Source organism: Entelurus aequoreus, linkage group LG02 (assembly GCF_033978785.1).
Source record: "Entelurus aequoreus isolate RoL-2023_Sb linkage group LG02, RoL_Eaeq_v1.1, whole genome shotgun sequence".
Taxonomy (NCBI): domain Eukaryota; kingdom Metazoa; phylum Chordata; class Actinopteri; order Syngnathiformes; family Syngnathidae; genus Entelurus; species Entelurus aequoreus.
Window position 1 is genome coordinate 91,360,422 of NC_084732.1, and position 72,089 is coordinate 91,432,510.

The 72,089-nt window shown below is 40.6% G+C and overlaps 2 protein-coding genes across 2 annotated transcripts; one reads left to right on the forward strand and one right to left on the reverse strand.

Annotated features, from left to right (window-relative positions):
* Positions 1-23,508: 23,508 nt before the first annotated feature.
* LOC133641073 (PEST proteolytic signal-containing nuclear protein-like) lies at positions 23,509-37,937 on the reverse strand. The gene is made up of 5 exons (XM_062034912.1): positions 37,789-37,937; positions 35,161-35,387; positions 33,325-33,399; positions 31,759-31,814; positions 23,509-25,181 (listed from the first exon to the last, which is right to left on the reverse strand). Exons 1-5 carry the CDS (start codon positions 37,832-37,834, stop codon positions 25,070-25,072), a joined length of 516 nt encoding a protein of 171 aa, XP_061890896.1. The 5' UTR covers positions 37,835-37,937; the 3' UTR covers positions 23,509-25,069.
* Positions 37,938-39,812: 1,875 nt separating this feature from the next.
* Positions 39,813-57,585, forward strand: stk16 (serine/threonine kinase 16). Its single transcript, XM_062069916.1, has 8 exons — positions 39,813-39,935; positions 43,751-43,865; positions 44,966-45,185; positions 45,252-45,385; positions 50,354-50,441; positions 50,647-50,775; positions 52,976-53,097; positions 55,158-57,585. Exons 2-8 carry the CDS (start codon positions 43,780-43,782, stop codon positions 55,294-55,296), a joined length of 918 nt encoding a protein of 305 aa, XP_061925900.1. The 5' UTR covers positions 39,813-39,935; positions 43,751-43,779; the 3' UTR covers positions 55,297-57,585.
* The last annotated feature ends 14,504 nt before the right edge of the window (positions 57,586-72,089 follow it).

Below are 72,089 nucleotides of genomic sequence, written 5' to 3' on the forward strand. Positions count from 1 at the left end.
CAATGTTAATATTTGCTTACATGTCCCTTGGCAAGTTGACCTGCAATAAGGCGCTTTTGGTAGCCATCCACAAGCTTCTGCTTGACCACTTGACCACTAAGTTGCTGCAGTTCAGCTAAATGGACTTGTTTCTTCAGCATTGTCCACACAACTTTGGGAAGGCCATTCTAAAACCTTCATTCTAGCCTGATTTAGCCATTCCTTTACCACTTTTGAGGTGTGTTTGGGGTCATTGTCCTGTTGGAACACCCAACTGCGCCCAACCTCCGGGCTGATGATTTTAGCTTGTCCTGAACAATTTGGAGCTAATCCTCCTTTTTCATTGTCCCATTTAAAGCAGCAGTTCCATTGGCAGCAAAACAGGCCCAGAGCATAATACTACCACCACCATGCTTAACGGTAGGCCTGGTGTTCCTGGGATTAAAGGCCTCACCTTTTCTCCTCCAAACATATTGCTGGGTATTGTGGCCAAACAGCTCCATTTTTGTTTCATCTGACATCACATGGACAAAGATAAGACCTTCTGGAGGAAAGTTCTGTGGTCAGATGTTTGCATATCCAGTAATGATTCTTACGTCTGTCTTCTGCAAAAGGAAGATTGGATTTAAATCTGTCTAACAGGCACCACCCATGGAACAATATTACATCAATATTTGCCTTCCGCTAACGTTGTTATCTTTACAAAGAATCAGAAGGATGTATTTCAAGGAGCTGCTCGAGAAAATCACTTTATTATTCTCAACTCTTTGACACGTCTATGAGCTCATGGATGGAGGTTAATGAAACACTTCCTGCCTATAAGTCCATCTCTCACCTAGAACATCTGATGGCAGATGAAGAGCAGTAACCCCGCATGGCGTGCATGAAGAGCAGTAACCCCGCATGGCGTGCATGAAGAGCAGTAACCCTGCATGGCGTGCATGAAGAGCAGTAACCCTGCAGCAGCAGGAAGTGTGCAGCTTCTTTGGTAATTAGAGCTTCCGTGTGTGTGTGTGTGGGGGGGGGGGGGGGGGTACCCGTGCGTCCCGCTGACTGAGGGCTTTTCCATGTTTCTATGACAGTGTGATTATTGTTCCACTGTTATTGTGTCGCTGGGGTGACTCCATGAGGAGTGGATGGATGCGCCCTAAACAAACACGTGTCAGGGAGTTGGACACTTGTGGATGTGATTGCAGGTTTTTGTCTTTTCATTCAACAAACTGAAACACAAAGTATTGAAGTAGCAGTAGAGTGGAAAAACAAGTTATTTGCTTAATTCTGTTACATTGTATCCATTAAACCAGGAGTGTCAAACTCATTTTAGTTCCCAAGTGGGCCGGACTGGTAAAATCATGGCGTGATAACTTCAAAATGAAGATAACTTCAGATTGTTTTCTGTGTTTAAATACAGACCAAGTATATTATAATGATAATGTACAAATCATAATGTTTTTTTTACACTTACATGTTGCGGTTAATAGTATTATATCTAGGGATGATGTTTGATAAGAAATTATCGAGTTTGAGCCCATTATCGAATCCACTTATCGAATCGATTCCTTATCGAATCCAGATAGGTTGTTGTATATGGAAAAAAAACACAATATTTGGTTTAACAAAAGCTCACTTTTATTTTATAAGTAAAAAATATATATATATATATATATATATATATTGACTGTTAACCCCCTAAAAAAAAATATTGACTGTTGTTACCCAAAGTATATTAAGTGGGATTTTTCAGAAAAACAAATATATACAGTAACACAAAAACAACCTGTCTCTGTGATCACTATAGGTGTATAAATAATAATATAGTGTTAAATAAAAGCAGTCCCTTGGGCACAAAACTGTAAATAATACAGCTCTCCAAAAAGTGCACTTCTGCTGCTATTGGAACATACTAACTACACACACTATGACACTAAGAACACCACAGTCATCAATCAACAATTCTTCCCCCCTTACATGAGAGCGAAGCCTGGCAATAATTGCATATTGCCTGTTCTGCCCTCACTATTCGTGTTGAGGTTATACAGCTAGGCAGACAGCTAACAAACAATCCAAAGCAGATTCATCCATTTAGGATCTTTATTGTTGTTGATCTTGCTTTGTCTTTTCCTATCTTTACTTTTGTCTTGCACTGGACTTTTTTTTTTTTTTTTTTAAACTGAAATACACACAATGACAGCTATGTGATTCAATGAACATACTGAAATGTAATACACAATATGTCAATATTAGCTTCACACAAGTATACAGTACTATCATCAAACAAATACTTCTGAGTGTTGAAACTATTTCGATGGTGGGAATACACGACTGGCAGCCATTTTAAGTCCTCAAAACATCCATTGAAACAGTGCACAAAAATCGTGTTTCAATAAACATCTTAGTATTAAACTTAACCACTTTCCACCTTAATATGGAGTTACATAAACAAGTTAAACAGTTTACTTACAGACTTATCTTTTCCAAGGCTTGTAAGAGCTAACACAACTTGTCTACTTCTCAATTGTCTCAACCCGGAAGTGCCCAAACTAATGACGCGTAGTATTTTCATATCGCCACAAGGTGTCAGTAAGAGTCTACAATTAAAAGGGCATAACTTTGCCGTCCCACAGGGCATTTCCTGTACGTGGGAAGGGGTCCGTTCCCAGGGATTCGAATAAAGAACCAACTCTTTTTCTTTACTATAGTGGCCTCGATAACGGGAACCGGTTCTCAAAAAGGGATTCGAGTCCATGGAATCGGTTCTTTTCTTATCGAACAACCGGGAGAACCGGTTTCGAACATCATCCCTAATTCTATCTTCATTTGTCGTTATTTATACTTTCTAAAACAGTGGTTCTTAACCTTGTTGGAGGTACTGAACCCCACCAGTCTCATATGCGCATTCACCCAACCCTTCTTTAGTGAAAAATAAAATGTTGGGTTTTTTTTCAAATTCAAGACAAAGTTATATGTTTTTGGTAACACTTTAGTATGGGGAACATATTCTAAGTAACAAAGACTTAATTTACAGTTTTTTAAACACTAGGGGAACATATTCTAAGTAATTGTCACACCGTGGTGAGGGAAGTCCTGTTTTGGGGTTGTCTGGCACATTTCCTGTTTTATTTTGAAAATTCTAATCCTCCCCTCGTTTCAGGCCACTTGCCCTTCCTCCTGTGTCACTGGTCTGATGTCTCTCCTGATTGCCTGATTGTGCCCACCTGTGTCACCCTCCCTCATGTGTATATAGTCCTCGTCTTCCCCTGTCTTGTTGCCAGAGTATATCGTCTCGCTACGTACCTCCAGCCTTGTCCACAGCCTTGTTCACAGCCATCAACCAAGTTGATAAGTATTGTCTCGCTTTGTTTATTGATTCCTTTGTTCCCTCTGAGAGAGTGATTTTCTTTTGCTAAGTTTTTTGGTCAAGTCTTTTTGTATCAATTTTCATAGTGCCTTGTCGTCTTTTTTTTTCCCTCCTTCTGGAGCGCTTTTAGTTTTCAGGCTTCTCAAATACTTTATACATACTTTCTGTTTATAGCGTCTCAACTTTTTAGCATGAGAGAATTTCCTTTTTGTAGATTATTATAGATTGTTGGTTTTTTTTGTGTATTCCACTCATAGAACTTTTTGGCTATTGCCTGTTCCTCCTTATGGAGTGATTTTCTGTTTATTGCCTTATGTCCTATGCTAATACCCTATAGGTGCTTGAATATATCTTAGATAGATTTTGTAGCCACTTTCTTTAATCACTCTGTCCTAGAGATAGCAAGGAATTATTTAAATAAAGGTCTGAGTCAATTGTCACTCCTCTGCATCTGAGTCCTCATTTACGCCAAGACATAACAGTATACTCTGGCCAGTATGGACTCAGCAGAGGCTAAACAACTGACGGAAATCCTGCACACCCAGGAATCACGGCTCGCCCGACAGGAGGAGTTTCAGACGGCGATGGCAGCAAACATGGGTCACCTTTCCTCCCAGCTACAAGGACTACTTGAGCAGCTTGCTTGACCGATTCCGGCGACCCAGCCCCCCACGCCACCCGCTGCCCCCACTGTGTCTTCACGTCCTTCCGGAGCCGGCTGCAAGCTGGCCCCTCCGGCGCCATATGCTGGCGCTCCTGGTTTGTGCAAAACTTTTTTGATAGACTGTGCTATTCATTTTGAACTGATGCCCCATGCATTCCCCACTGAACGTTCCAAGATTGCTTTCATGATTTCTCATCTTACGGATAGAGCTAAGGCGTGGGCTTCTGCCGAATGGGGGCGGAACTCTTCACTCTGCCACTCCTTCACAGACTTTCAAGCTGCGCTAACCAGGACTTTTGACCCGGTGACCTCTAACAGAGAAAAGGCACAAGAACTAAGCAGTTTAAAGCAGGGCACCGGGCCCGTGTGTGACTACGCCATTGGCTTCCGCACGCTGGCAGCAGAAAGCGGGTGGGACGACACGGCTCTTTACGACGTCTTTTTGAAAGGGCTCAGTGCTTACATACAGGACCTCCTCGTTCCTCTGGACCTACCCGACAATCTAGATGCCCTCATCGAGCTTGCCATCAGGACGGACAATCGACGGGCCCAGCTCAAACGACAGCGAGATGGAGGATCGGAAGCTGCAGAAAGAACCACCCATCCTTTAGCACCTAACTGGTCGACGACTCGGCGCTCACCCCTGGAGCTACATCCTCACTTACGCACCAACCAGGAGGGGGAGCCCATGCAGCTGGGGAGAGCCCGACTGACGCCAGAGGAGCGACGCAAGCGGCTGATGGAGGGGAGATGTTTTTACTGTGGAAAGGGCGGCCATCTTGTCGTTTCATGTCCAACCAAGAGATCCCAGGCGGTGAGTCACATTCCGGCTGTTCCTCAGAGGCCACGCACTCATACCAAGATCACGTTAACAAATCACACAGTCACATCGCTAGAGGCGTTAATAGACTCTGGGGCAGATGAGAGTCTGATGGACTGGGGTTTAGCTAGGAGACTAGGACTCAAGTCAGAACCACTAGTTAAACCCATTAAGGCCAGGTCTCTGAATGGTAAGGAGCTTTTCACCATCACACACATCTGTGAACCTGTCCAAATGAACATTGACGGCCATCAGGAACAAATTTGTCCATATTTGATTAATTCTCCTTCTCATCCGTTGATCTTGGGGTATCCATGGCTGTACCAGCATAACCCTCGTGTGGACTGGAAGACAGGGAAGATCAGTGAATGGGGAAGGGAATGTACCCAGAACTGTATTTTTTCTACTATCCAGAAAGAAAGTGTCAAAGAAATTAATCTTTTTTCTGCTAAACCTGTCACAGACTCAGAATTTCCAGACTTGAATTCTGTCCCCCCCTGTTATCACCATCTACGACAAGTCTTCAGCAAGACAAAGGCCCTGTCACTGCCACCCCACCGTTCCTACGACTGTGCCATTGATCTACTCCCCGGGGCCACAATTCCCAAGGGGCGTCTGTACTCCGTCTCGGGTCCAGAAAAAGCTGCTATGAACGATTACATCTCGGCATCACTGGAATCCGGCCTGATTCGCCCGTCATCATCGCCAGCAGGAGCAGGGTTCTTCTTTGTGAAGAAGAAAGACGGGTCGTTAAGGCCCTGCATCGATTACAGCCCCCTGAATGACATTACCATCAAGAACCGTTACCCTCTTCCCCTCATGTCTTCTGTCTTCGACCAACTCCAACAGGCTAAAATATTCACCAAGCTGGACCTACGCAACGCTTACCATCTGGTCCGAATAAGAGAGGGAGACGAGTGGAAGACCGGATTCAACACACCCAATGGGCACTATGAATACAGGGTCATGCCTTTTGGTCTCACCAATGCCCCGGCCGTGTTCCAAGCCATGATCAACGAAGTACTAAGAGACTTTCTGGACCATTTTGTCTATGTTTATCTTGATGATATATTGATTTATTCACCTGACAGTGACACTCACCAAGACCATGTAAATCAGGTTTTAAAGAGACTCCTAGACAATGATCTATATGTTAAAGCTGAAAAGAGTGTTTTTCATGCCGACACTGTTTCCTTCCTGGGCTTCATTGTAGCCCCTGGAAGAGTGCAGATGGATCCGGCTAAAGTTAGCGCTGTGGCCGATTGGCCGACACCTGACAGCCGCAAGAAAGTTCAGCAATTCTTGGGATTTGCTAACTTTTACAGGCGGTTTGTCAGAAACTTCAGCGCAATAGCTGCTCCTCTCCATGCTCTTACCTCCACCCAGGTGCGGTTCCACTGGTCTCCAGAGGCAGAGAGGGCATTTCAGATGCTCAAGCACCGCTTCACCTCAGCGCCCATCCTCACCATTCCGGACCCACAGCGCCAGTTCGTCGTGGAGGTGGACGCTTCTAATGAAGGAGTTGGAGCAGTGCTGTCTCAACGCTCTCAGCAGGACGGGAAGATGCATCCCTGTGCCTTTCTGTCGCGGCGGCTGTCCAAAGCTGAAAGAAACTATGATGTCGGCAATCGGGAGTTGCTGGCGGTGAAGCTCGCCTTGGAGGAATGGAGGCATTGGCTCGAGGGGGCCGAACACCCATTCATTGTCTGGACAGATCACAAGAACTTAGAATACATAAAGAAGGCTAAGAGACTCAACTCTCGCCAGGCCAGGTGGGCGCTTTTTTTTAATCGCTTTTCTTTCTCGCTCTCCTACAGGCCGGGGTCCCGCAACGTCAAGCCAGACGCCTTGTCACGATTATTCGACCCCGAGCCTGAGGCCAAGCAACCTGAGACCATCCTTCCACTGAACTGTGTGGTAGGAGCGGTAACTTGGCCAATAGAAACTGAGGTAAAGCAAGCTAACGGTGTGGCCCCGCCACCTAGGGGTTGTCCTGTTAATCGATTGTTTGTCCCCACTGAGCTGCGTCCCCGGGTGGTTCATTGGGCTCACACCTCGCTGCTTTCGTGTCATCCGGGAGTTAAAAGAACCATGTTTGTGATCTCCCGGCGGTTCTGGTGGCCAGCCATGGAGACGGAGGTCCGAGAGTATGTAGAGGCCTGTTCGGTCTGTGCCAGGAACAAGACGTCTTCCAGGTCTCGCATGGGACTTCTTCAGCCGCTCCCCATCCCCTCCAGACCGTGGTCAGACATCTCGATGGACTTCGTTACAGGCCTCCCGGTGTCACAAGGTAACACCACCGTCCTCACTGTAGTCGACAGATTCTCCAAAATGGTCAGATTCATCGCTATGCCTAAATTACCATCCGCCAAGGAGACGGCAGAGACTATGATGACTAATGTATTCCGAGTTCATGGATTTCCCAAAGACATTGTTACAGACCGGGGACCTCAGTTTGCATCACGGTTCTGGAGGGAGTTCTGCCGACTCATTGGAGCCAAGGCCAGCCTGACATCAGGATATCATCCGGAAGCCAACGGCCAGACCGAACGACTTAACCAGCAGCTGGAAACCGGCCTCCGGTGCTTGGTCTGCCAGAACCCCTCCACATGGAGCAAACACCTGGTCTGGGTAGAGTATGCGCACAATTCGCTGCCTACATCAGCCACCGGCCTCTCTCCCTTTCACTGTGCCTTAGGGTACCAGCCTCCTCTCTTTCCAGAGAATGAGTCAGAAGTGTCGGTCCCCTCCGCCCATGCCATGGTCCGACGTTGTCACCGCATTTGGGCAGCCGCCCGTCAAGTATTGACCAGACAACAAGATCGGATGAAGAGAGCGGCAGACCGCAAGAGACGACCTGCGCCTGCGTACCAACCCGGTCAGAGAGTCTGGCTTTCAGCCAAGGACCTACATCTCAAGGTCACATCAAAGAAACTGGCACCACGCTTTGTAGGTCCATTCCCAATTACCAAGCTCGTCGGACCTGCAGCAGTTCGGCTTCGTCTGCCCCGATCCCTCCGCGTCTATCCCACCTTCCACGTCAGTCAGGTCAAACCAGTCAAAGAAAGCACCATGGTCCCAGCCACCACGTCCCCTCCACCACCCGAAGTAATTGAAGGTGGACCAGTATACAAAGTTAAACGCTTGTTGGCAGTGCGCAACTGGGGTCGGGGCAGACAATTCCTGGTGGATTGGGAAGGATACGGACCTGAAGAGAGACAGTGGGTTCCTTCCCGCCACATTGTCGACCCCACTCTCATCAGGGACTTCTACAGAGACCACCCCGAACAGTCTGGGCCGTCCGGAGTCGGCCATAGAGGGGGGGGTACTGTCACACCGTGGTGAGGGAAGTCCTGTTTTGGGGTTGTCTGGCACATTTCCTGTTTTATTTTGAAAATTCTAATCCTCCTTTCGTTTCAGGCCACTTGCCCTTCCTCCTGTGTCACTGGTCTGATGTCTCTCCTGATTGCCTGATTGTGTCCACCTGTGTCACCCTCCCTCATGTGTATATAGTCCTCGTCTTCCCCTGTCTTGTTGCCAGAGTATATCGTCTCGCTACGTACCTCCAGCCTTGTCCACAGCCTTGTTCACAGCCATCAACCAAGTTGATAAGTATTGTCTCGCTTTGTTTATTGATTCCTTTGTTCCCTCTGAGAGAGTGATTTTCTTTTGCTAAGTTTTTTGGTCAAGTCTTTTTGTATCAATTTTCATAGTGCCTTGTCTTCTTTTTTTTTCCCTCCTTCTGGAGCGCTTTTAGTTTTCAGGCTTCTCAAATACTTTATACATACTTTCTGTTTATAGCGTCTCAACTTTTTAGCATGAGAGAATTTCCTTTTTGTAGATTATTATAGATTGTTGGTTTTTTTTGTGTATTCCACTCATAGAACTTTTTGGCTATTGCCTGTTCCTCCTTAAGGAGTGATTTTCTGTTTATTGCCTTATGTCCTATGCTAATACCCTATAGGTGCTTGAATATATCTTAGATAGATTTTGTAGCCACTTTCTTTAATCACTCTGTCCTAGAGATAGCAAGGAATTATTTAAATAAAGGTCTGAGTCAATTGTCACTCCTCTGCATCTGAGTCCTCATTTACGCCAAGACATAACAGTAATAAAGACTTAATTTAGAGTTATTTGGAGACTAGGGGAACAAAGACTTAATTTAGAGTTATTTGGTCAGGGTTAGGGTTATTTGGTTAGGGCCAGGGTTAGAGGGTTAGGGTTATATTAAGGCCATGCCGAATAAGGCATTAATAAGTACTTAATAATGACTAGTTAACAGCCAATATGTTACTAATTTGCATGTTAATAAGCAACTAATTAATGGTGAATATGTTCTCCATACTAAAGTGTTACCGTGTTATATTACTGGTGCACAAACTGAAGCGTGCATGAACATCTGAGCCCGACTCACCGAACCCCTAGGGTTCCATCCAACCCAGGTTCAGAACCACTGGTCTACACAAATGAGGTGATAACGATCATCAGTCAAATAAGTGGACTTGAGTCTGGCAGACTTTTAAAATGCTCTCATTGGTGGAAACGTTGAATCTATCATAAGTTAAAATCAATAATACCAAAATCTAATTATAGGATGTTATTAATGTCATTTACTCATTTTACTCAACTGATGTAAATGATAAATGTGTTATACTTTATAGCACTTTTATACCTTCAAGCTACTCAAAGCGCTTTGACACTAGTTCCACATTCACACACTGAAGACCCTAACCACCACCCATCAGGAGCAAACAGTACATGAGGATTAAGACAGTACATGAGGATTAAGACCGTACATGAGGATTAAGACAGTACATGTGGATTAAGACAGTACATGAGGATTAAGACAGTACATGAGGATTAAGACAGTACATGAGGATTAAGACAGTACATGAGGATTAAGACAGTACATGAGGATTAAGACAGTATATGAGGATTAAGACAGTACATGTGGATTAAGACAGTACATGAGGATTAAGACAGTACATGTGGATTAAGACAGTACATGAGGATTAAGACAGTATATGAGGATTAAGACAGTACATGTGGATTAAGACAGTACATGAGGATTAAGACAGTACATGTGGATTAAGACAGTACATGAGGATTAAGACAGTACATGAGGATTAAGACAGTACATGTGGATTAAGACAGTACATGAGGATTAAGACAGTACATGAGGATTAAGACAGTACATGTGGATTAAGACAGTACATGTGGATTAAGACAGTACATGTGGATTAAGACAGTACATGAGGATTAAGACAGTACATGTGGATTAAGACAGTACATGTGGATTAAGACCGTACATGAGGATTAAGACAGTACATGTGGATTAAGACAGTACATGAGGATTAAGACCGTACATGAGGATTAAGACAGTACATGAGGATTAAGACAGTACATGAGGATTAAGACAGTACATGTGGATTAAGACAGTACATGTGGATTAAGACCGTACATGAGGATTAAGACAGTACATGTGGATTAAGACAGTACATGAGGATTAAGACCGTACATGAGGATTAAGACAGTACATGAGGATTAAGACAGTACATGAGGATTAAGACAGTACATGAGGATTAAGACAGTACATGAGGATTAAGACAGTACATGAGGATTAAGACAGTACATTAGGATTAAGACAGTACATGTGGATTAAGACCGTACATGAGGATTAAGACAGTACATGAGGATTAAGACAGTACATGAGGATTAAGACAGTACATGAGGATTAAGACAGTATATGTGGATTAAAACAGTACATGTGGAACGTTAGGAATAGGAAGAGGAACAGGATAGGTGGAGTGCCGTAGAAATAAATTAGATTGGAAAGTGTTTGTGACATGAGGTACTTTCTGGATGTGTGTGTGTACTTTTATACATGTCACACACACACGCGCGCGCACACACACACACACACACACACACACGTGTTTGCTAGTGTTGAGGCATGTTGGGCGGAGGGAGAAGGTGTGGTGCTGGTTCTGGACTTCATTCTTGTGTGTTTGACACTTCTCATCACATCTTTCCTGCCTCAAAGATCCTCAACTGACAAAAACTACTTTTTAGTGACAAAAGACACAAAAGAAGTTTGTTGTTCTGCATTTGGTCACAAGAAGTCAGGGTGTCAAACTTGTTCAATTTAAAGGCCACATCTTAATGTGTGTGTGTGTGTGTGTGTGTGTGTGTGTGTGTGTGTGTGTGTGTGTGTGTGTGTGTGTGTGTGTGTGTGTGTGTGTGTGTGTGTGTGTGTGTGTGTGTGTGTGTGTGTGTGTGTGTGTGTGTGTGTGTGTGTGTGTGTGTGTGTGTGTGTGTGTGTGTGTGTGTGTGTGTGTGTGTGTGTGTGTGTGTGTGTGTGTGTGTGTGTGTGTGTGTGTGTGCTGTATTTCTAGCCTTCTTGAGACATGAAGAAGGAAAAGTATCTTCCATATGAGGAGGTGTGAACAAGTAATGACATAAATCAATAACATTGCATCTAATATAGAATGTCTCATTAGTGGTGACGTCTATCAACATGAGGGTGCCCCCAAAAAGGAGGGATTGTTCACATTGACTGTGTGTCACTTTTAAAAGTGCTCCCCCTCTGGTCAACATATGAAATAACAAGTGTGTGTAAGAAATCTGAAGTGCTCCCCCTCTGGCCAACATATGAAATAACAAGTGTGTGTAAGAAATTTGAAGTGCTCCCCCTCTGGCCAACATATGAAATCACAAGTGTGTGTAAGAAATTTGAAGTGCTCCCCCTCTGGCCAACATATGAAATCACAAGTGTGTGTAAGAAATTGAAATGCGCCCCCTTTGGCGACAATTAACAATAAAAAAATAAAATAATAATCAAAGTATGTCAACATATGAAATCACAAGTGTGTGTAAGAAATTGAAATGCGCCCCCTTTGGCGACAATTAACAATAAATAAAATAATAATAAAAGTATGTCAACATATGAAATCACAAGTGTGTGTAAGAAATTGAAATGCACCCCATTTGGCGACAACAATAAATAAATAAAATAATAATAAAAGTATGTCAACATATGAAATCACAAGTGTGTGTAAGAAATTGAAATGCGCCCCCTTTGGCGACAATTAACAATAAATAAATAAAATAATAATCAAAGTATGTCAACATATGAAATCACAAGTGTGTGTAAGAAATTGAAATGCGCCCCCTTTGGCGACAATTAACAATAAATAAATAAAATAATAATAAAAGTGTGTCAACATATGAAATCACAAGTGTGTGTAAGAAATTGAAATGCGCCCCCTTTGGCGACAATTAACAATAAATAAATAAAATAATAATAAAAGTGTGTCAACATATGAAATCACAAGTGTGTGTAAGAAATTGAAATGCACCCCATTTGGCGACAACAATAAATAAATAAAATAATAATAAAAGTATGTCAACATATGAAATCACAAGTGTGTGTAAGAAATTGAAATGCGCCCCCTTTGGCGACAATTAACAATAAATAAATAAAATAATAATCAAAGTATGTCAACATATGAAATCACAAGTGTGTGTAAGAAATTGAAATGCGCCCCCTTTGGCGACAATTAACAATAAATAAATAAAATAATAATAAAAGTGTGTCAACATATGAAATCACAAGTGTGTGTAAGAAATTGAAATGCGCCCCCTTTGGCGACAATTAACAATAAATAAATAAAATAATAATAAAAGTGTGTCAACATATGAAATCACAAGTGTGTGTAAGAAATTGAAATGCGCCCCCTTTGGCGACAATTAATAATAAATAAATAAAATAATAATAAAAGTATGTCAACATATGAAATCACAAGTGTGTGTAAGAAATTGAAATGCGCCCCCTTTGGCGACAATTAACAATAAAAAAATAAAATAATAATAAAAGTGTGTCAACATATGAAATCACAAGTGTGTGTAAGAAATTGAAATGCGCCCCCTTTGGGGACAATTAACAATAAATAAATAAAATAATAATAAAAGTATGTCAACATATGAAATCACAAGTGTGTGTAAGAAATTGAAATGCGCCCCCTTTGGCGACAATTAATAACAAATAAATAAAATAATAATAAAAGTATGTCAACATATGAAATCACAAGTGTGTGTAAGAAATTGAAATGTGCCCCCTTTGGCGACAATTAACAATAAATAAATAAAATAATAATAAAAGTATGTCAACATATGAAATCACAAGTGTGTGTAAGAAATTGAAATGCGCCCCCTTTGGGCAAAATTAATATTCAAAAAAATAAACATGTATATAAAGACATACTTGAAGTAAGTAATGAAGATTAAAAACCAATTACAAACAAAATAGATTAATTAACTTTATGCAGTCTTTTTCTCACAATGTGTAGAATTTTTTCTTATAAAATTGGGAACAATTTCTCATATTATTTCTGTTTCTGTAATATTGCAATATTTTCTCATAAAATTATTACTTTATCTAAAAATATTACTTTTTCATGCAAAATGGTGACATGTGTCATATACAATTCTGACTTTTATCACAATATTGCCAATTCTTTTGTTGTTCTTGTAAAATAGTACAACATTTTTAGTAAAATTATGACTTTTGTCATACTTTTGCCAAGTAAAATTTTCAAGTTTTCTTATAAAATTGTGACTTTGTGGAGTAAAATGACGACTCTTTTGATAAAATTGCCAAAATGTTGAGCTTTTCTTGTAAAATTGCGACTGTTGTTGAGTAAAATTCCAACTTTTATCATAATATTGCACAAATGTTCCGTTTTTCTTGTCACATTTTGACTTGCGTTGAGTAAAATGAGGACTTTTGTTATAATACTGACAACATTCTAAGTTTTTCTTGTGAAATTGTGACCTTTTTCTTGTGAAATTCCAACTCATTTTTCACAATATTTGCATAGTATGTATATATTATTCATGTTGTAAATACACTTCTTTATATATCTAGAAAGGCTGGTCCTAAAGAGGGAGGCTTTTTTCTCAGCTCTCAAGAAGGTAACCAATACTATGACTTTTGTCATCATTTTGCCAAGTAAAATTCTGATGATTATTATGTTGCCAAAATTTTCCAGGTTTTTTTTTAACAAAATTGTGACTTTTGTCGAGTAAAATGACGACTCTTTTCATAAAATTGCCAAAATGTTCTTTTTCTTTTCTTGTAAAATTGCGACTGTTGTTGAGTAAAATTCCAACTTTTATCATAATATTGCACAAATGTTCCGTTTTTCTTGTCACATTTTGACTTGCGTTGAGTAAAATTACGACTTATTATAATATTGACAACATTCTAAGTTTTTCTTGCGAAATTCCAACTCATTTTTCACAACAAGCTTTTTCATATTTGCATAGTATGTATATATTATTCATGTTGTAAATACACTTCTTTATATATCTAGAAAGGCTGGTCCTAAAGAGGGAGGCTTTTTTCTCAGCTCTCAAGAAGGTAACAAATACAAGAATATGTGTGTGTGTGTGTGTTTGTGTGTGTGTGTGTGTGTGTGTGTGTGTGTGTGTGTGTGTGTGTGTGTGTGTGTGTGTGTGTGTGTGTGTTTACTGTAGACTTGGGTCTGGGTGGAACCTCATCTGGGGGATATTTCTCATTCCTAAAATATTTGTTTGTTTCTGTGCCATAAGAGGGTTTAGAAAATGACCAAAGTTGGGCTTAGAAAGCCCTCACACACACACACACACACACACGCACGCACGCACGCACACACACACACACACACACACACACACACACACACACACACACACACACACACACACACACACACATATGCTTATCTTCTTGTTTTTAATGGCTATGTTGTGTGTCATATTGTCATAAAAACTACACTTAACAGACTTTAGTGGTTTGAAGTCTCAGTGATTTGTGTGTTTTTTGCTGGGAGGCCCCCCGGGGCCCCTCTTGTACTGTGGGACTATCATAGTCCATTATTACATTTCAGGGTCAGCTATGGAACAGTGACCCCCTAAATGAATCATGAAAACAATGTACTGTAGCTTTAAGAAGACATGTATATACTTCCTGGAGTACACATGACAGAAAGTATGAAAGTAAACTCTGCATATTTAGCTTTTTATGTTTCATCTTATCTAAACAATCTGTGTTTACGCGGAAAATGATGGATGTGTTTTCTCCTGATGGTCTTACAGGGGAACTGCACTTTTTTTGGGAATTGTGCTTATCATTCCCATAAGACAAGAATCATTCTAAGTGGTAAAATATGGCAAGTAGGAGGCGGCTAACAATGAAACTAATGGAAATACAAAAAAGCCTAAAAAAAACCCATCCAAAAAGCACCAACAATATTCCATTTACACACCGTGACCTGAATGTTTGTTATTATAAGCGCTAACTCAGAGGAACTACTTTTAGTGCTAACTAGCTCATGCTGCTATATTGACATATTGAGCTGCTGCATGGCCTCCGAGTCGGTGAAAGTTAATTGTAGATGATAACTCATGTCTCTCACCTGGATAGTAGAAGGTTGTGGACATAAACCCACAAGTTGGTACACTTTCACATCCAACTTAGACCCGGAGATGGCCAGAAAGAAAACGATTTTTGAACCCTTTGTGAGGATGATGATGAATTGTTGATGTAAAGGGGAAGATATAAACATCCCATCAGTCTTTATCCCAGTGAGAGCAGACATTGTACAGTAAGTGATTGTTTTATTATGATGATAGTTTGTATTTCTGATCCGGTTGCACGAAGGTTGCTATTGTTGTGTACAAGCTAGCCAGTTACTGCTACTCAGTTTGACGAGCAGGAAATGCAGAGTTAAGAAGTTCTTCTTGGTCTTGTAAAAGACTCGCTTCGTTCTCTCAGCTCACTCGAGTCCCAATCAAGCCGGAATTCTACATTTTGAAATGTCGCAAATGCGTACGCTTCTTAGTTGTACGACTTGTTACCTGGCGCATTCTAACTGTTAGCATTCTAACTGTTAGCATTCTAACTGTTAGCACGCTAACGTTTAGCATTGAAATTCGGCCCGCACATTTTGCACATTTCTGCATTCGCACGAAACTTTCTCCCAAAATTGCATATTTTAGTGTTTTTTTGTGTATTGTTCTAGTCCGTAAAGTTTTTATGTTGTCTTCAGAATGTGTGGCGGGCCAATAAAAAACAAGATGTGGGTCGCAAAAACGTCCCCCGGGCCGCAAGTTAAACACCCCTGACTTAGTCCAAATGAGTGATGGATTTTCTAGCAACTGCAAAAAAACGTTTGTTTTTTTTTAAATAAAAAAATGATACAGCAAAGCAACTTTTAAAAGTGGCCACCTTCAAGCAGACTTAAAGCACTTAGAGACAGAAATATCAGTTATTATTATCACGACCTTGCTGCTCTTCGCTCTCGGCGTACAGAACGTTGGATATTTAGCTAACATTCAGCAGAGTGACCAGCATCTGTGGAACGCTCTCCCTGACCACCTGAGGGCACCACAGACTGTGGATGCTTTTAAAAAAAGGCTTAAAAACCCTTCTTTTAAAAAAAAAAGCCTTTTTATAGATATATGCATGCTAGTTCTAGCTATTTGGTTGTTGTAGTTTTTATTTCTATTTATTTTTATTATTATTATTTATTTGTTTAATACACTGCAGCACTTTGAGGTTGTTTGCTCAATGTAAAGTGCTTTTTACAAATAAAATCTATTATTATTATTATTATCATGCCTCGGGCCAGACAGCAGTTTTTGTTCAGTATGATTGTTAAATGTGGAAAAAGATGGACATTTAAAAACTATACGTGTTCCGTTGAAACAACAATGGCAACATGAACTAGCCGGTGGTGTTCTTGTCAGATAAAAAAAAAAAGTCCCTTTCAGAATGTTGTTCTTCAACTGTATGAAATATATACAGACCACAACACAACGAGCAGTAAACACAACAATGACATCATTATTATTATTATAGATTGTACCAAAAATATTCTGAATGGACACAACATTTAGCACACAAAACACAATAGTTGTTTGCAATCGTAACAAAGTATGGATATAATTCATGTCATACTTTACTAGGGATGATGTTTGATAAGAAATTATCGAGTTCGAGCCTATTATCGAATCCTCTTATCGAACCGATTCCTTATCGATTCTCTTATGGAGTCCAGATAGGTTGTTGTATATGGAAAAAAACACAATATTTGGTTTAACAAAAGCTCACTTTTATTTTATAACAAAAAAAATAAAATCTAATAAATAAATAAATATTGACTGTTACCCACCTAAAAAAATAAAATAAAATCAATAAATATTGACTGTTGTTACCCAAAGTATATTAAGTGGGATTTTTCAGAAAAACTAATATATACAGTAACACAAAAACAAGCTGTCTCTGTGATCACTATAGGTGTATAAATAATAATATAGTGTTAAATAAAATCAGTCCCTTGGGCACAAAACTGAAAATAATACAGCGCTCCAAAAAGTGCACTTCTGCTGCTATTGGAACATAACTGTTTGTTATGATGCTTTGACATGTTTGCACTTTATTTCTTTATTGAAAGAACATTCTATGAAGAGAAAAGTTGTTTGCAAATGTGGTTACAATGCTAAAAAATGAAAAGTTAAAGCTAAAAAAAGAAATACACTTTATTGAGTTAACATTATTTCTTTATGGGGGAAAAATGTTATGAGCTGGAGAATATAACAACTACACTACCCAGCATGCAACGGGAGTTACGAGCATGCGCGGTAGCCCCGAAAAGTGTTGCATGTTGCCACGCTGTGAAAGTAAACGTCAAGAACTCAGCCGACACGCCTCGTCTGCATTATTTATAATTAGACAGACAACACATCTACAGTGTGATTTTGTAACGTTTACAAGGAAAGAAAACTAAAGTTAAAAAAGGGAGATGTGTTGTATATATATGTATGTGCTGCGGTGTCATATATGTTGTATATATATGTATGTGTTGCAGTGTTGTATATATATGTATGTGCTGCGGTGTCATATATGTTGTATATATATGTATGTGCTGCAGTGTTGTATATATATGTATGTGCTGCAGTGTTGTATATATATGTATGTGCTGCGGTTGTTTTAAGAAGGTTGCGACAGCTGCCGTAAAGGAGGTGCGTTGCTAGCCTGGTTGCTATGTTTCCGGTTGGTCGTAAAAGTGTTGGTCATGTGTTTTTACCCTGCTAAAATCTCTCAGTAAAGTTATTCATTGGATTATAGCTTTTGTTTTGAACTTTATTACACCTTGGAGCGCTTTTTCCCGTCCATTGTTTTCCTGCTTTCGCTATCTGCGCCTAATGACTGAGCTACGTGACGTCATTTATTGTGATGTCCCACGGAGCATTTCTGGTCGGGACGGGATTCGAATAAAGAACCAACTCTTTTCCTTTACTATAGTGGTCTCGATAACGGGTACCGGTTCTCAAAAAGGGATTAGAGTCCGAGGACTCGGTGCTTTTCTTATCAAACAACCGGGAAAACCGGTTTCAAGTATCATCCCTATACTTGACATCCTAACAAGTATTACTGTGACGCAGTGCAGTTAAACACCGCTGCTACACAACAACACACACTTACAATCAGTTGTGTAGGTTCTCATGCAGCTCTTCCATTGTCATTATGTTGTGTAACTGGGTTTCAATGACATCTTGGACAATGATTAAAAGTACAAAAAAACTTATTGACATTGATATAAATTAGCCTTTTTTTTTGTCTTTTTGAATTGTATCATATTATTATTTTTAAAACTCTATTTGTATTTGCTTGTATTTTCTTTCCCTGACATGTTTTGTTAGTCTTAATTTACTCAACCTGATGTGTAAAATTGTTGAATGTGCCTTGACTTGTACGTACAATGTGGATATATGTTTGTTGTTATACATTTAAAAAGTGTAACAGTGTAACTGTGTTGTCTTTGCTGCCCTCTAGCGGCCTTTCAAATCAGTTGTGTAGATTTCCATGCATTCTCATTAGGTTGTAACTGTGTGGTCTTTGCTGCCCTCTCGCGTCCTAATATTGTATTGCATCTTTTCATGCATTGTAATTAGGTTTTAACGGTGTGGTCTTTGCTGCCCTCTAGCGTCCTAATATTGTATTGCATCTTCCCCCATGTGGGCGAACACACCTTTGACAACTAGTGCACACAAAATAAGCACATTGACCGTTTCCATGGTTACCAGATCACTACTGTACGTTGCACGATGTATATTGCAGTTGTAAAGTAAATAATATCTGAGCGGATGACGACCTTCAGTTTTCTCCAGCAAGTTTTCTTTTCGTCAAATTCATTTTATTTGATGGAATTAATTATTAGACGTTGCTGTCGTATTTCAGTTTTGTGAAAACTCCCAAACATTTCAGCAGTGAACTTTTATCTGTCAAATGTTGATGAATGAATCTTATTGAAATATGTCCTCTGTTGCAGCATTTATTACTGTAGTATTGATATTTGATTGTGTAAATGTATTTGTATGAAATAAAATGACAAACAGGTCCTAGGTGAGGGGCCAGATACACAATATCGAGGACCGAGGTTTCTCTTGCCTGGACACGGCCCTATGGAACTTGGCCTGGAGGCGGATGGCGAGCGCCTGCCCCCGTGGGACCCACCAGGGCACAGCCCGAAGATGCAACGTGGTCCCCCCTCCAATGGACTCACCACTCATAGGAGGGGCTATAGAGGTCAGGTCCAGTGTGAGCTGCGCCGGATAGTCCAACCTCGGATTCAGGAGGAACAGTGTGGTTTTCGTCCAGGTGGTTGAACTGTGGACCAGCTGTATACTCTGGGCAGGGTCCTTGAGGGTGCATGGAAGTTTGCCCAACCAGTCTACATGTGCTTTGTGGACTTGGAGAAGGCATTCGACCGGGAAGTCCTGTGGGGAGTGCTCAGAGAGTATGGAGTATCAGACCGCCACACCACTCCCTGTATGATCAGTGTCAGAGCCTGGTCCACATTGCCGGCAGTAGGTTGGACCAGTTTCCGGTGAGGGTTGGACTTCGTCAAGGCTGCCCTTTGTCACCCATTCTGTTGACACTTTTATGGACAGAATTTCTAGGCGCAGTCAGGCCGTTAGGAGGATCTGCTTTGGTGGCTGCAGGATTAGGTCTCTGCTTTTTGCAGATGATGCGTTCCTGCTGGCTTCATCTGGCCAGGATCTTCAGCTCTCACTGGGTCGGTTCACAGCGACTAGGATGAAAATCAGCAGTCAGAGTCCACGGTTCTCGCCCGGAAAAGGGTGGCGTGCCATCTCCGGGTTGGGGAGGAGACCCTTCTCCAATTGGAAGAGTTGAAGTACCTTGGGGTCTTGTTCACGGTCGATCTACGTCCCCATCCTCACCTATGGTCATGAACTTTGGATTATAACCGAAAGGACAAGAACCCTGAATTTTTGACTCTTAGAATGAATCCCGATTTTTTGACATTTAGAAAAAATCTCGATTTTTTGACACTTAGAAAAAATCCCGACTTTTTGACCAAAAAAATCCCGATTTGAAACTTAAAAAATCCCGATTTTTTGACAAAAACAATTCAGACTGTTTGACACTTAGAAAAAATCCCGATTTTTCGACACTTAAAAAAAATCCCGATTTTTTGACACTTGGAAAAAATCCCGACTTTTTGACACTTGGAAAAAATCCCGACTTTTTGACACTTGGAAAAAATCCCGACTTTTTGACACTTGGAAAAAATCCCGACTTTTTGACACTTAGAAAAATTCCGACCTTTTGACCAAAAAAATTCCAACTTTTTGACCAAAAAAATTCCGACTTTCTGACACTTACAAAAAATCCCGACTTTTTGACAAAAACAATTCAGACTGTTTGACACTTAGAAAAAATGCTGACTTTTTGACATTTAGAAAAAATCCCGACTTTTCGACACTTAGAAAAAAATCCCGATTTTTTGACACTTAGAAAAAAATCCTGACTTTGACACTTGGAAAAATTCCGACCCTTTGACCAAAAAAATTCCGACTTTCTGACACTTACAAATAATCCCGACTTTTTGACAAAAACAATTCAGACTGTTTGACACTTAGAAAAAATGCTGACTTTTTGACATTTAGAAAAAATCCCGACTTTTCGACAGTTGGAAAAAATCCAGATTTTTTGACACTTAGAAAAAAATCCTGACTTTTTGACACTCAGAAAAAAATCCTGACTTTTTGACACTTAGAAAAATTCCGACATTTTGACCAAAAAAAATCCAGACTTTTTGACCAAAAAAATTCCGACTTTCTGACACTTACAAAAAATCCCGACTTTTTGACAAAAACAATTCAGACTGTTTGACACTTGGAAAAAATCCTGACTTTTTGACACTTAGAAAAAAAAACCACTTTTTGACATTTAGAAAAAAAAACGACTTTTTGACATTTAGAAAAAAATCCAGATTTTTTGACATATAGAAAAAATCCCGACTTTTTGACACTTAGAAAAAATCCAGATTTTTTGAAACTTAGACAAATTCAGACTTTTTGACCAAAAAATTCCAGACTTTTTGACCAAAAAAATTCCAACTTTTTGACCAAAAAAAATCCAGACTTGACAAAAAAATTTCCAACATTGACACTTGGAAAAAAATCCTGACTTTTTGACATTTAGAAAAAAAATTCCAACTTTTTGACAAAAAAAAAAATCCAACTTTTTAACACAATCCCGACTTTTTAAAAAAATAATTCAGACTTTTTGACAAAAAAAATTCACGAGTGAGGGGAGAGTGGATCGGTGCGGTGTCTGCAGTAATGCGGACCCTGCGTCAGTCCCTCATGGTGAAGAAGGAGCTGAGCCAGAAGGCAAAGATCTCGATTTACCGGTCGATCTACGTCCCCATCCTCACCTATGGTCATGAATTTTGGATTATAACCGAAAGGACAAGAACCCTGAATTTTTGACACTTAGAATAAATCCAGACTTTTTGACATTTAGAAAAAATCTCGATTTTTTGACACTTAGAAAAAATCCCGACTTTTTGACCAAAAAAATCCAGATTTGACACTCAAAAAATCCCGATTTTTTGACAAAAACAATTCAGACTGTTTGACACTTAGAAAAAATCCTGACTTTTCGACACTTAGAAAAAATCCCGATTTTTTGACACTTAGAAAAAATCCCGACTTTTTGACACTTAGAAAAAATCCCGACTTTTTGACACTTAGAAAAAATCCCGACTTTTTGACACTTAGAAAAAAATCCCGACTTTTTGACACTTAGAAAAATTCCGACCTTTTGACCAAAAAATTCCAACTTTTTGACCAAAAAAATTCCGACTTTCTGACACTTTCAAAAAATCCCGACTTTTTGACAAAAACAATTCAGACTGTTTGACACTTGGAAAAAATCCTGACTTTTTGACATTTAGAAAAAAAAACAGACTTTGACATTTAGAAAAAATCCTGACTTTTTGACATTTAGAAAAAAAACAGACTTTGACATTTAGAAAAAAAACAGACTTTGACATTTAGAAAAAATCCTGACTTTTTGACATTTAGAAAAAAAACAGACTTTGACATTTAGAAAAAATCCAGATTTTTTGACATATAGAAAAAATCCCGACTTTTTGACACTTGGAAAAAATCCAGATTTTTTGACACTTAGAAAAAATTACGACTTTTTGACCAAAAAATTCCAGACTTTTTGACCAAAAAAATTCCAAACTTTTTGACCAAAAAAATCCAGACTTTTTGACAAAAAATTTCCCAACATTGACACTTGGAAAAAAATCCTGACTTTTTGACATTTAGAAAAAAAATCCAACTTTTTGACACAATCCCGACTTTTAAAAAAAAAATCAAACTTTTTGACAAAAAAAATTCCAACTTTTTGACACATGGAAAAAAATCTAGATTTTTTGACATTTAGAAAAAAATCCAGACTTTTTGACATTTAGAAAAAATTCCAACTTTTTGACAATTAGAAAAAAATTCAGACTTTTTGACAAAAAAAATTCCAACTTTTTGACACATGGAAAAAAATCCAGATTTTTTGACATTTAGAAAAAAATCCAGACTTTTTGACATTTAGAAAACAATTCTAACTTTTTGACATTTAGAAAAAAATCCCGACTTTTTGACACTTGGAAAAACTGCAGAATCAGGTGACAATATCAACCATCAAGTGTGGTTGATTCTTTGCATTGAGTGAGAAGATGAAGTCAAAATGAAGAAATTGTGGATAAAGGAGGAAAAGTCACCTGGACAATTTTTGAATTTTTTTCCAAAGGGAATGTGGTCTGTACATGATGCAAGGCAAGACTGCTACCACCTTAGCTCACCCTTTAGAGCACAGTTGTAACTTCCTGCCACTAAACCTGCAGAAAATAGTTTTTCTTAGGTTTCTCTATGTTTACATTTTTACACTTTGTACTATTTTCTTACACGAACGGACAAGAACACGTGTACAGACGGCCAAAATGAGTTTCCTCCGTCGGGTGGCGGGTCTCTCCCTTTAAAAATAGGGTGAGAAGATCTGTCATCCGGGAGGAGCTCAAGGTAAACCCACTGCTCCTCCACATCAAGAGGTGGTTCGGGCAGGACACGATGGAGAGACTAAGTCTCCCAGCTGGCCTGGGACCAAATTGGGGAACCCCGGGAAGAGCTGGATGAAGTAACTAGGAGAGAGAAGTCTGGGCTTCTCTGCTTAGGCTGCTGCCCCCGCCACCCGACTTAGGATAAGTGGAAGAAGATGGATGGATGGACTTTGGAGACATCCATCTCACAATACACACAAATATCTTCAAAATGTTTATTGGACTGAATTGCAACATAATGTTTGAAAGACAGACAAGATTTGTTTTATTATCAAAGAGTTCACTAGCAGGGGAGAGGACATCTTGTCTTATTCAGGTCACATGAAGCTTTCATTTCCACCAGGAAGCACAAACTAATCAAAAGGTGTGGAGTAGAAAGTAATCAAAAGGTGCGGAGTAGAAAGTAATCAAAAGGTGTGGAGTAGAAACTAATCAAAAGGTGTGGAGTAGAAAGTAATCAAAAGGTGTGGAGTAGAAACCAATCAAAAGGTGTGGAGTAGAAAGTAATCAAAAGGTGTGGAGTAGAAACTAATCAAAAGGTGTGGAGTAGAAAGTAATCAAAAGGTGTGGAGTAGAAAGTAATCAAAAGGTGTGGAGTAGAAAGTAATCAAAAGGTGTGGAGTAGAAAGTAATGAAAAGGTGTGGAGTAGAAAGTAATCAAAAGGTGTGGAGTAGAAAGTAATCAAAAGGTGTGGAGTAGAAAGTAATCAAAAGGTGTGGAGTAGAAAGTAATGAAAAGGTGTGGAGTAGAAAGTAATCAAAAGGTGTGGAGTAGAAACTAATCAAAAGGTGTGGAGTAGAAAGTAATGAAAAGGTGTGGAGTAGAAACTAATCAAAAGGTGTGGAGTAGAAAGTAATGAAAAGGTGTGGAGTAGAAAGTAATCAAAAGGTGTGGAGTAGAAAGTAATCAAAAGGTGTGGAGTAGAAAGTAATCAAAAGGTGTGGAGTAGAAAGTAAACACAAGGTGTGGAGTAGAAAGTAATCAAAAGGTGTGGAGTAGAAAGTAATCAAAAGGTGTGAAGTAGAAAGTAATCAAAAGGTGTGGAGTAGAAAGTAATCAAAAGGTGTGGAGTAGAAAGTAATCAAAAGGTGTGGAGTAGAAAGTAATCAAAAGGTGTGGAGTAGAAACTAATCAAAAGGTGTGGAGTAGAAAGTAATGAAAAGGTGTGGAGTAGAAAGTAATCAAAAGGTGTGGAGTAGAAAGTAATGAAAAGGTGTGGAGTAGAAAGTAATGAAAAGGTGTGGAGTAGAAAGTAAACAAGGTGTGGAGTAGAAAGTAATCAAAAGGTGTGGAGTAGAAAGTAATGAAAAGGTGTGGAGTAGAAAGTAATGAAAAGGTGTGGAGTAGAAAGTAATGAAAAGGTGTGGAGTAGAAAGTAATGAAAAGGTGTGGAGTAGAAAGATAGCGACAGGAGCAAAGTGGTGGTACACAGCAGAAGACAAGAAATGCTGGAATAAAAACACTGCTATGTACATTTTTACACAAACATGAGAGAAGCGAGCAGGGGAGGACACCTGAGCAGCCTCACCTGTGGAGGAGCTGCTTGCCATGGATATTACATATGTCGTGTAGACATCAATACACATTACTTCTACACATAGCTCACGTGTGGTTCAACAATATATGATTATAGATATCTCAGGTGAGGTTGAACAATATATGACTGTAGATATCTCAGGTGAGGTTGAACAAAATATAATTATTGATATCTCAGGTGAGGTTGAAGAAAACATGACTACTGATATCTCAGGTGAGGTTGCACAATTGCTTACAACTTGTCTGCTTGGGCTTTCAGCTTCTTCTCCCAAAGTTTCTGGTGATCAGAGAAGCCTTGCTTGCCCTTGTTGAAGGAGTTGGGTCCTGCCGATGTTGGCGTCTCCCTGAAAAGATGACCCACATGTCTGCTAAATGATACCACTGAAGCGGCGCAACTTTGTAGACAAAGTGCCAGCAAGAAAGGACAGTCTTCATAATACCGTATTCTTTGGACTATAAGTGGCAGTTTTTTTCCATAGTTTGGCCGGGGGTGCGACTTATACTCGGGAGCGACTTATACTCGGGAGCGACTTATACTCCGGAGCGACTTATACTCCGGAGCGACTTATACTCCGGAGCGACTTGTACTCGGGAGCGACTTGTACTCGGGAGCGACTTGTACTCGGGAGCGACTTGTACTCCGGAGCGACTTGTACTCGGGAGCGACTTATACTCGGGAGCGACTTATACTCCGGAGCGACTTATACTCCGGAGCGACTTATACTCCGGAGCGACTTATACTCCGGAGCGACTTGTACTCCGGAGCGACTTGTACTCGGGAGCGACTTGTGCTCGGGAGCGACTTATACTCGGGAGCGACTTATACTCGGGAGCGACTTATACTCGGGAGCGACTTATACTCAGGAGCGACTTATACTCGGGAGCGACTTATACTCGGGAGCGACTTATACTCGGGAGCGACTTATACTCGGGAGCGACTTATACTCGGGAGCGACTTATACTCGGGAGCGACTTATACTCAGGAGCGACTTATACTCGGGAGCGACTTATACTCGGGAGCGACTTATACTCGGGAGCGACTTATACTCGGGAGCGACTTATACTCCGGAGCGACTTATACTCCGGAGCGACTTATACTCTGGAGCGACTTATACTCCGGAGCGACTTATGTGTGAAATGATGAACACATTAGCGTAAAATATCCAATAATATTATTGATGTCATTCACGTAAGAGACTAGTCCAGGGGTCACCAACGTGGTGCCCGCGGGCACCAGGTAGCCCGTAAGGACCAGATGAGTAGCCCGCTGGCCTGTTCTAAAAATAGCTCAAAGAGCAGCACTTACCAGTGAGCTGCCTCTATTTTTTCAATTGTATTTATTTACTAGCAAGCTGGTCTCGCTTTGCCCGACATTTTTAATTCTAAGAGAGACAAAACTCAAATAAAATTTGAAAATCCAAGAAAATATTTTAAAGACTTGGTCTTCACTTGTTTAAATAAATTCATTTATTTTTTACTTTGCTTCTTATAACTTTCAGAAAGACAATTTTAGAGAAAAAAAATACAACCTTAAAAATGATTTTAGGATTTTTAAACACATATACCTTTTTACCTTTTAAATTCCTTCCTCTTCTTTCCTGACAATTTAAATCAATGTTCAAGTATTTTTTTTTTTTTTTATTGTAAAGAATAATAAATACATTTTAATTTAATTCTTCATTTTAGCTTCTGTTTTTTTGGACGAAGAATATTTGTGAAATATTTCTTCAAACTTATTATGATTAAAATTCCAAAAAGTTATTCCGGCAAATCTAGAAAATCTGTAGAATCAAATTTAAATCTTATTTCAAAGGCTTTTGAATTTGTTTTAAAATTTTTGTTCTGGAAAATCTAGAAGAAATAATGATTTGTCTTTGTTAGAAATATAGCTTGGTCCAATTTGTTATATATTCTAACAAAGTGCAGATTGGATTTTAACCTATTTAAAACATGTCATCAAAATTCTAAAATTAATCTTAATCAGGAAAAATTACTAATGATGTTCCATAAATTATTTTTTTAATTTTTCAAAAAGATTCGAATTAGCTAGTTTTCCTCTTCTTTTTTTCGGTTGAATTTTGAATTTTAAAGAGTCGAAATTGAAGATAAACTATGTTTCAAAATGTAATTGTCATTTTTTTTGTGTTTTCTCCTCTTTTAAACCGTTCAATTAAGTGTAAATATCATTAATTATTAATAATAACATAGAGTTAAAGGTAAATTGAGCAAATTGGCTATTTCTGGCAATTTATTGAAGTGTGTATCAAACTGGTAGTCCTTCGCATGAATCACTACCCAAGAAGTAGCTCTTGGTTTCAAAAAGGTTGGTGACCCCTGGACTAGACGTAGAAGATTTCATGGGATTTAGCGATTAGGAGTGACAGATTGTTTGGTAAACGTATAGCATGTTCTATATGTTATAGTTATTTGAATGACTCTTACCATAATATGTGAGGTTAACATAGCAGTTGGTTATTTATGCCTCATATAACGTACACTTATTCAGCCTGTTGTTCACTATTTAGACATTTTAAATTGCCTTTCAAATGTCTATTCTTGCTGTTGGATTTTATCAAATACATTTCCCCCAAAAATGCGACTTATACTCCAGTGCGACTTATATATGTTTTTTTCCTTCTTGATTGTGCATTTTCGGCCGGAGCGACTTATACTCTGGAGCGACTTATACTCCGAAAAATACGGTACTTTGGAAAATGTCCACTAAACACTTTGGTGTTAGCAGCAAAAAGAAAAATACGTTTTTAAATTGCATTGTGTGAAGAATGTGAATGAAACATTCATGTATTGGAAGTAGGGCTGGGCGATACATGGAATATACTGAATATATCGCGGGTTTGTCTCGGTGCGATATAGAAAATGACTATAATGGTGATATTGGAGTATACGTTCTCACGCAGTTGCTTTTAGCTGCGGGCGTTACACTACAGGCTCTTCTCACTCTTTCCTGTCTCTCCTTCTCACAGAGACGTAAAACAAGCGCACCTTCTTGCATACGTCACATACGCCCTCGCGGAGCAGACAGGTAGCAGCATGGCTAAAGTTAGCTGTGGTGCGAGTGGTAATACGAGAGAAGGAAGGTGCCAATCTGGTAATAAATGAAGGAAGAATTCATTCCTAAGAAAAACAGCAGGGGGTCCATCGTCTGGCGGTGGTTTGGCTTCAAGCGGGAAGATGTTGAACAGACAACAGTAATATGTCAAGTATGCGGCAAAAGCGTTGTTACAAAAAAAGTAGCATTACTGCTAATATGTAGCATCATTTGAAAAGTCACCCGCTAGAGAATGAAGAGTGCTTGAAACTCCGCATGTCAACATCTCCGGCCGGTGCCACACCCACAAAATGCCCAAGCAACCATTTCCACATCAACACCGTATGAAACAAATAGTCAACACCAGAAGGAGATAACGTCCGCAGGAACCTACCACATAGTGAAGGACATACACTATTTGATATGCAGCTCATTTTTATTTGACACTTATTGACATATCTTGTGTGACATCATGCACAAAAGTGCACTTTAGTAGTTTTAAACTATTGTAGTGGCGTTCTGTACAAAAAGTGCACTTTATTTGTTTTTAAACTATTGTAGTGGCGTTCTGTACAAAAAGTGCACTTTACTGGTTTTAAACTATTGTAGTGGCGTTCTGTACAAAAAGTGCACTTTACTGGTTTTAAACTATCGTAGTGGCGTTCTGTACAAAAAGTGCACTTTATTTGTTTTTAAACTATTGTAGTGGCGTTCTGTACAAAAAGTGCACTTTACTGGTTTTAAACTATCGTAGTGGCGTTCTGTACAAAAAGTGCACTTTACTGGTTTTAAACTATTGTAGTGGTGTTCTGTACAAAAAGTGCACTTTAATGTAGTGTTGTTTTGATATGTCATCTTAGTGACATCATGCACAAAAGTGCACTCATAGCTTGTTTTAAAATGTCTCTGACAATCTTGCACTTTCTCTTTTAAAATGAAATGAATGTTTGTGCCACTGCTTAATAACTGTTTCATAAATACACTTTTAGTTGTGGTTTCTCTCTGCATGAAAGTTTCAAAGTAGCATATATGAATGCAGTATGAAGAAGAATGTAGACATCATCATACTGCTGGGATTACATGCATCAAGTGTGCATTCAAAGCTAAGACAAAATATCCACATATTAAAAAAAGGCCGTATCGCCCAGCCCTAATTGTAACACTTATTACACTTCATATCATCAAAACAGCAAACATGGATGATAAATAAATAATAAATGATAAATGGGTTATACTTGTATTGCACTTTTCTACCTTCAAGGTACTCAAAGCACTTTGACACTATTTACACATTCACCCATTCACACACACATTCACACACACATTCACACACACACATTCACACACACATTCACACACACATTCACCCACACATTCACCCATTCACACACACATTCACACACACATTCACACACACACATTCACACACACATTCACACACACATTCACACACACATTCACCCACACATTCACACACACATTCACCCATTCACACACACATTCACACACACATTCACACACACATTCACACATTCACACACACATTCACCCATTCACACACAAATTCACACACACACATTCACACACACATTCACACACACTTTCACACACACACATTCACACACACATTCACACACACATTCACACACACATTCACACACACATTCACATTCACACACACATTCACACACACATTCACATTCACCCACACATTCACCCACACATTCACACACACATTCACACACCCATTCACACACACATTCACACACACATTCACACACACATTCACACATTCACACACACATTCACCCACACATTCACCCATTCACCCACACATTCACACACCCATTCACACACACATTCACCCACACGTTCACACACACATTCACCCACACATTCACACACACATTCACACACACATTCACACACACATTCACACACACATTCACACACACATTCACACACACATTCACCCATTCACACACACATTCACACACACTTTCACACACACATTCACCCATTCACACACACATTCACACACACATTCACCCATTCACACACACATTCACCCACACGTTCACCCATTCACACACACATTCACCCACACATTCACACACACATTCACACACACATTCACCCATTCACACACACATTCACACACACATTCACACATTCACACACACATTCACACACACATTCACTCACACATTCACCCATTCACACACACATTCACACACACATATTCACACACACATTCACACACACATTCACTCACACATTCACACACACATATTCACACACACATTCACACACACATTCACCCATTCACACACACATTCACACACACACATTCACACACACATTCACACACACATTCACACACACACATTCACACACACATTCACACACACATTCACACACACACATTCACACACACACATTCACACACACATTCACACACACACATTCACACACACACATTCACACACACATTCACACACACATTCACACACACATTCACATTCACACACACATTCACACACACATTCACATTCACCCACACATTCACCCACACATTCACACACACATTCACACACCCATTCACACACACATTCACACACACATTCACACACACATTCACACATTCACACACACATTCACCCACACATTCACCCATTCACCCACACATTCACACACCCATTCACACACACATTCACCCACACGTTCACACACACATTCACCCACACATTCACACACACATTCACACACACATTCACACACACATTCACACACACATTCACACACACATTCACACACACATTCACCCATTCACACACACATTCACACACACTTTCACACACACATTCACCCATTCACACACACATTCACACACACATTCACCCATTCACACACACATTCACCCACACGTTCACCCATTCACACACACATTCACCCACACATTCACACACACATTCACACACACATTCACCCATTCACACACACATTCACACACACATTCACACATTCACACACACATTCACACACACATTCACTCACACATTCACCCATTCACACACACATTCACACACACATATTCACACACACATTCACACACACATTCACTCACACATTCACACACACATATTCACACACACATTCACACACACATTCACCCATTCACACACACATTCACACACACACATTCACACACACATTCACACACACACATTCACACACACATTCACACACACATTCACACACACACATTCACACACACACATTCACACACACATTCACACACACACATTCACACACACACATTCACACACACATTCACACACACATTCACACACTGATGGCGGGAGCTGCCATGCAAGGCGCTAACCAGCAGCCATCAGGAGCAAGGGTGAAGTGTCTTGCCCAAGGACACAACGGACGTGACTAGGATGGTAGAAGGTGGGAATTGAACCCCAGTGTGTGTGCGTGTTTACTTGTGTGTGATATCATGTGCGATACAACCAGTCCTGCAGAGTGTTTACTTGTGTGTGATATCATGTGCGATACAAGCAGTACTGCAGCGTGTTTACTAGTGTGTGATATCATGTGCGACACAAGCAGAGTGTTTACTTGTGTGTGATATCATGTGCGATACAAGCAGTCCTGCAGCATGTTTACTTCTGTGTGATATCATGTGCGATACAAGCAGTCCTGCAGAGTTTTTACTTGTGTGTGATATCATGTGCGACACAAGCAGAGTGTTTACTTGTGTGTGATATCATGTGCGACACAAGCAGAGTGTTTACTTGTGTGTGATACCAGTCCTGCAGCGTGTTTACTTGTGCAAAGCAGGTAATAAATATTTATGAACACACCTGCCGACGTTCCTCATCCTCATCTTGGCTTCTGGTGGCATCTCTTCAGGTTCACTCTGCAAGGACAGAGAACATGTTCAGTTCTGTTAGTTTCTCATGTAGATTTGGTGTGGACGTGCAAACTTAGTTTCTCATGTAGATTTGGTGTGGACGTGCAAACTTAGTCTCTCATGTAGATTTGGTGTGGACGTGCAAACTTAGTCTCTCATGTAGATTTGGTGTGGACGTGCAAACTTAGTTTCTCATGTAGATTTGGTGTGGACGTGCAAACTTAGTCTCTCATGTAGATTTGGTGTGGACGTGCAAACTTAGTCTCTCATGTAGATTTGGTGTGGACGTGCAAACTTAGTCTCTCATGTAGATTTGGTGTGGACGTGCAAACTTAGTCTCTCATGTAGATTTGGTGTGGACGTGCAAACTTAGTCTCTCATGTAGATTTGGTGTGGACGTGCAAACTTAGTCTCTCATGTAGATTTGGTGTGGACGTGCAAACTTAGTCTCTCATGTAGATTTGGTGTGGACGTGCAAACTTAGTCTCTCATGTAGATTTGGTGTGGACGTGCAAACTTAGTCTCTCATGTAGATTTGGTGTGGACGTGCAAACTTAGTCTCTCATGTAGATTTGGTGTGGACGTGCAAACTTAGTCTCTCATGTAGATTTGGTGTGGACGTGCAAACTTAGTTTCTCATGTAGATTTGGTGTGGACGTGCAAACTTAGTCTCTCATGTAGATTTGGTGTGGACGTGCAAACTTAGTCTCTCATGTAGATTTGGTGTGGACGTGCAAACTTAGTCTCTCATGTAGATTTGGTGTGGACGTGCAAACTTAGTTTCTCATGTAGATTTGGTGTGGACGTGCAAACTTAGTCTCTCATGTAGATTTGGTGTGGACGTGCAAACTTAGTCTCTCATGTAGATTTGGTGTGGACGTGCAAACTTAGTCTCTCATGTAGATTTGGTGTGGACGTGCAAACTTAGTCTCTCATGTAGATTTGGTGTGGACGTGCAAACACTTCTAGTCAGTGCAAACTTTCTTATGATCCACATATTTTCCATAAAAATAAAAGCCTCAAAAGAATAGGTTGTCTTATTTTGAAGGTGTAGCAGAGATAGTGTAATATGATTGTTCATGTTTTCATAACATCACATTGTTGTGTATTACTAACTCAAAAGTAGAAGCTAGCTTATCTCTTGCCGTAGTTAGCTTTTACGGCTAACACCTTAGCATGCTGATGTGTTAGCACGCTAGAAAAAGAGTTCCTCAGTGTTCTCTCTTACAATAACAAAGTTGTACAGTTAGTTATTATACATGTTACACAACAAAAATGAAGTATTGTTGACACTTTTGAATGCATTTATAGTGATTTAGATGTAGAACTGATTGCTAACATTAGCTGCATTGCTAGCCACCAACAATGTTTACATGTTAAAATGCAAAACAAACTTTTGTCTAAATAAAATTCATGGGTTTTTTTCTGCTCAGTCTTTGGTCCAAGGACAAAAATAAACAGCGGTGTCTTATATTTGGGTCAGTAGGAAAGCAAAGTGTAGTACGTGAGTACTTACATCATCATCCTCATTGAAAACTGAGGACATGCCAGGTTTCTTTGCAGGAACTGTTGGAGCAGGTTCTTTAGGTTTCTATTGGGACACACAAGACAACACATTGATTAACAACATGTTTACACTTAATCAATCAACAGCAGATACAATATGTACATATGATAGCAGTATTAAAGTTAACAGCAGATACAATATGTACATATGATAGCAGTAATAAAGTTAACAGCAGATACAATATGTACATATGATAGCAGTATTAAAGTTAACAGCATATACAATATGTACATATGATAGCAGTAATAAAGTTAACAGCAGATACAATATGTACATATGATAGCAGTATTAAAGTTAACAGCAGATACAATATGTACATATGATAGCAGTAATAAAGTTAACAGCAGATACAATATGTACATATGATAGCAGTATTAAAGTTAACAGCAGATACAATATGTACATATGATAGCAGTATTAAAGTTAACAGCAGATACAATATGTACATATGATAGCAGTAATAAAGTTAACAGCAGATACAATATGTACATATAATAGCAGTATTTACTGTATACAACTAATTAGTGGTGTCTTGTACAGTTTTGTCCTACTAATTCAGGTGGTCCTTGAACTCACCGTAGTTTGTTACCATGTACAACTTTCTCCGACACTGCCACAGAAAGACCTGTTTTATGCCCCTCCTTCTTTGTCTCATTTTGTCCACCAAACCTTTTATACTGTGCATGAATGCACAAAGGTGAGCTTTGTTGATGTTATTGACTTGCATGGAGTGCTAATCAGGCATATTTAGTCAGTGCTAATCCATGCCAACATGCTACTTAGGCTAGCTGTGAGTACATATTGCCTCATTATGCCTCATTTGTAGCTATATTTGAACTCATTTAATGTCCTTTACTCATGTCCTCTGTGTATTTAATTTATATTTGCATGTCTCATGACACATTATCTGTATGTAATATTGGCTGCATTTCTGATAGTTGTTTGTACGCCATGTTGTTCCAGACCACAGCAAACATTACCCAGCTTGCAAAGATTTGTTTTGTTCTACTAATTGATGGTCCTTGAACTCACCGTAGTTGTGTGGACTGTGACGCAACAGTTTGTTTACATGCACAACTTTCTCCGACGCTGCCACAGAAAGACCTGTTTTATGCCACTCCTTCTTTGTCTCGTTTTGTCCACCAAACCTTTTATACTGTGCATGCATGCACAAAGGTGAGCTCTTTTGATGTTATTGACTTGTGTGGAGTCATAATCAAGACATATTTGGTCAGGGCTAATCCATGCTAACATGCTATTTAGGCATCTTTACGCATCTTTTGTAGGTATATTAATATCCTTTACGTTTATCCTCTTTGTATATCATTTATATTTGCATGTCTCATGACACATTATCTGTATGTAATATTGGCATGTTTGTGTGCCATGTTGTTCCAGACCACAGCAAACGTTACCCAGCATGCAAAGATTGTAATAAATCCATTAGAAGAAGAAGTTTCCTTTACCTCGGACACACACATCTATACACCTTTGGCCATTTTAAGACAGTCATTTCCAGGAGTTATGTCACCCTCTGAGAAGTTTTACTAATGTTTTCTAATGTTGTAAAAATGTGTAGAATAAATATTACATTTCTGTCAACAAAGATTTGCGACACACATAGTGCAGATGTTTACTGACCCGCATTATTTATGTTTAAATAACTTTTACTGCAAATGAATATCACCTCCAAGTATCGGCCTCCTTCACTACTACTAATCGATATCGGCCCTGAAAAAACCACATGGGTCGATGTCTAGTATGTTTATCCAGCTATTTACTCACATTTGCTCCAAGCTTGATGGATATGGGATTGGACTTTTTGCCAGCCTGACTGCTCAAGCCGAAGCCTATTTTGGAGGCTTTGCGGGGTGCGGGTGTCTCGGCGGGGGGTCCGTCCTCCTCATCGGAGGCGAGGTGCTGGGACGTGCGTTTGAGGGTGCTCGCTCCTCCAGCCAGCGTGCTACAAGAGACAGGCTTAGTTTTCACTCTGCCTCCCTCCTCCTGCGGCCCTGCTTGAGGCAAGACAACTCACCAAGGTGAACAACGGTTGGATTACACAGGTACACCTTTACCTGCGTGGCTATGCTTCAGCCACATTGCTGCACGATCGCGGCGACGGTACAAAATCTTCCAGTTTGAACTAGGGCTTGGCGATCAATGTATGTCATTGTAGACATGGTAGCAGTATCAATTAAAATGTCTTTCATTAAACCTTGGATTTGTCTTTTTTCTTCTATGGCAGAGGAAAGTGGAAGTGTGGAAGCAAGGTTGGTTGCATGGACAAAGACACTCGCTCTCTGGTAACCCAGCAACGCAGGAAGTGATCACCGATCATTAGGAGTGACATGCTGACACAAAAATCCAGTTTTTTGACACTTACAAAAATCCCAAACATTTGACACTTGGAAAAAATTCCGACTTTTTGAGACCTAGAAAAAATCCCAACATTTGACAAAAATATGTCGACTTTTTGAGAAAAAAAATCCAGACTTTTTGACACTTAGAAAAAATCCCGACCTTTTGAAAAAAAAAATTCAAAATTTTTTACCTAAAAAAAATTCGATTTTTTAACAAAAAAAATCCTGACTTTTTGACATTTAGAAAAAAATCCAGATTTTTTTACCAAAAAAAATTCAGATTTTTTGACACTTAAAAAAATCCCGATTTTTTGACAAAAAAATTCAGATATTTTGACATTTACAAAAAAATTCAGACTTTTTGACATTTACAAAAAATACCGACTTTTTGACCCAAAAAATTCCAACTTTTTGACACTTAGAAAAAATCCAGAGTTTTTGACAAAAAAATCCCAACGTTTTGACACTTGGAAAAAATCCCAACCTTTTGACACTTGGAAAAAATCCCAACCTTTTGACACTTGGAAAAAATCCCAACCTTTTGACACTTGGAAAAAATCCCAACCTTTTGACACTTGGAAAAAATCCAGACTTTTTGACACTTAGAAAAAATCCCAACCTTTAACACTTAGAAAAAATCCCGACTTTTTGACAAAAAAAATTCCGACTTTTTGACAAATTAATTTCCGACTTTTTGACAAATTAATTTCCGACTTTTTGACACTTGTAAAAAATCCCGACTTTTTGACCCCAAAATTTCCGACTTTTTGACACTTGGAAAAAAATCCCGAATTTTTGACACTTAGAAAATGTGATTTTTTTGGTCAAAAAGTCTGGATTTTTTTGGTTAGAAAAAAAATTCAGACTTTTTGACACTTAGAAAAAATCCCGAATTTTTGACAAAAAAAATTCCGACTTTTTGACACTTACAAAAAAATCCTGAGTTCTTGACACTTACAAAAAATCCCGACTTTTTGACCCAAAAATGTCCAACTTTTTGACACTTAGAAAAAATCTAATTTTTTGACAAAAAAATCCAGACTTTTTGACACTTAAAAAATATCCCGACTTTTTGACAAAGAAAATTCAGACTTTTTGACACTTTGAAAAAATCCAGACTTTTTGAGAAAAAAATGTCAGACTTTTTGACACTTAAAAAAAATCCCGAATCAGATGACAATATCAACTATCAAGGGTGTTTGATTATTTGCATTGAGTGAGAAGAGGAAGTCAAAATAAAGAAATTGTGGATAAAGGAGGAAAAGGCACCTGGACAATTTTTGAATTTTTTCCAAAGGGAATGTGGTCTGTACATGATGCAAGGCAAGACCGCTAATACCACACCACCTTAGCTCACCCTTTAGAGCACAGTTGTAACTTCCTGCCACTAAACCATGCAGAAAATAGTTTTTCTTAGGTTTCTCTATGTTTACATTTTCACACTTTGCACTATTTTCTTACACTTTAGGAAACATTTCTTACATATTCCTTATTTTTGCACCTTCATTTGATGAGCTTATTGTTAAGTGTTCAATATGATTTTACTATTTTGTTGACATTGTTGGAGTGTTTTCCATGCTTGTGTTGACATTTACTTTCTGCCTTGATAGCTGAGGGATAATAATAATATTTTAAATATAAATGTTTACATTTTATAAATTTTCTTCTGCTCTTTATTTTCCATTGGTCATGAAAAAAATCAATAGTTATCGATATGGACCGATATAAAACATTTACTGTATATCGTGATAAAGTTTACAGCCGTATCGCCCAGCCCTAGTTTGAACTGAAATAAAGATCTAAAAAGAGCCTTTGCCAAATGTGAACTTATCAAGTAAGCATAATATTACATGACAAGTTAAAACACAAATCCAGCATTAAACAATGCATTAGCATTAGCATTGGCTAAACAACAACACCGAGCATGTTAGCGTGATACCACTTTCAACGTGGCTCCAATGACAAGATTATGAACAATACGACACGTGTAAAACAAGGCAAGCAAACTGCGAGAGAAATGAAAGTTATATCGTGAAAATAGCACAGATGTCACCTCCGTCGTCGGAGTAGTTTCTCCTCTTGCGCTGGAGCTCCGCCATTTTTGCTTCGGTGACGTCACTTTGGCTTCTTCTTCGTTGACGTCACTTCGGTTTCTTCTTCGCCGCTCAGTCCGAGGACCGCGATGTTCTTTAGCGCCACCCTCTTTTCGTCAAATCTGCTACAACGCCTCAAATGGCAAATAAATCCATCTTTTTACTACTTTATATACATCAACCATACACATCAATTATACACATCAATTAACAATACTGGAAATTAAAAAAAAAACTCCGATTAAGAATAAAGTGAATTGCCTTGTTTAAAAATAACAATATTTAAAAAAGAATCTACGAAATTATATTCTTTAGCGCCCCCGTGCGTCACTCGTTGCAATGACAAGAGTCATCCTGGACAATATTCATGACAAATGTGTGCTTTGTTTTAAAAATGTGCTATTTGGATTTACACAGTATGAAAAAAAAGGTGAAAAGGAATTTTACCTTTGCAACCTCATTACACTATTGGCTAAGTTTTTTGCGCCTTTAAAAAAGAATTAGAACTCTACATTAAAACGCTTTCTACCGCTAACAACCAAAAAGCTGTGAAAACTATGACGCTGTGCTCCAAATTTGGATTATTTACAGAACTCGTGTGAGCCTATGGCTTTACACTTTGTTACATATACAATAATAATAATAATAGATTGTATTTGTAAAAGCACTTTACATTGAGCAAACCACCTCAAAGTGCTACAGTGCATTAAAAAAATATAATAATAAAATAAAAAATAAATAAAAATAAATAAATAAATAAAATAAAAACTAGAGCAGCCTAATAGCTAGAACTAGCACACATATATCTAAAAAAAAAAGGCTTTTTTAAAAAGAAGGGTTTTTAGGCCTTTTTTGAAAGCATCCACAGTCTGTGGTGCCCTCAGATGGTCAGGGAGAGCGTTCCACAGACTGGGAGCGGCGGAGCAGAAAGCCCGATCTCCCATTGTTCGGAGCTTTGTCCTCGGAGGTTGGAGGAGGTTAGCCTGTCGGTGGAGGTTTTGGGGATGATAGATAGATAGTACTTTATTGATTCCTTCAGGAGAGTTCCCTCAGGAAAATTAAAATTCCAGCAGCAGTGTACAGAATTGAGATCGAATTAAAAAAAAAAAAAGTAAATAATGGGGGTATAAATGGAAACAAAATAGAAAAATATTACAATAGAATAAAAACAAAAAGCAGTTCTTTGAGCGAGAGGGCCGGGGGGCATTTCCATGAAGGCACTGGTGAGTTAGTAGGGAGACTTTGTATTCAATCCTGAGTGTTTTCATTGATTGATTGACACTTTTATTAGTAGATTGCACAGTACAGTACATATTCTGTACAATTGACCACTAAATGGTAACACCCCAATAAGTTTTTCAACTTGTTTAAGTCGGGGTCCACGTTAATCAATTCATGGTAATATATATATGTATGTATATATATATATATATATATATATATATATATATATATATATATATATATATATATATATATATATATATATATATATATATATATATATATATATATATATATATATATATATATATACACATATATATATATATATATATATATATATATATATATATATATATATATATATATATATATATATATATATATATATATATATATATATATATATATATATATATATATATATATATATATATATATATATATATATTGTATTGTACTTTGTTTTATTGAGTTTAAAACCCCCTGGCGCTGTTTTGTACTGTTTCTGTACTTGTTTTGTTTATTATTATTTCTTTGCTTGTAAGTAAATGTTGCATATTATAAATAAAGGTTTATAAAAATTTTAAAAAAGTGGTTGAAATTGTGGTGAAAATACTCCATGATTTTTTTTAAAAACCCCTCTTGTTAATTTTGTATTTCTTGTTCTCTTTTACTACAAGGTAAGTTAGTTGTTGCATACAAAACATTAACGAAACATTCTGACGTCACAGCGCGTGACCTCGCAGAAGCGCCGGAAGGATTTCTAGGTCACGTGACGGCGAGGGCGCGAATCTGGGAAGTGACGTAATACTCGCGCATGCGTGAACAGATCGAGTCTTCCGGCACCGATCGGGTAGCGACGCCGACTGACCGACAGCAGGTAAGGAAGACGACGCCGCTAAATGTCATATTTGCGTCAAGTAAACACAACTATGTCTCATTTTTTTCATGACGCAAAATGTATGGTTAGGTTTTATACGGACGTTTGTTTTAGGTTGCTGTGGACTTGCTATGTTTACATCAGTTCGAGAGGAGCGTGCGGACTTAGTGTTCTGATGACGGGTTTGTGTCCAACAAATATTTACTCCAGATGGGAAATATCATTTCATGACTCTTTGAAGGGAGCCGGATCATTAAATTAGTTTCTTTCAAAGAGCCGTTCATAAACTGTCAAAAACCATCTTCTTCCGCTTAGCCGAGGTCGGGTCGCGGGGGCAGCAGCCTAAGTAGGGAAGCCCAGACTTCCCTCTCTCCGGGCACTTGGTCCAGCTCAGACCTGGGCAAATTAAGGCCCGGTGGCCGCATGTGGCCCGTTAAGCTTTTCAATCTGGCCCGCCAGACATTCCCAAATATTTTTTCTAGATCCTTAAGTTGGAAACTGTAGCTGCCATTATGATGTGTAGTGATGTTTTCAGTCTTGAACTATACAAAGTATTTCAATGGTCTGCACTTTTGCATGATATACTAGTTACTATGGTAATATAAGTGACGAGGCACCAAGCAGTGTGGGTGGGGAGCGTTTCCACAGAGTGTTTCCAGAGCGGCCAGCCTGAAATGCGGGTGTCGGACAGACGCGGAAGGAGATTTTTACAACAAAGTTCTGAAGCTTAGTGACCCTTCGCGTTCATATTTCGCTGTGTTTGTTGCATTTTTGTTGCGTTTTGCTAGATTGTAAAATATGAGTGACGTTCATATGTTGTCAATATTCAGTGTTTTATCCTTCATAGTTAATATTGTAAATCCCACATTCTTTATTTTCATGTACATTCTGGGTGTCTCATTCAGTAAAAAAATGTAAAATTCCATTCCGTTTTTTAAGGCGGTCTGTCATAACGTTTTTAGCTTTTATCAAGTCAAGTCAAGTCAACTTTATTTATATAGCACATTTTCAACAACTTTTTAGATTGAACCAAAGTGCTTTACAGGTTAAAAAAGCATGGAGCAAACAAAAAACAAAAAAAACAAAAAAAAAACTAAGCAAAACAAAAAAAACAAACAAAGAACATAAACAATGAGTGTGCTAAACAAGATAGTGCAAATGCAATACGGTAAAAGGGGTCGAATAAAAAGTTTTTAAAAATTTGCAGAATAAAAAAAAATAAAAAATTATGTATATCTATCTATAGATAGATGGATATACCGGCCCCCAGACACATTTTTTTCCCTCTAAATTTGGCCCCCCGAGTCAAAATAATTGCCCAGGCCTGGGCCATTGTAATGTCTGCTCGCGGAAAAACAAAAATCCTAATCTACGATTTGACTCCCTGGAATGGCCGTGACGCAGCAGCAGAGGACACCTCAACGATGGACGCTTTTGACCTCCCTCCCTCCTCAACGACACCTGGAGTCGAACTTTTGCTTGCATGCAGAACGGCCCCAGGCCTATGGACGCTACATCAACACACCCAAGACAATGGGCATATACAACCCCTTCGCCCCTTCCCCCACCCCACGCCTTCACCACCGCTTGATTCCCCTTTGGGATGATGGACGGCTGGCAGCGCTTCATAGCAGCAGTCGACCTCCAGGGCCCCAACTCCCCTCGCCCCCCCTGTTGCGAGTTGTCGTGATTAAATGTAACATGTTTATGTGTGCATGGCATGGAGGTTTCTTCCCACTCCAGACTAAGCCCCCTTAGGAGCCCAGTCTAGATTGTATTTTTTTACTCATCTTCTTCCCCAGCAGTTTTACCTTTTTCCCACCTTTTACGGGGCACCTCGTGGCGACCCATCAGCGTTCCTGTACTCTGGTTGTTTGTCTCATCTTGAACGGGTTAGTGTTAAAAACATAGTTTCGTTGTACTTGTTGCAAAGACAATAAAGACCTGTCCCCCTATCCTATCCGGTCCAGCTCCTCCCGGGGGATCCCGATGGCGTTCCCAGGCCAGCCGGGAGACATAGTCTTCCCAACGTGTCCTGGGTCTTCCCCGTGGCCTCCTACCGGTCAGACGTGCCCGAAACAGCTCCCTAGGGAGGCGTTCGGGTGGCATCCTGAGCACATGCCCGAACCACCTCATCTGGAGCGGCTTTACTTTGAGCTCCACCCGGATGACAGAACTTCTCACCCTATCGATAAAGGAGAGGCCCGCCACCCGGCGGAGGAAACTCATTTGGGCCGCTTGTACCCGTCATCTTGTCCTTTCGGTCATAACCCAAAGCTCATGACCATAGGTGAGGATGGGAACGTAGATCGAGCGGTAAATTGAGAGCTTTGCCTTCCGGCTCAGCTCCTTCTTCACCACAACGGATCGATACAGCGTCCGCATTACTGAAGACGCCACACCGATCCGCCTGTCGACCTCACCATCCACTCTTCCCTCACTCGTGAACAAGACTCCGAGGTACTTGAACTCCTCCGATTCAGATTTACAATAAGATGAAAAAGATCCAAATAATTTAATTTACACAAATATTACTGGGAATTATTCTGAAATACTGGCTTTAATTTCATTTTTTTTGTAGTTTTCATTGTAAATATGCCATATTTCCATGCTTTGGCATCACGAGCTTGAATTTTCCCTCACCTAGAAAAACTGTGTAGCATTCTAACAGCATAGAAAAAACGCATAAGCGCGAATAAAATGCATTAGTGGATATGAAAAGTCTAAATAAAACTATTATAACTAGATTTTGCAATTCCAGCAAAATTTGAGTGTAAATGCCCGAAGCCATATATATATATATATATATATATATATATATATATATATATATATATATATATATATATATATATATATATATATATATATATATATATATATATATATATATATACTGTACATACACACCTACATACAGTGGTGGTCAAAAGTGTACATCCACTTGTAAAGAACATGATGTCATGGCTGTCTTGAGTTTCCAATCATTTCTACAACTCTTATTTTGTTGTGATGTAGTGATTGGAGCACATACTTGTTGTTCACAAAAAACATTCATGAAGTTTGCTTCTTTGATGAATTTATTATGGCTCTACTGAAAATGTGAGGGTCAAAAGTATACATACAGCAATGTTAATATTTGCTTACATGTCCCTTGGCAAGTTGACCTGCAATAAGGCACTTTTGGTAGCCATCCACAAGCTTCTGCTTGACCACTTGACCACTAAATTGCTGCAGTTCAGCTAAATGTGACATGGACTTGTTTCTTCAGCATTGTCCACACCTTTAAGTCAGGACTTTGGGAAGGCCATTCTAAAACCTTCATTCTAGCCTGATTTAGCCATTCCTTTACCACTTTTGAGGTGTGTTTGGGGTCATTGTCCTGTTGGAACACCCAACAAGACCCAACCTCCGGGCTGATGATTTTAGCTTGTCCTGAACAATTTGGAGGTCATCCTCCTTTTTCATTGTCCCATTTAAAGCAGCAGTTCCATTGGCAGCAAAACAGGCCCAGAGCATAATACTACCACCACCATGCTTGACGGTAGGAATGGTGTTCCTGGGATTAAAGGCCTCACCTTTTCTCCTCCAAACATATTGCTGGGTATTGTGGCCAAACAGCTCCATTTTTGTTTCATCTGACATCACATGGACAAAGATAAGACCTTCTGGAGGAAAGTTCCGTGGTCAGATGAAACAAAAATGGAGCTGTTTGGCCACAATACCCAGGAACACCATGCCTACCGTTAAGCATGGTGGTGAAGATGTTGCTGAATGATTTAGTGTTTAAAGCTGTGTGTCTTCTTATTTCACAGGCTAGTTTGTGAACAATGTTCCTGTCAAAATGGGGCAGACCATGTGTATCTGCTCCCGCGGCTCCATCACCATCGATAGCAAAAGATATTACTTCTTGCAGAAACTTGACGAGGGGTAAGTAAGATCACGCAGTCTGTGTATTGACAGTTTATTAGCAAACACTCTGACAAGAGACTCTACTTCCTGACTGGGCCTGCTGTGGTAAATACTGCAGACCAGGGAGGTCCAGACTGCTTCCACTATGTTGATTCATTATTATTTTTCAGCAATGACAGTTTTAAACAAATCCCCACCAGATCCAAAAGGGTCCCACTAATAAGGGTTAAAAATGAATAAAATTGTATTTTTTATGTTTTTATTTTAAGCTCCTATATTATTTTTAATTTATTTTACTTTCAACGCTCAAATCTCTACATCAACTTCACATCTACCCGTCAATTAAACTGTAAGTTTTGATTATAACTGTACGTTTTATGCCTTTTTAACCCTTTTGTCAAATAAAACTTAGTTTTTTATAACAAACTATAAATCTTCAATATTTCCCCAATAAATATTTAAGAAGTGGTATATTTGATGTGAAGTAATTGGAGCCTTAAATAGGTGAATAATTCATTATAAAAAATCATTTGGATTCATTATAATTTTTTCAGCAATGACCTTTTATAAAAAAAAAAAAACCCACAACAATTTTTGGGGATCCAAAAGAACCCCACTTTTAAAAGTGTTAAACGTGTCACACTTTTTTTTAAACTTTCAAGGTTTTAATCTTTTGATCAACTTCCGATCTAGCCGTCCATTAAGTTTTTATTCATTTTTTATGTTGTTTTTTTGTTTGTTTTATGCCTTTTTGTCAAATAAAGCAAACACACACACTTTTTGATATTTCCCCAATAAAAATTTAAGTGGTACAGTTGATGTGAAGTAACTGGAGCCTTAAATAGGTCAATAATTCATAATAAAAAATATTTATTTATTATTTTTGGAGCAATTTTAAAGAATAAAAAACAGCCTGCAAGGCAGTTTTGTGTTTTTAGAGTTAATATTGCAACTTTTTCTCGTTACATTTCACCTGTTTGCTCTTTTTTCCACTTTTTAATGTTTTTTTTTGTACTATTGTTTTTAAAATGAGCTGAGGGCCACACATTGGCCCCCGTGCTGCTGTAGATCCGTCATGCATGGACCCTTCATGCTGACTAATTGCTATTATTGTGCAGTGGTTTCAGCTACGTGGACCTGGTGGAGGGGGTGAAAGACGGGCGCTTCTACGCCCTGAAGAGGATCCTGTGTCACGACCGAGAAGGTCGCCAGGAGGCCCAGACGGAGGTGGAGATGCACCAGATGTTCAACCATCCCAACATCCTCAGCCTGGTGGCGCACACCTTTGTGGAGCGCAACGGAAAGAGCGAAGCCTGGTTACTGTTGCCCTACATACCAGTAAGTTGGAGTGGCACAGTCAATGGAAGCCAAACGCTCAGACACTTTGGGTGTGTGCACAAACAGAAGGGCAGTCTGTGGTCCATTCTGGAGAAGCTCCGAGAGAAGGGTAGCTCCATGCCCGAACATCAGATTCTCAAAATACTGCGTGGGATGTGTTCAGGACTCAAGGCCATTCATGACAAAGGTTATGCACACAGGTAAGCACACCTTCTGAATACTGTCCTGATATGAAACTATAGGGTTTGTTCCCATACCAACACGCATTTTGGTACTTTTCAAAATAAAGGGCACCCCAAAAAATGTCATTATTAACAGAAATTGTTCTGATACACTAAACCAGGGGTGCCCATTACGTTGATGGCGAGCTAGCAGTGGATGGTGGAGGGTGTGTCGGTCGATGGCGGAGGGTGTGTCAGTCGATGGAGGAGGGTGTGTCAGTCGATGGCGGAGGGTGTGTCAGTCGATGGCGTAGGGTGTGTCAGTCGATGGCGTAGGGTGTGTCAGTCGATGGCGGAGGGTGTGTCAGTCGACGGCGGAGGGTGTGTCAGTTGATGGCGGAGGGTGTGTCAGTCGATGGCGGAGGGTGTGTCGGTCGATGGCGGAGGGTGTGTCGGTCGATGGCGGAGGGTGTGTCGGTCGATGGCGGAGGGTGTGTCGGTCGATGGCGTAGGGTGTGTCGGTCGATGGCGGAGGGTGTGTCGGTCGATGGCGGAGGGTGTGTCGGTCGATGGCGGAGGGTGTGTCGGTCGATGGCGTAGGGTGTGTCGGTCGATGGCGGAGGGTGTGTCGGTCGATGGCGGAGGGTGTGTCAGTCGATGGGGGAGGGTGTGTCGGTCGATGGCGGAGGGTGTGTCGGTCGATGGCGGAGGGTGTGTCAGTGGATGGGGGAGGGTGTGTCAGTCGATGGCGGAGGGTGTGTCGGTCGATGGCGGAGGGTGTGTCGGTCGATGGCGTAGGGTGTGTCGGTCGATGGCGGAGGGTGTGTCGGTCGATGGCGGAGGGTGTGTCCGTCGATGGTGGAGGGTATTTCAGTCGATGGCGGAGGGTGTGTCGGTCGATGGCGGAGGGTGTGTCGGTCGATGGCGGAGGGTGTGTCGGTCGATGGCGGAGGGTGTGTCAGTCGATGGCGGAGGGTATTTCAGTCGATGGCGGAGGGTGTGTCGGTCGATGGCGGAGGGTGTGTCGGTCGATGGCGGAGGGTGTGTCGGTCGATGGCGGAGGGTGTGTCGGTCGATGGCGGAGGGTGTGTCGGTCGATGGCGGAGGGTGTGTCGGTCGATGGCGGAGGGTGTGTCGGTCGATGGCGTAGGGTGTGTCGGTCGATGGCGGAGGGTGTGTCGGTCGATGGCGGAGGGTGTGTCGGTCGATGGCGTAGGGTGTGTCGGTCGATGGCGGAGGGTGTGTCGGTCGATGGGGGAGGGTGTGTCGGTCGATGGCGGAGGGTGTGTCAGTCGATGGCGGAGGGTGTGTCAGTGGATGGGGGAGGGTGTGTCGGTCGATGGCGGAGGGTGTGTCGGTCGATGGCGGAGGGTGTGTCAGTCGATGGCGGAGGGTGTGTCGGTCGATGGCGTAGGGTGTGTCGGTCGATGGCGGAGGGTGTGTCGGTCGATGGCGGAGGGTGTGTCGGTCGATGGCGGAGGGTGTGTCGGTCGATGGCGGAGGGTGTGTCGGTCGATGGCGGAGGGTGTGTCGGTCGATGGCGGAGGGTGTGTCGGTCGATGGCGGAGGGTGTGTCGGTCGATGGAGGAGGGTGTGTCGGTCGATGGCGGAGGGTGTGTCGGTCGATGGCGGAGGGTGTGTCGGTCGATGGCGGAGGGTGTGTCGGTCGATGGCGTAGGGTGTGTCGGTCAATGGCGGAGGGTATTTCGGTCGATGGCGGAGGGTATTTCGGTCGATGGCGGAGGGTGTGTCGGTCGATGGCGGAGGGTGTGTCGGTCGATGGCGGAGGGTGTGTCGGTCGATGGCGGAGGGTGTGTCGGTCGATGGCGGAGGGTGTGTCGGTCGATGGCGTAGGGTGTGTCGGTCGATGGCGGAGGGTGTGTCGGTCGATGGCGGAGGGTGTGTCGGTCGATGGCGGAGGGTGTGTCGGTCGATGGCGTAGGGTGTGTCGGTCGATGGCGTAGGGTGTGTCGGTCGATGGCGGAGGGTGTGTCGGTCGATGGCGGAGGGTGTGTCGGTCGATGGGGGAGGGTGTGTCAGTCGATGGCGGAGGGTGTGTCAGTCGATGGCGGAGGGTGTGTCAGTGGATGGGGGAGGGTGTGTCGGTCGATGGCGGAGGGTGTGTCGGTCGATGGCGGAGGGTGTGTCGGTCGATGGCGGAGGGTGTGTCGGTCGATGGCGGAGGGTGTGTCGGTCGATGGCGGAGGGTGTGTCGGTCGATGGCGGAGGGTGTGTCGGTCGATGGAGGAGGGTGTGTCGGTCGATGGCGGAGGGTGTGTCGGTCGATGGCGGAGGGTGTGTCGGTCGATGGCGTAGGGTGTGTCGGTCGATGGCGGAGGGTGTTTCGGTCGATGGCGGAGGGTATTTCGGTCGATGGCGGAGGGTGTGTCGGTCGATGGCGGAGGGTGTGTCGGTCGATGGCGGAGGGTGTGTCGGTCGATGGCGGAGGGTGTGTCGGTCGATGGCGGAGGGTGTGTCGGTCGATGGCGTAGGGTGTGTCGGTCGATGGCGGAGGGTGTGTCGGTCGATGGCGGAGGGTGTGTCGGTCGATGGCGGAGGGTGTGTCGGTCGATGGCGTAGGGTGTGTCGGTCGATGGCGTAGGGTGTGTCGGTCGATGGCGGAGGGTGTGTCGGTCGATGGCGGAGGGTGTGTCGGTCGATGGCGGAGGGTGTGTCGGTCGATGGCGGAGGGTGTGTCGGTCGATGGCGGAGGGTGTGTCGGTCGATGGCGGAGGGTGTGTCGGTCGATGGAGGAGGGTGTGTCGGTCGATGGAGGAGGGTGTGTCGGTCGATGGCGGAGGGTGTGTCGGTCGATGGCGGAGGGTGTGTCAGTCGATGGGGGAGGGTGTGTCAGTCGATGGCGGAGGGTGTGTCAGTCGATGGCGGAGGGTGTGTCAGTGGATGGGGGAGGGTGTGTCGGTCGATGGCGGAGGGTGTGTCGGTCGATGGCGGAGGGTGTGTCGGTCGATGGCGTAGGGTGTGTCGGTCGATGGCGGAGGGTGTGTCGGTCGATGGCGGAGGGTGTGTCAGTCGATGGCGGAGGGTGTGTCAGTCGATGGCGGAGGGTGTGTCGGTCGATGGCGGAGGGTGTGTCAGTCGATGGCGGAGGGTATTTCAGTCGATGGCGGAGGGTGTGTCGGTCGATGGCGGAGGGTGTGTCGGTCGATGGCGGAGGGTGTGTCGGTCGATGGCGGAGGGTGTGTCGGTCGATGGCGGAGGGTGTGTCGGTCGATGGCGGAGGGTGTGTCGGTCGATGGCGGAGGGTGTGTCGGTCGATGGCGGAGGGTGTGTCGGTCGATGGCGGAGGGTGTGTCGGTCGATGGCGTAGGGTGTGTCGGTCGATGGCGGAGGGTGTGTCGGTCGATGGCGGAGGGTGTGTCGGTCGATGGCGGAGGGTGTGTCGGTCGATGGCGGAGGGTGTGTCGGTCGATGGGGGAGGGTGTGTCAGTCGATGGCGGAGGGTGTGTCAGTCGATGGCGGAGGGTGTGTCAGTGGATGGGGGAGGGTGTGTCGGTCGATGGCGGAGGGTGTGTCGGTCGATGGCGGAGGGTGTGTCGGTCGATGGCGTAGGGTGTGTCGGTCGATGGCGTAGGGTGTGTCGGTCGATGGCGGAGGGTGTGTCGGTCGATGGCGGAGGGTGTGTCGGTCGATGGCGGAGGGTGTGTCGGTCGATGGCGGAGGGTGTGTCGGTCGATGGCGGAGGGTGTGTCGGTCGATGGCGGAGGGTGTGTCGGTCGATGGCGGAGGGTGTGTCGGTCGATGGAGGAGGGTGTGTCGGTCGATGGCGGAGGGTGTGTCGGTCGATGGCGGAGGGTGTGTCGGTCGATGGCGTAGGGTGTGTCGGTCGATGGCGGAGGGTGTTTCGGTCGATGGCGGAGGGTGTGTCGGTCGATGGCGGAGGGTGTGTCGGTCGATGGCGGAGGGTGTGTCGGTCGATGGCGGAGGGTGTGTCGGTCGATGGCGTAGGGTGTGTCGGTCGATGGCGGAGGGTGTGTCGGTCGATGGCGGAGGGTGTGTCGGTCGATGGCGGAGGGTGTGTCGGTCGATGGCGTAGGGTGTGTCGGTCGATGGCGTAGGGTGTGTCGGTCGATGGCGGAGGGTGTGTCGGTCGATGGCGGAGGGTGTGTCGGTCGATGGCGGAGGGTGTGTCGGTCGATGGCGGAGGGTGTGTCGGTCGATGGCGGAGGGTGTGTCGGTCGATGGCGGAGGGTGTGTCGGTCGATGGCGGAGGGTGTGTCAGTCGATGGCGGAGGGTGTGTCAGTGGATGGGGGAGGGTGTGTCAGTCGATGGCGGAGGGTGTGTCGGTCGATGGCGGAGGGTGTGTCGGTCGATGGCGTAGGGTGTGTCGGTCGATGGCGTAGGGTGTGTCGGTCGATGGCGGAGGGTGTGTCGGTCGATGGCGGAGGGTGTGTCGGTCGATGGAGGAGGGTGTGTCGGTCGATGGAGGAGGGTGTGTCAGTCGATGGCGTAGGGTACTCGTTTCTGTAAGCAAAAATGTAACTTAAATAAATATTGAACACCTTAGAGTGCGTTTTTTTCCCCCCAGTTTGAAAAACGAGGTATTTGTTAGTTGCCATCACGTGATCGCCGCATTCTCGCTGGTTGATAGTTAGCCGCTAGCTAGCCATGTTTTGAAACACCGCTCGCAGGGTGGCGCTTCAGCGTTTATACCTTCACCTTCATCGTTAAGTTTTGAAGACAAAATACGTCCGTTCTCCTTTCCTGTTTCCGCTTGTCAGTGCTCTGTGTGTGTGTGTTGACTCACATGCGCCTCGGCTCATGTTACAGAAACGTCACCACGGCAACATCAAGTCTGTTTAAAAAAGAGTAATGGTATTTTTCAAAGGCAGTGTAGTACCTTTTTGACTTCATCATTACCGCAGTACTTTATCAGTATTGCAGTACTTTATCAGTATTGCAGTACTTTATCAGTACCGCAGTACTTTATCAGTACCGTTATACACTACAACCCTACTGGAGTGTAACATCTTGCTGTGTTTCCTCAGAGATCTTAAACCCACCAACGTGCTCCTGAACGAGGACGACAGTCCAGTCCTGATGGACTTTGGCTCCATGAACAAGGCACGCATTGAGGTAAGAACCTCTTCAGACACGCGTTTGATTCCCAAAGTGGGTGACCTGAAAGGTACTGCAGGCGGACTGGTTAGATGAGCTCACGGATTTGCTTAACGATGTTTACCAGGAACATATCAAGTCTTTCACTGGCAAACAAACATTTTATTCAAGTTGTGAGATGAATTCACACGTTTTTAGTAAGTGCTCCGTTTCTGACTTGAAGGTCCGAGGGTCCAGAGAAGCCATGACGTTACAGGACTGGGCGGCCCAGCGCTGCACCATTTCTTACCGTGCTCCCGAGCTCTTCAACGTCCAGAGCTACTGTGTCATTGATGAGCGAACAGACATCTGGGTAGGCTTCATGTCGCAACTGAAGTATGAACAACACTTTTGCTCCCAGTTTTCATGAGTTGAAGTCAACAACTTTGACTATACACACAAAAGACTTATTTCTCTCAGATATTGTTGTCTAATCTGTGTTAGTGAGCATTTCTTCTTTGCCAAGATAGCCCCTCCCACCTCACAGGGGTGACATATCAAGATGCTGATTAAACTGCAGGAATGTCCACCAGAGATGTTGCCCGTGAATTGAATGTTCGTTTCCTTACCACAAACCGTCAGAGAATTTGGCAGTACATCCAACCGGCCTCACAACCGCAGACCACGTGTAACTACACCAGCCCAGCAGGTGCACCTCCATGATCGTCTGAGACCAGCCACCCGGACAGCTGCTGCAACAATTGGCTTGCATAACCAGAGAATTTCTGCACAAACTGTGAAAGACCGTCGCAGGGAAGCTCGACTGCATGCTCGTCGTCTTCACCGCGGTCTCCACCTGACTGCGGTTTGTCGTCGTAACCGACTTGAGTGGGGCAAATGCTCACATTTGATGGCGTCTGGCACATTGGAGAGGTGTTCTCTTTACGGATGAATCCCGGTTTTCACAGTTCAGGGCAGATGGCAGACCGCGTGTGTGGGAGAGCGGTTTGCTGATGGCAACAACGTGAAGGGAGTGGCCTGTGGTGGGGGCGGGGTTAAGGTATGGGCATAGACAACGAATGCAACTTCATTTTATTGACGGCATTTTGAATGCACAGCGATACAGTGACGAGATCCTTAGGCCCATTCACCCGAGACCATCACCTCATGTTGCAGCATGACAACGCACGGCCCCATGTTGCAAGGATGCTGTAACCGTCACCTCATGTTGCAGCATGACAACGCACGGCCCCATGTTGCAAGGATGCCGCATCCGTCACCTCATGTTGCAGCATGACAATGCACGACCCCATGTTGCAAAGATGAGGCAACCGTCACCTCATGTTGCAGCATGACAATGCATGGCCCCATGTTGCAAGGATGCTGTAACCGTCACCTCATGTTGCAGCATGACAATCCACGACCCCATGTTGCAAGGATGCCGCATCCGTCATCTAATGTTGTGGCATGACAATGCACGGCCCCATGTTGCAAGGATGCCGCATCCGTCACCTCATGTTGCGGCATGACAATGCACAGCCCCATGTTGCAAGGATGCCGCATCCGTCATCTAATGTTGTGGCATGACAATGCACGGCCCCATGTTGCAAGGATGCCGCATCCGTCACCTCATGTTGCGGCATGACAATGCACGGCCCCATGTTGCAAGGATGCCGCATCCATCACCTCATGTTGTGGCATGACAATGTTGCAAGGATGCTGTAACCGTCACCTCATGTTGCAGCATGACAATCCATGACCCCATGTTGCAAGGATGCCGCATCCGTCATCTAATGTTGTGGCATGACAATGCACGGCCCCATGTTGCAAGGATGCCGCATCCATCACCTCATGTTGTGGCATGACAATGTTGCAAGGATGCTGTAACCGTCACCTCATGTTGCAGCATGACAATCCATGACCCCATGTTGCAAGGATGCCGCATCCGTCATCTAATGTTGTGGCATGACAATGCACGGCCCCATGTTGCAAGGATGCCGCATCCGTCACCTCATGTTGTGGCATGACAATGTTGCAAGGATGCTGTAACCGTCACCTCATGTTGCAGCATGACAATGCACGACCCCATGTTGCAAGGATGCCGCATCCGTCACCTCATGTTGCGGCATGACAATGCACGGCCCCATGTTGCAAGGATGCCGCATCAGTCACCTCATGTTGTGGCATGACAATGTTGCAAGGATGCTGTAACCGTCACCTCATGTTGCAGCATGACAATGCACGGCCCCATGTTGCCAATGCACTTCCCCCCCACCCCACCCCAGACCCCAATAAAGCAAAACTGCACATTTCAGTGCGGCCTTTTATGGTGGCAGACTAAGGCACGCCTTGTGCAATAATCCTGCTGTTTAATCAGCATCTTGATATGTCACACCTGTGAGGTGGGAGGGACTATCTTGGCGAAGAAGAAATGCTCACTAACACAGATTAGTCAACAATATTTGAGAGGAATAAATCTTTTGTGTATATAGTCAAAGTTGTTGACTTCAAGTCATGAAAAATGGGAGCAAAAGTGTTGAGTTAGTTAAGATCATTGTTGTGGACTCCTGCAGTCTCTGGGCTGTGTGTTGTACTCCATGATGGTGCTGGAGGGGCCCTATGACCTCATCTTCCAGAGAGGGGACAGTGTGGCCCTGGCAGTGCAGAACCCGGTCGTCCTCCCACAGCCGTGCAGGTGAATTCATCCTAAAAACATTCTTCTATCACAGTCGTTTGGAGTAGACATCCACCCATGTGGTTTTATCAGGGCCGATACTGATACCGATTATCAGTAGTCAAGGAGGCCGATAAGTGCTATATTCATTAGCAGTAAAAGTTATTAAAGATGAATATTATATGTCCAGTGTTTCCCACACATTCATTTATTTGTGGTGGCCCGCCACGAAAGAATTACGTCCGCCACAAATAAAATAAAATAAATAATACATTATTTTATTTTATTTTGTCCTGTCCAGCTTCTCAGGCAAATCATATAGTTGATGTAGATGCCCATATAGGCTGTTCACATTTACTTTACAAAAGAGAAGTGTAGGATACTTCTCTTGTTGCCTTATTTGTATTTGACCACTACTGTTTGCTGTTTATTTGTTACTGACTGTGGCAGGACATCTCTGCCTCTGTTTCACTTTATGTTGCTGGTAAATAATATGCTTGTAGTAGTAGGCTAAAGTTAAATGATTTAGTATGCACTAATTAAAGGGGCAGAGCTTTAAGAGACATTTTAGCTTTTATATTTTATACGATATATTTTTTGTAAGAACCACAATTAATAAATATATTTCAGTCAAATCTGTATATAAATATGTACATAAAGTGTTGTAATTATATTGTAAAATGGATGGATGGATGGACGTTTAAAACAAAACTGTTATTATTCATTAGTACGTATACATTTTTTGAGCCTTTTTAGAGAAAATCATATCATTGTAGTAAATTATGCAAATTGCTCGATGATGTCATGGTGACCACGCCCATGGCCACGCCCCCACCGCCACAGGTATCTTGGCAGTTTATGGGAAACACTGATGTCAGTAAACATCTGGACAAGTTGTTTTTTAACATTATTTGGTAGGAAAGGTGTGAGCAGTAGTGACATAATGTTTGATGTTGTGTTTAATTTACCATCAAACACATTTATTAGGTGTGTCTAAGAGGAACATCAACATTTTATTAGGTGTGTCTAAGAGGAACATCAACATGTTATTTCTAAATATAGAACATCTGGGAAAATGGGTCAAAATATGACATTTCTCTACATCAAAATAACTCATCTACTCCATGTTATACACTTTTATAACACTTTATGGATGTAATACTTTGTAAGGTTTCCTCCTGAAATATTGTCAACATTGACATAAAAACAATTCTGTGCTCCTTCACATAGATTATAAATAGAGTGTTTTTTAAGTGGAGGCTCCACTGTATTGATGTGACTATCCCTGTGTACACATATTACATCACCAAGTGTCTTCGGGCCAGGCCAGGTGTTTTTCAACCTTTTTTTGAGGCGAGGCATGTTTTTTTTCATAATAAAAAAAATACGGAGGCACACCACCTGCAGAAAAGGTAAAAAAAAATGAAACTCCACCAGGTCGTTGTGCCTTATTTTGAGTTTGTGGGTGTTTTCCTGTGTGTAGTGCTTTAGTTCTCGTCTTGCGCTCTTATTTTGGTGGCCCTTCCTGTTTTGTTGGTGTTTTCCTGTAGCAGTTTCATGTCTGCCTTTGAGCGCTATTCCCCCGCACCTGCTTTGTGGTAGCGAGAAAAACTATTTAAGTCGTCGCTATCCTTCTTTGTGTGGACATTGTTGATTGTCATGTCATGTACGGATGTACTTTGTGGACGCCGTAAGTTTTTGCTGTCGTCCAGCATTCTGATTCTGTTTACTTTGTAGTTAAAGATCCAATGATTGTCACACACACACTGGGTGTGGCGAAATGATTCTCCGCATTTGACCCATCACCCTTGATCACCCCCTGGGAGGTGAGGGGAGCAGTGAGCAGCAGCGGTGGCCGCGCCCGGGAATCATTTTTGGTGATTTAACCCCCAATTCCAACCCTTGATGCTGAGTGCCAAGCATCAAGGGTTTTTTGGACCAATTAGGTGACGCTGCATGATTTCCCACGGCACACCCGGCAATATCTCACGACACTAGTGGTTGAAAAACACTGGCCTAGGCCAGGTGTGTGTTGAGGGAGTCTGTGTAACATGTTTTTGTTCCCTTCATTGGCCTCCCAGCTACTCAGACGGACTTCAGTTGCTGCTGAGCTCCATCATGACATCAAATCATGAAGAAAGGCCGAACGTCAGCTGGGTTCTGGAGCAGGTACAGGACCTGCACACTTGTGGCCCCAACACTCAAACCAACATGGTCTGAGCAGGACCTTGAGCACGCCAATGGAAGATGACAAATCCAAATGTATTATTTATTGACCAGTGGTCAACTTGGTTTATGGTTTAAGGCTTCACACTCAACTTGTGATCCAGACATTCTCAAAATGTTTTATTGATTAGAACATCACTTCACTGGTTTTGCTTCAAATGACATTCCTTATGTTTTTTTAAATATTCTTACGTGCCTTTTTGTTACATGAGATAATGAATTATACGTTAGAGCAGGGGTGTCCACACTCTTCATGTTTTTTATTTTTACAACCAATACAATATATCCTTTTTGTTTTTATTTGACCTTTAGAGCTCCCCTCAACTTTAATCCCGGGGACCCGCAAAGGTCTCAGGTCAAAAACATTTTTTAAAATAAGTCATATATTTAAAAAATTCAACGTTTAAATTTCAAGATCAACTTCAGATCTATCTGTCGATATTTTTTTTATTTTTTGTGCCCTTTTTGTTAAAGAAAACCTTGTTTTTTTTTAATGGCAAAAACACAAAATATGCAACATTTTCCCCCCCAAAAAATAATTCAAAGTTGAATATTTGATGTGAAGTAATTGGGGCTCCGTACATTTAGATGTATAAATATATATATATTCCAGAGAAAGTCAGAATCTTAGCAAAATCTCACTAACCCAGCGATTCTCAATATTTCTATTCTTCTTGTTTGCATTTTGCTTCTTTCATCTGCACCAAATGAATCCTGCAATCTTTATGTGAAGCAGACTCACCTGTAGGAAGCAGATCAGCATCATTTATGTGAAGCGGACTCACCTGTAGGAAGCAGATCAGCATCATTTATGTGAAGCAGACTCACCTGTAGGAAGCAGATCAGCATTTTCCAACAGGAGCAATTCTTCTTCTTTTAAAACTGACTTTGACTAAAAAGTCCACATTGAACATGTTGTACATACTTTGTGTGCCAAGAGGAAGATTTAAATGTATTCACCATCTTCACTTTGGTGTGCACACCAACATTATGAAGATGAAAATAATAGGACAACTTGACCCAGGTGAGTCCACACCTGCGCCAGTGTTGTAATACCTTGGGTGACCGCAGGGTGGTGCTGCATCATCACTTTCCTGCCTGAACACTTGGACTAACTAAGGCAGGGGTCGGCAACCCAAAATGTTGAAAGAGCCATATTGGACCAAAAATACAAAAACAAATCTGTCTGGAGCCGCAAAAAATTAAAAGCCATGTTACATGTGTCATGAGATATACATTGAATTAAGAGGACTTAAAGGAAACTAAATGAGCTCAAATATAGCTACAAATGAGGCATAATGATGCAATATGTACACCTCGCTAGCCTAAATAGCATGTTAGCATCGATTAGCTTGCAGTCATGCAGTGACCAAATACGTCTGATTAGCACTCCACACAAGTCAATAACATCAACAAAACTCACCTTTGTGCATTCACGCACAACGTTAAAAGTGTGGTGGACAAAATGAGACAGAAAAAGTGGCATAAAACACGTCCTAGAAAGTCGGAGAAAGTTATACCAGTTATATCAATCAATACATGTAAACAAACTATACGGTGAGTTCAAGGACCGCCAAAATAAGTAGGACAAAACGGCGCTTGCCAAATACTCGAATCAGTGAAGCATATTTAATATAAACAGTGTGATTTATAACAATTAGGGAGGTTTGTGTCATGTTTGTCCTCCTACAGAAACCATACTAAAACAAAAAAATAGATTTTTTTCACCTCATCTTTTTCCATTCTTCATACATTTTTGAAAAATCTCCAGAGAGCCACTAGGGCGGCGCTAAAGAGCCGCATGCGGCTCTAGAGCCGCGGGTTGCCGACCCCCGAAGTAGGGAATGGAATGAAGGATTATAACTTTTAGATATGAAAGCAGTCACAAAATGGACTTTTAATCTTTTTGGTAATCTCTCGTCACATTTTGACTGCTTGTCCAACTTCTTTGTGGAAGTCCTCGGCGCTTCAGTTCATTCTTTTGAAGATTTGACGGTGAAAGTACTTTTAATTCCAGCTGAATAATAAGATGCATATTGTTTGTTTTCAATCTGGTTTCTCTCGGCCAGTGAAATGGTACTTTTGTTTTTGTTTTAATCTGTGGTTATTTTGTACTTTAGTCGGCATAAAGACTTGACATAAGTGTTGTGGCCCTCAGCTAAATCATGTTTTCTTTATTATTTATTTCATGCTGATTACAGTGTGAATGTTGCTTTTATTTTCTGACATAATAATATAAAGTTGCTGTTTATTCACTGCACAGATAATAAATATATCACAATATCATAAATGTAGCCTTTCATTTTGTAGACTGTTGTGTCAATCATTTAAATACATGTTCTGATTAGAGATGTCCGATAATATCGGCCGGCCGATGTTATCGGCCGATAAATGCTTTAAAATGTAATGTCGGAAATTATCGGTATCGGTTTTTTATTATCGGTATCGGGTTTTTTTTTTTGTTTTTTTTTGTTTTTTTATTAAATCCACATAAAAAACACAAGATACACTTACAATTAGTGCACCAACCCAAAAAACCTCCCTCCCCCATTTACACTCATTCACACAAAAGGGTTGTTTCCTTCTGTTATTAATATTCTGCTTCCTACATTATATATCAATATATATCAATACAGTCTGCAAGGGATACAGTCCGTAAGCACACATGATTGTGCGTGCTGCTGCTCCACTAATAGTACTAACCTTTAACAGTTAATTTTACTCATTTTCATTCATTACTAGTTTCTATGTAACTGTTTTTATATTGTTTTACTTTCTTTTTTATTCAAGAAAATGTTTTTAATTTATTTATCTTATTTTATTTTATTAATTAAAGAAAAAAAAGGACCTTATCTTCACCATACCTGGTTGTCCAAATTAGGCATAATAATGTGTTAATTCCACAACTGCATACATCGGTTGATATTAGAGATGTCCGATAATATCGGTCTGCCGATATTATCGGCCGATAAATGCGTTAAAATGAAATATCGGAAATTATCGGTATCGGTTTTTTATTATCGGTATCGTGTTTGTTTGTTTTTTTTGTTTTTTTTTTATTAAATCAACATAAAAAACACAAGATACACTTACAATTAGTGCACCAACCCAAAAAACCTCACTCCCCCATTTACACTCATTCACACAAAAGGGTTGTTTCTTTCTGTTATTAATATTCTGCTTCCTACATTATACATCAATATATATCAATACAGTCTGCAAGGGATACAGTCCGTAAGCACACATGATTGTCCACTGGTGCACTAATAGTACTAACCTTTAACAGTTAATTTGACTAATTTTCATTCATTACTAGTTTCTGTGTAACTGATTTTATATTGTTTTACTTTCTTTTTTATTCAAGAAAATGTTTTTAATTTATTTATCTTATTTTATTTTATTAATTTTTAAAAAAAAAGGACCTTATCTTCACCATACCTGGTTGTCCAAATTAGGCATAATAATGTGTTAATTCCACAACTGCATATATCAGTATCGGTATCGGTTGATATTGGTATCAGTAATTAAAGAGTTGGACAATATCGGGATATCGGCAAAAAGACATTATCGGACATCCCTAGTTCTGATATACTGACAACATTGTGTCAATCATTTAAATACATGTTCTAATTTACTGTCAAATACATGTTATAATATACTAATGTCATTTGTCCCCATTATGACAACATTGCCTTTCAAGCAACATTTCAATAAAATCACCTTCACAACTTATTAGGATCCAACACATTAAAGCAGGGGTGTCAAACTGGTTTTCGTTGAGGGCCACACCGCGGTCATTAGAGGGCCGCTTGTAACAGTAAATAATTCATCAATTTGCCTAGGAATTTAAATATTTTACTTCTTTGGGTTTTTTTTACATAAAGAGTAAACAAATCAGTGAATTTGACCACTGTTTTCTACAGAAAAAAACTGGCAGCTTATATTTTACTGTAAAATATATAATAATAATAATAATAGATTTTATTTGTAAAAAGCACTTTACATTGAGTAAACAACCTCAAAGTGCTACAGTGTATTAAAAAAAATAAAACGATAAATAAAAATAAAAACTGGAACAGCCAAATAGTTAAAACTAGTATGCATATATCTAAAAAAAAAAAAAAAAAAGGCTTTTTTAAAAATAAGGGTTTTTAAGCCTTTTTTAAAAGCATCCACGGTCTGTGGTGCCCTCAGGTGGTCAGGGAGAGCGTTCCACAGACTGGGAGCGGCGGAGCAGAAAGCCCGGTCTCCCATTGTTCGTAGCTTTGTCCTCGGAGGTTGGAGGAGGTTAGCCAGTCCGGAGCGGAGGTGTCGTGTGGAGGATTTGGGGGTGAGTAGTTCTTTGAGGTAGATGGGGGGGGCGTTTCCATGGTGGGTTTTTAAAATGATTATTTTTACAACATATTACATATAATTTTGGCAGGTCAGCTGCCAGTTTTTTACCATAATAAAATGTGGTACCATAAAATCAACCGTGGATTTTACAGTAAAAAAAACGGGAAAAAAAACAAAACTAACAGTTCAGTCGATAGAATTTGACTGTAAAAAAACAAACACTGGTCGTTTTTTTCAACTTACAGTATTATGCTGTAAAAAAAAAAAAAAACTCCCTAAATTTTACAATAAAATCTATTGGTCATTTTTATAACGTACAATTTGATGGATAACTTGCTTCGCAGTCATAAGTTAAGCAGATATTTAAGTATTTCTTTGGATTTTGATTTGTTGCAATTTTGGACACCATTTTTTCGCCCTGTCAAACTAGAAAAAACCTTAGTACCTTTAGTAAGAGAAAGAGAAAGTAAAGAAAGAAAATTGACATAATTCTAGACTTTTGCGGGCCATATAAAATGACATGGAGGGCCGGTTGTGCATTAAAGAGTACAAGAAATAAACATTCAGCAAGATAATTCATGTTTTAGTACAATAATCAGCTGCATGGCATCTTGACAAGTGTTAATAATATTTAGCACTTTGTGAAAAACCAAACTAGATCATGTGAAGTAGTGAAAACACTCCTCAGGCTCTCGCACATGTCAGTGTTACAAAAATAATGTCTGGTCAATATTTTAGTCCACGGCCAAATGACTGCCGATAAACACTATTTTTCTCAGCCATATTTTGGATAAACCATATTAAGCAATAATAAAATGTAGCAATAATAACGCTATTAACTTTTATTTCTCATGAGTATTTTTTTACTTTGTAATTTGAAGGTGAATACCTTTTTTAAATTATCCTGAATAAGTAGCTGTGATAGGCTCCAGCACTCTGAACACCCAGAAAGGGAAAAGCGGTAGCAAATGGATGGATGGATGGAAGTAAACAAACAATAAAAACAAATGTAATTCCCAATCTCTGCTAGTAAAAATGGCACTTCAATAAATATTGAACATCTACAAGTACACTCGGAAAAAATTGGTTTGTTTTGTTGCCGTCGCTTTCCAACAAGTTTGTCCGCGTTGACGAACTCATCTTGTTCGCTTGTTTGAGGCCTAGACGTTGATTTTACTGTAAAAAAAAACGTGTAGCTCAGTCGCCAAAATATTACTGTAAGATTTCCTCTGTAAAGTTTATAATTATATTATCTGTGTGCGCCACAAGATCAGCGACAAACTCTGAAAATAAAGTCCAAATAGGACCCAGGGGGGCCACGTCGAGAGGTAGCGGTGTGACAGACATCATAGTAAGCACCTTAAATGATTTATATTTATTACTTAGGTTAGGGGTAAGGTTAAGGTTTTCATTGTATATTAGTGCGACCTCTCCACCCTTTTTAAGGGGACGGGCAATATGTGCATTCGTATAGTTAACTAATAACGTTTTGGGAGACAATGATCTGATGTTTAAAAAGGCCATATTATAGGTAGTGGGCTGTTTTGAGGAATTGTTGTTAATGGTATCCTCACAATACGAAGGTCCTGAGTTCAATCCCGGGCTCGGGATCTTTCTGTGTGGAGTTTGCATGTTCTCCCCGTGACTGTGGGGGTTCCCTCCGTGTACTCCGGCTTCCTCCTACCTCCAAAGACATGCACCTGGGGATAGGCCCCTCCCACCTCCAAGGACATGCACCTGGGGATAGGCCCCTCCCACCTCCAAAGACATGCACCTGGGGATAGGCCCCTCCCACCTCCAAAGACATGCACCTGGGGATAGGTTGATTGGCAACACTAAATGGTCCCTAGTGTGTGAATGTTGTCTGTCTATCTGTGTTGGCCCTGCGATGAGGTGGCGACTTGTCCAGGGTGTACCCCGCCTTCTGCCCGTGTGCAGCTGAGATAGGCTCCAGCACCCCCCGCGACCCCGAAAGGGACAAGCGGTAGAAAACGGATGGATGGGAGTTTATTCCAATGAACACTATGTGGGCGTGTCCACGGGTGTGTGTGTTGTCCATAGGCCAATAAAGTTCCTTCAATGCCAGTCCACATAACACCTTGCAGAATGAATGAATGAATGAATGAATGAATGAATGTATTACAAAAGAATAATTTTGCGTGTGAGATAAATCCAGGCGTGTGTCTTCTTGTGTCTTGAAGCAATGTTGCACTTTGCCTTTATTACGCTCCTCTTATTACATTTCTTTCCTTGCCCGCCCACTAATATGAAAGTCTTCCCCAGCTGGATTTACCACTTGTAGGATGATGAGGCCCCCCTCCCCCCCCCTCCCCCCGCAGAGATCAGTCACATGTCAAACTTCAGCTGCCGCCACAATTCCCTTCCAAGGCCCACAAATGAAAAGAAGCAGACAGAATACAAACTCAATTGACCGCACACCTTTTTATTCACATGATTTGATTCCAGGAGGACGGATGATATCTTCCTCCTCCACGTGAACCCTCAACTCTCCTGCATCCAATTTCACTCATCCTTACACACACACACACACACATTCAGAGGCGCACACACACACACACACACATTCAGAGACACACACACACACACACACACACTTTGAATATGGTGTGAGAAGCAGAAGTGATGTAATGCTGAGGTCTTCAACGTGATCGCACTGAGGGGGTCCTGTTTGCAGATTTGTGTGTGTGTGTGTGTGTTTTCATATTTGTGTGCGTGTGTTTATATTTGCATGTGTGTGATTGGATTTGTGTGTGTGTGTGTGTGTGTTGAGATTTGTGTGTGTGTGTGTGTGTTTAGATTTGTGTGTGTGTGTTTTCATATTTGTGTGCAAGTGTTTATATTTGCATGTGTGTGATTGGATTTGTGTGTGCGTGTGTTGAGATTTGTGTGTGTGTGTTTAGATTTGTGTGTGTGTGTGTGTGTGTGTTTTCATATTTGTGTGCATGTGTTTATATTTGCATGTGTGTGATTGGATTTGTGTGTGTGTGTTGAGATTTGTGTGTGTGTGTTTTCATATTTGTGTGCATGTGTTTATATTTGCATGTGTGTGATTGGATTTGTGTATGTGTGTGTGTGTTGAGATTTGTGTGTGTGTGTGTGTGTGTTTAGATTTGTGTGTGTGTGTTTTCATATTTGTGTGCATGTGTTTATATTTGCATGTGTGTGATTGGATGTGTGTGTGTGTGTGTTGAGATTTGTGTGTGTGTGTGTGTTTAGATTTGTGTGTGTGTGTTTTCATATTTGTGTGCATGTGTTTATATTTGCATGTGTGTGATTGGATTTGTGTGTGTGTGTTGAGATTTGTGTGTGTGTGTGTTTAGATTTGTGCGTGTGTGTTTTCATATTTGTGTGCATGTGTTTATATTTGCATGTGTGTGATTGGATTTGTGTGTGTTTGTTTTTAGATTTGTGTGTTTAGGTTTGTGTGGATGTGTTTAGATTTGTGTGTGTGTGTGTCTCTGTATGTGTGTCTGTGTTAAAAATTTGTGTGTGTGTTTTTAGATTTGTGTGTATTTGTGTGTGTGTGTCCGTGTTTAGATTTGTGTGCATGTTTTCATATTTGTGTGTCTGTGTTTATATTTGTGTGTGTGTTTATATTTGTGTGTGTGTGTGATTGGATTTGTGTGTGTTTGTGTTTAGATTTGTGTGTGTGTTCATATTTGTGTTTGTGTGTTTATATGTGTGTGTGTGTGATTGGATTTGTGTGTGTTTGTGTTTAGATTTGTGTGTGTGTTTGTGTTTAGATTTGTGTGTTTAGGTTTGTGTGGATGTGTTTAGATTTGTGTGTGTGTGTGTGTGTTAAGATTAGTGTGTCTGTTCAGATTTGTGTGTTTGTGTTTAGAGTTGTGTGCATGTTTTCAGATTTTTGTGTATTTGTGTGTGTGTCTGTGTTTAGATTTGTGTGCATGTTTTCATATTTGTGTGTGTCTGTGTTTAGATTTGTGTGTGTCTGATTGTATTTGTGTGTGTTTGTGTTTAGATTTGTGTGTTGGGGTTTGTGTGGGTGTGTTTAGATGTGTGTGTCTGTGTGTGTTTGTGTGTGTGTGTTAAGATTAATGTGTCTGTTTAGATTTGTGTGCGTGTGTGTGTGTGTGTGTGTGTGTGTGTGTGTGTTAGATGTGTGTGTCTGTGTTATAGATTTTTGTCTATTTGTGTGTGTCTGTTGGGATTTGTGTGCATGTTTTCAGATTTGTGTGTGTCTGTGTTTAGATTGTGTGTTCATATTAATGTGCAAGTGTTTAGATTTGTGTGCATGTTTTCATATTTGTGTGTCTGTGTTTATATTTGTGTGTGTGTTTATATTTGTGTGTGTGTGTGATTGGATTTGTGTGTGTTTGTGTTTAGATTTGTGTGTGTGTTCATATTTGTGTTTGTGTGTTTATATGTGTGTGTGTGTGATTGGATTTGTGTGTGTTTGTGTTTAGATTTGTGTGTGTGTTTGTGTTTAGATTTGTGTGTTTAGGTTTGTGTGGATGTGTTTAGATTTGTGTGTGTGTGTGTGTGTTAAGATTAGTGTGTCTGTTCAGATTTGTGTGTTTGTGTTTAGAGTTGTGTGCATGTTTTCAGATTTTTGTGTATTTGTGTGTGTGTCTGTGTTTAGATTTGTGTGCATGTTTTCATATTTGTGTGTGTCTGTGTTTAGATTTGTGTGTGTCTGATTGTATTTGTGTGTGTTTGTGTTTAGATTTGTGTGTTGGGGTTTGTGTGGGTGTGTTTAGATGTGTGTGTCTGTGTGTGTTTGTGTGTGTGTGTTAAGATTAATGTGTCTGTTTAGATTTGTGTGCGTGTGTGTGTGTGTGTGTGTGTGTGTGTGTGTGTGTTAGATGTGTGTGTCTGTGTTATAGATTTTTGTCTATTTGTGTGTGTCTGTTGGGATTTGTGTGCATGTTTTCACATGTGTGTGTGTCTGTTTAAATTTGTGGGCATGTTTTCAGATTTGTGTGTGTCTGTGTTTAGATTGTGTGTTCATATTAATGTGCAAGTGTTTAGATTTGTGTGCATGTGTTTAGATTTGTATGTGTGTGTGTGTGTGTGTATGTGTATGTGTGTGTGTGTGTGTGTGTGTGTGTGTGTGTGTGTGTGTGTGTGTGTGTGTGTGTGTGTGTGTGTGTGTGTGTGTGTGTGTGTGTGTGTGTGTGTGTGTTTAGATGCTAAGGCGATGACATCACTAGTTTGAATTTTCCCTCACCTAAAAAAATGTGTAGTATTTAACAATAAATAAAATATACACAAATAACAAGTAAGAATAAAAGGCATTAATAGATACAAAAAAAAGGAAATAAAACTACAATAAAAATTAAGAAATGATAAAAATGTGAGTATAAAATTGTACTACAATATTTGCTGTGTGTGCACTTGACCTAATACTTACCAGAACAAAAAAATCTGAAAACGGAATAAATATAAAATTAACAAGAAATAAGTGTGCTAAACTAAGCATCATGTAGCAGTATTGCTAAGTGCTAAACAAGATATACAAACATAACAAAACAATCACTTACTGTACAAGGTCTGCTCTCACTGGGATAAAGACTGATGGGATGTTTGTATCTTCCTCTTTACATCAACAATTCATCATCATCTTCACAAAGGGCTAAAAAAAAATGGTGTGTCTTTCTGGCCATCTCCGGGTCTAAGTTGGATGTGAAAGTGTACCAACTTGTGGGTTTATGTCCACAACCTTCTACTATCCAGGTGAGAGACATGAATTAACTTTCACCAACTCAGAGGCCATGCAGCAGCTCAACATGTCAATATAGCACCATAAGCTAGTTAGCTTTTTAAAAGTAGTTCCTCTGCATTAGCACTTATATTAACAATATGACTAATACTTGTTCATATTCAGGTCACCACGTGTAAATGGAGTATTGTTGGTGTTTTTTGGGTGTAACAGTGTACTCCTATTAGCTGCATTGTTAGCCACCTCTTGCTTGCCATATATTACGACTTGGAATGCATAGAAAAAAGAAAAACATATGTTCTTGTGTTACGTAAGGACGGTGAATGATCGTCACAACTCCCAAAAAAGTGCAATTCCCTTTTAATCTCTCTGGGCGTAAACTAATGATTGGCTGTGAATTAATTAGTGATCTTTTTGAATTAGCAATGCATTATGGGTCAGAGCCAGCAGGTGTCTTCATGACGCTGACCACAGGAAAGTTTTCAAAGCGCACAGAAACCTTCTCTCAAGTTCCTAAGAATATATATTTGTTTGCTGCTTTACTGGCAGAGCGGTGCTGTCAGTCGGGCCCAGAAGAACCTTGGGAATGAAGTCCCGGGCGGCGAGTGGCGGATGATGTACAACCCTCGCAGACGCTTTGTTCTGGCGGGAGAATTGATGGCCGTGTTTGGGTTAAAATGCATAACGAGTTCATTAAGGGGGATTGGCGTAATCAGCAAAGGTATGGCCTTAATTACTGGCCGCTGGCCAGCGCAGCCGCACTCATTTCATTAAGTGGACACACGCTGCACCCGGGGGGCCATTAAGGAGGGAAAGATCTCCACCTTTTATTTACTGCGGCTGTCAGTTAGCTGATTGCATGGATGATATGGATTTGGAACAGCTTTGCCACTCATTTCATCTGCAGAGGTGAGACCATTTATTTACCTTTTCTTTATTTAGACCCACTAGCACGCTTTGCCAAAGTGATGGAGGGCAAGTGTCACTCTCTTCCAGCCCTTTGTGTTTACCCAGAAGGTCACCAGAGGTCAGACCTTGGTCTTCACCACAACTTACTTAGAGAAGAAACAAGAAGGTCCATCTTACCACTCTTTCAGTCTCACTCACCTGAGCAGAGAACATTCTTCATACAAACTACATTTTATGTACAACATCTGGCAGCTTAATGACTGGAACATGTATGGTGGTTTCTACTAGGAGTGCACCTAAAATACAATTTTCTTCATCCCGATTCTGAAAAAAAAAAAAAAAAAAATTATTATTAATTTTTTTATACGTCTGGGTGCATTTTGCATGACATTCTAATCAGTGACTGAGCAGGAAGGGGCTAGAAATATTAGCGGTGCAAATCATCCGAATCCCAATTCCTATTCATCTCGATTATAAATCGATTCATAATGATCAAAAATCAATAAAAAATGTTTTAAAAAATATTTAAATTGGGGGGGAAAATATTTTTTTTGTAAGAACCAATTTTTATAAATATGTCTGTAAGTCATCTTCATGCAATCATAATTATTATACTAAATAATACACTGCAATAATCTAATTTGAATCAAAAATCATTGAAGACACTATTATATATGCGTATATATGCATGTATGTATATATGTCTATATATGTTTGTATCTATGTCTATATATGTATGTATATACGTCCATGTATGTATATATATATATATATATATATATATATATATATATATATATATATATATATATATATATATATATATATATATATATATATATATGTATTTATATATATATATATATATATATATATATATATATATATATATATATATATATATATATATATATATATATATATATATATATATATATATATATATATATATATATATATATATATATATATATATATATATATATGTTTCCATATATTAGCTGCACCGGACTATAAGCTGCAGATATATATGTTGTTAAATGAGTTATTTAAACAGAAATATTTTATAAATATTTATTTACATACCTTAATTGTCTCCAAACGGTGTCTGTAACACGGCAGTAAAACGGGTGATCAAACAAAACAGAAGTCACGATCATGGACCCACTAGCTGCGCAATTTACGGAGGAATTTGTGGAAGTGAAACAATACAAAAAGAATGTACGTTAATAATACTAACACGGACGCTTGTCAACATGTTAGCTTATTTGCTAATGCTAACGACGCTAGCTCGATTACATTACGACAAATATGCATGAAAACACTCCTACAGACATCACACATGGGACGCTTTAGTGAGTATGAGTTGTTTTAGTTACGTTGTCAAACTTACAAACGTTGCTTGGAGCGACGAATGACGAATCTATACAAGTAGAAACGCTATGGACGGCTAGACGACCAAGCAACACATCCACTTCTGGTCGAAAGCTCAGTCTAAACAGAAGGAGGGCACTGCAGTGGGAAGAAGTCGTCCCACAGATGGCGCCATAACACAACAATTAAGTGTTTGATGAAAACTATTTCCTTAATGGCCGTCAGCGAAGAAAAATCCATCAATTAGCTGCACCGTTTTATTAGCCGCGGGGTGCGAAGCGTGGGAAAAACGTAGAGTCCAAAATGTAAGGTAGTTATTATTGTCAAAAGAACTAATTTATTGGTGATCTCAGACTTTTGGAAGATGTTGTTGTGCGATTAAAAGTGGGAGATGCTTCTTTTACGGCGGCCCTCTGACCTTCGGCGAGCGCGGCGAAAGGCGAGCGGCGGCTAATAGTTTGATGAGCAGTTCATCAGCGCTGATTAGCGCCGTCGCGTTAATGGCGTCGGAGGAAGAGTAAATTAGCTGATTAAACGCCTGGACCAGGGGGGGGCGGGGCTTGGGGAGTGATGGACGAGGGGGGCGTGTTTTACGCGGCGTGAGTGAAGTGTCTTCATCAATTTGGATCCATTACCATGTCAAAGAGGGGGGGGGGGGGGGGGGGGCGCCTTTTCATTCCGCCCCTCCCCCGCCCGCTTTACCGTAAGGCTCTTTAATTTTCCTGAAATAGGGCCGTGACAGCTGTGTGGTGCTGATGAGGGAAGTGGCGGCCTGTCACATCGCCGCCCTGACTCCGCCCCCTGCCGTCAGGTGGCAGACACTTCCTGCCAGCAAACAGTCTGGGGGGGGGGGGGGGGGACCCAGGGGGGGGGGGGGGCGCAGAAGGACAAAAGTAATAACTGGGAGCTGTTTTTTTATGTTATTGATCACGTGACCCCGCCTCTATTCTACCACGGAACATGAACTTTGACCCCCCTGCATGTTTTGGGGGCCACGTATTGACAAAAAAAAAACGTATCACGATATACGTGTTGTTGTATCGCTCCATAGCCGTTATCGAAAACAAGGAGCAATAGAAAAATATAATATCATAAATTCCAGACTATAACCCGCTACTTTTTTCCTACGCTTTGAATGCTGTGGTTTATCAAACGGTGCGGCTCATTTTTGACGTATTTTTCTTTGCTGTAATGCAAATAGTTAAAAAACAAAACAATCAAATACACTGAAAAGGTGTGTTTGTTTGTGCTATAACTGGGAGCTGTTTTTTTAATGTTATTGATCACGTGACCCCGCCTCTATTCTACCACGGAACATGAACTTTGACCCCCCTGCATGTTTTGGGGGCCACGTATTGACAAAAAAAAACAGTATCACGATATATGTGTTGTTGTATCGCTCCATATCCCTTATCGAAAACAAGGAGCAAAAGAAAAATATAACACCATAAATTCCAGACTATAAGCGTTTATATAAGTGTTTCCTACGCTTTGAATCCTGCGGTTTATCAAACGGTGCGGCTCATTTTTGATGTATTTTTTTTGTTGTTGTAATGTACATAGATAAAAACCATTCTATCTATATATAAACATATATACATATGTACATATGTATATATGCGTGCATATATATGTATATATATATATATATATATATATATATATGTATATATATGTGTGTGTGTATATGTGTATCTATATGTATATATATATACATATGTATATATGTGTGCATATATATGTGTGTGTATATATATGTATATATACTGTATATATATATATGTATATATATGTGTATGATCTATATATATATATATACAAATGTATACATGTATATATATGTGTGCATATATACAGTATGTGTGTATATTTATGTATATATATAGATATACTGTATATACATATGTAAATATATGTATATATGTATATATACTGTATATATATATATATATATATATATATATATATATATATATATATATATATATATATATATATATATATATATATATATATATATATATATATATATATATATATATATATATATATATGTAAAGAGTGATCTACATGTTGACTTGATGGTGTTAAAAATGTGTTCTACAGTAGACGTACAGTATGTGGTCCTTACTTGTGCTCCTACAACGTACAGCGTCGTCCTCACCGCCAGTGGAAATAACCACTCCATGACACAGGTGTGTTTGAAGGTGTCAGATCCATACATCACTCCACTCCTAACCTGCTTTTGAACCCGGAGCGCCACACACACACACACACACACACACACACGCTAAAATAAAGCACACACCTTCACTGGAACGCAAACATAATTCCACTTAATTCTCCCGGAGTCGTCAGTCAGTCCTCAGGACACCTTTGATGTGAGTCAGCGTGAGGACAGAAGATATTTGTCATTTATTTCAACATTTGTGAAAGCAAATAGTTTTATTGCACTATTAAGTCCCCATCATTCATTACAGAAGGAACGTTATTACTTTATTATTTGTTCATCTCCCACACTGTTGTACTACTAGTGTGTGTGTGTGTGTGTGTGTGTGTGTGTGTGTGTGTGTGTGTGTGTGTGTGTGTGTGTGTGTGTGTGTGCGTGCGTGCGTGCGTGCGTGCGTGCGTGCGTGCGTGCGTGCGTGTGTGTGTGTGTGTGTGTGTGTGTGTGTGTGTGTGTGTGTGTGTGTGTGTGTGTGTGTGTGTGTGTGTGTGTGTGAAAGCACTTTTCATACCATGTGATTCCCACACTAAGGATATTTTAAATAGGTCTAAACTAGGGCTGAAAACTGTATCGCCACATAAGTGTTTTGTATCGGTCCATATTCATAATTATTGATATTTTTATGATCTATGGACAATAAGGAGCAGGATAAAAGATATATCTTATTTGAAATGTAATTTTTGGTTATAATCCCTCAGCTATCAAATGTCAACACAAACATGGAAAACACTCAAAGTAAACAAAATAGTAGAATTACGTTGAAGAATTAACAATAAGATCTTAAAATGAAGGAATATGTAAGAAATGCTTCATAAAGTGTAAGAAAATAGTGCAAAGTGTGAAAATGTAAAGATGTAGAAACCTGAGAACTAATTTCTGCAGGTTTAGTGCTGGGAAATAACTTCTGTGTAACATTATTTTGCCCTTTTATTCCTATTTAACTATGCAAATTAATTTTTGCTAAAAAATAATTATTTATATATTATTATTTAGGGATGTCCGATAATGGCTTTTTGCCGATATTGTCCAACTCTTTAATTACCGATACCGATATCAACCGATACCGATATCAACCGATATATGCAGTCGTGGAATGAACACATTATTATGCCTAATTTGGACAACCAGGTATGGTGAAGATAAGGTACTTTTTAAAAATAATAATAAAATAAGATAACTAAATTAAAAACATTTTCTTGAATAAAAAAGAAAGTAAAACAATATAAAAACAGTTACATAGAAACTAGCAATTAATGAAAATGAGTAAAATTAACTGTTAAAGGTTAGTACTATTAGTGGAGCAGCAGCACGCACAATCATGTGTGCTTACGGACTGTATCCCTTGCAGACTGTATTGATATATATTGATATATAATGTAGGAACCAGAATATTGATAACAGAAAGAAATGGGGGGAGGGAGGTTTTTTGGGTTTAATAAAAAAAAAAAAAATTTAAAAAAAAAAAAACGATACAGACAATACAAAAACCGATACCGATAATTTCCGATATCACATTTTAACGCATTTATCCCTATTATTATTGTATCTGTCTAGCGATAATTATTGGTATTTTTTTATGACTTTTGGAAGCTGGAGAATAATATTTTATTTGAATTATAACCTTCCTCTGATTGTAATCCCTCAGCTATCAAATGTCAACACAAGCATGGAAAACACTCCAACTAAGTAAACAAAATAGTAAAATTACATTGAAGACTTAACAATAAACTCTTAAAAATAAAGAATATGTAAGAAATACTTCATAAAGTATAAGAAAATAGTGCAAAGTGTAAAAATGTAAAGATGTAGAAACCTGAGAAGTATTTTCTGCAGGTTTAGTGCTGGGAAATAACTGCTGTGTAACATTATTTTGCCCCGTTATTCTTATTTAACTATGCAAAAGAATTTTTGCTACGCAGTAATTATTTATATATTATTATTGTATTTGTCTATCTATAATTATTTGTATTTTTTTATGACCTTTGGAAAATTAGGAGCTGGACAATAATATTTTATTTGAAATGTAACTTCCTCTGATTATAATCCCTCAGCTATCAAGGCAGAAAGGAAATGTCAACACAAACATGGAAAACACTCCAACAATGTCAACAAAATAGTCAAATTACATTGAAGATTTAACAATAAGCTCTTAAAAATAAGGAACATGTAAGAAATGCTTCATAAAGTGTAAGAAAATAGTGCAAAGTGTGAAAATGTAAAGATGTAGAAACCTGAGAAGAA

What these genes read in the sequence shown, in the direction of transcription:
- stk16 (XM_062069916.1), top strand. Translation starts at nt 43,780, where the DNA reads ATGGGGCAGACCATGTGTATCTGCTCCCGCGGCTCCATCACCATCGAT. An exon ending in TTGCAGAAACTTGACGAGGG is followed by an intron (nt 43,866 to 44,965) that starts GTAAGTAAGATC and finishes ATTATTGTGCAG; the next exon opens with TGGTTTCAGCTACGTGGACC. An exon ending in TGAACAAGGCACGCATTGAG is followed by an intron (nt 50,442 to 50,646) that starts GTAAGAACCTCT and finishes TCTGACTTGAAG; the next exon opens with GTCCGAGGGTCCAGAGAAGC.
- LOC133641073 (XM_062034912.1), bottom strand. Translation starts at nt 37,834, where the DNA reads ATGGCGGAGCTCCAGCGCAAGAGGAGAAACTACTCCGACGACGGAG. An exon ending in CCATCAAGCTTGGAGCAAAT is followed by an intron (nt 33,400 to 35,160) that starts GTGAGTAAATAG and finishes GTGTCCCAATAG; the next exon opens with AAACCTAAAGAACCTGCTCC. An exon ending in AGGATGAGGAACGTCGGCAG is followed by an intron (nt 25,182 to 31,758) that starts GTGTGTTCATAA and finishes TCATCTTTTCAG; the next exon opens with GGAGACGCCAACATCGGCAG.